The sequence below is a fragment of the Cryptomeria japonica genome, chromosome 9 (assembly GCF_030272615.1).
Source record: "Cryptomeria japonica chromosome 9, Sugi_1.0, whole genome shotgun sequence".
Taxonomy (NCBI): domain Eukaryota; kingdom Viridiplantae; phylum Streptophyta; class Pinopsida; order Cupressales; family Cupressaceae; genus Cryptomeria; species Cryptomeria japonica.
The window spans coordinates 99,609,232-99,681,320 of record NC_081413.1 but is presented as its reverse complement, the minus strand read 5'-3'; the positions used below and the strand labels follow the sequence as shown (position 1 = coordinate 99,681,320).

General features: G+C 35.2%; 1 long non-coding RNA gene and 6 other non-coding genes across 9 annotated transcripts; 1 reads left to right on the top strand and 6 right to left on the bottom strand.

Moving 5' to 3' along the window:
* Positions 1-11,332: 11,332 nt before the first annotated feature.
* On the bottom strand, positions 11,333-11,406 carry TRNAN-GUU (transfer RNA asparagine (anticodon GUU)). The gene has a single exon. It is a non-coding gene; the product is annotated as a tRNA-Asn (tRNA).
* A 220-nt stretch (positions 11,407-11,626) lies between these two features.
* Positions 11,627-11,698, bottom strand: TRNAQ-CUG (transfer RNA glutamine (anticodon CUG)). The gene has a single exon. It is a non-coding gene; the product is annotated as a tRNA-Gln (tRNA).
* Positions 11,699-21,641: 9,943 nt separating this feature from the next.
* TRNAN-GUU (transfer RNA asparagine (anticodon GUU)) lies at positions 21,642-21,715 on the bottom strand. Its single transcript has one exon. It is a non-coding gene; the product is annotated as a tRNA-Asn (tRNA).
* Positions 21,716-53,902: 32,187 nt separating this feature from the next.
* On the bottom strand, positions 53,903-53,976 carry TRNAN-GUU (transfer RNA asparagine (anticodon GUU)). The gene has a single exon. It is a non-coding gene; the product is annotated as a tRNA-Asn (tRNA).
* Positions 53,977-54,210: 234 nt separating this feature from the next.
* TRNAQ-CUG (transfer RNA glutamine (anticodon CUG)) lies at positions 54,211-54,282 on the bottom strand. The gene has a single exon. It is a non-coding gene; the product is annotated as a tRNA-Gln (tRNA).
* Positions 54,283-55,632: 1,350 nt separating this feature from the next.
* On the top strand, positions 55,633-57,696 carry LOC131072974 (uncharacterized). Of its 3 annotated transcripts, none has more exons than XR_009112804.2 (3): positions 55,633-55,877; positions 56,111-56,687; positions 57,074-57,696. It is a non-coding gene; the product is annotated as an uncharacterized LOC131072974 (long non-coding RNA). The 3 variants fall into 3 exon arrangements; XR_009112806.2 differs by having other exon boundaries at positions 55,633-55,881; XR_009358926.1 differs by lacking the exon at positions 55,633-55,877 and having other exon boundaries at positions 56,041-56,687.
* Positions 57,697-63,742: 6,046 nt separating this feature from the next.
* On the bottom strand, positions 63,743-63,814 carry TRNAQ-CUG (transfer RNA glutamine (anticodon CUG)). Its single transcript has one exon. It is a non-coding gene; the product is annotated as a tRNA-Gln (tRNA).
* Between the last annotated feature and the right edge of the window lie 8,275 nt (positions 63,815-72,089).

Below are 72,089 nucleotides of genomic sequence, written 5' to 3'. Positions count from 1 at the left end.
ATGATGCAGATGCATGAAAAAAAGGTTCAAACTTCACAGCTCCAGAAGGTCCAAATTCTTCAAGCTCAAAAGAAGATAATTTCCCAACCAAGGTATCTCTATAGACAAAAGTATTAGCCATTGTTCTCAACTCATTAATTGCAGTAGCCTTCATCTTGTAAGCCGGTGGCAAAGCTCTTAGAACTTTAGAAATAATTTTATCTTCATTCAAAGTTCCTCCACAACATTGAATTCCCATAACAATCTTATTTAATCTTTCCATGAATGCAGTAATCCTTTCATCTTCTTCTATCTTCAAGTTCTCATATCTCACCTAGTAACCATCAAGTTTAACAATCTTAACAGTAGGGTCACCTTCATTTAGAGTCTCCAACTTGTCCCATATAGCCTTTGTGGTTGATTTCTCAGTTAATCCCATTATTTGTTGATCAGAAAGTGCACACAAGAGGGATTCTCTTTCTCTACAATCATTCTCAAGCTCCTTATTCTGGTTTGTCGGAAGAGGATTGCCAGATGTCAGATTATAAGGTGTAACATCATTTTGTGCGATCTCCCAAATTTCCTTCCTGAGACATCTCAGATGAGTCTCCATCCGAATCTTCCATACTCTGTAATTTATTCAATCAAGCCTAGGAATTTCTCTCTGAAAGATAGCAGCAGATGAACTAGATGAACTTGAACTGTTAATCACCGTAGGGTCTTCCTCAAGCGATTAAGCTTCTGTAGAGATGACCAGAGATCTGATACCTATTGTTAGATAGTTCAAATAACTGAAAGACAACTGGGAGGGGGGTGAATCAGTTGTCTCAGATTACCAGAAAATTTAGCAATTAAAACTTTAATACCGGAACCCAAAAGATCAATACTGGAATGCATAAACCAATTACCAAAATAACAGATAAACTAATTAAGCATAAACATGATCTGTAATCATTGGAGATGCATGTACGTGATCTGAGAGAGTATGTATGATTGAGTTATATGTGTGAACAAGTGAATTGATCTTTCAAAAGTCTGAAGGAATGAAGAGAGGTCTTGCAGAGAATATTATGTGATTCATCGGAATTGTAATCAAGCATTAGGAGATGTTATCTTTCACTTCATGTAATCTAGATTGTTGTCTGATCTTTATTAGACATTGAGTCTTCCTTAGGTTTGTAGCCCTTCTTGTTTTGAGCAGTGAGCTCTAGGTAGTGTGTCTGAATGCATGTGCATTCCTTGTAATATTTTCATGTACTTCTAATAGGGTATCATTATATTGTGGGTAGGTTCCCACCATTATTTTTCCCTTAGTCGAGTTTTCCACATAAAAATATGTTTGTTATGTATGTTAAGTCAAGTTTTCCACATCAAAAATATGTGTGTTATGTATGTTATTGATGTGATTTTGATATTTTCTTTTACTGTTCATGAGTTGAAGTTGTGGTTAATTTGTTTAAGTTTGATGAAAATGGAATTACCCCTTCCCTATCAATTTTCCTACATTATTGTCGCCAACAATTGGTATCAAAGCTAGATCCTTTGAAGGAAGCTTGACCGCTTGAGGAGATCCAAGATAGAAACCTTTTCTTACAAGAAGGAGATTCCAAGATTTGATGGAAATAATTAAACCTTATGGAAGAACCAGATGGAGTGTCATTTGAGGCATCTCAAAGAAGACTTTTAGAAGATTACAAAGAAGTACTACACAGTTCCTCAGAATGGAGTCGTTACTCCAGATAAGATCAAAGAAGATGAACATAATATAAGACCTAAAGAAGCATTGTTGAGTGCTCTGATTGATTCACAAATGACTAATGTGATGGGATTGGAGACTACTCATGAGATTTGTGTAAAGCTAGATATTTTTTTATGAAGGAGACAAACATGCGAAAGTTACCAAGTTTTAGAGTTTGAAAGGAAAGTATGAGACACTGAAAAATGGGAGAAGATGAGAACATATCATCCTTTATGGCGAGAGTAAATGACTTTGTGCCAAACATTAGATGTGTTGGTGGAACAATTGAAGATGAGATTGTGGCTAAAATGTTGAGATCTGTGCCTCCTCCTTACAAACACAAAGTTGCTTCTATTGATGAGATCCAGACTGTGAAAACTATGAAAAGAGATATACTGGTAGCTAAGCTTGTTTCTTTTGAGCTGAGTGAATTTGGAAAATCACATGCCAAGACAAAGACTGCATTCAAGGGTACTATATCAAGGAAGAAAAAGTGTGATTCGGGAGAAAGCTCTACTAAGGTTTCCGGATATGAGAGAGATTGAAGAAGAAGAAAGAGCTCTACAACAGTTAGAAGTACTCATTGTCAGAAGATTTCTTAGGGGAACCAGTAAGTATAAAGGAAAGTTACCTTTGAAATGCTTTTCATGTCCTAAGATAGGACATTTTGCATCAAGGTGTCCAAAAAGACTATCTAAGTATAATAAGCCTTACAGATCTAACCCTAAATATTATAAGAAGTGTTATTATGTTGCTGATGAAGGTGTGATAGATGATGAGTCTGAGAAAGGGAACTCCAAAGATGAATAGTTTTTCATTGCTATTAAGGAAGATAATCTAGTACCTACTAATTTTAATAGTTGTATTGTTGAGGAGAAAGCTTTGGATGCTAAGATCGAAGAGAGAGATCAATGGGTGATTGACAGTGGTTTGTCACATCACATTAGAGGTGATAAGAGTAAGTTTGTGAATATGGAGAACTATGATGGTAGAGTAGTGAGATTTGGAGATAACAAATCTTGCATGGTAGAGGTTCTATTTTTTGTGATGGTAAGCATAATACTAATGATGTTTAATGTGTTGAAGGTTGAAGCATAAAATTTTAAGTGTAATATAGATGGTTGATAAGGGATATAACTTACAATTCAATATTGACAAATTTAAGATCTTAATTTGCTATGGTATAGAGATTGCATCATGTACCAAAACTAAAGGTAATATATTTTATTTGAATTTTGGTGAAAGAAGTTGCTTGATTGCTCAGATAGATGAAAGTTGGTTGTGGCATAAGAGGACGTGTCATGTTAATTTTGACTGCATGATAAAGATAAGTTCTAATAAAGTTGTTAGATATTTTCCTAAGATAGTGAAGCCTATTAATCTAGTTGTTAGGCCCAATATGGAAAGCTAATGTACTGAGAGGGGAGGGGTGAATCAGTACTTCAAAACTTTTCTTCAATAATAACTTTTACTGTTATGCATAAACCGAATAGTGCAGTAACATAATATAAAACTAAAAAAAATAGATAACAATCATACATGATTCACTCCATAACACATATATTTTGGTTACGCAGAAACTCTTGGTTAGAGAGAAAAATTGCGGTGGGGATGGCACCCACAACTTCACTACTGCAATAATAAAGAGTGTTCGATTAGAGCTACATGTTTAGCTATTTCTGATAGCTTACCCTATTAGGAGTAACAAGATCTGTTAGATCTACCTTGTTGCACCTGGTTAGAGGCTTTACAATTTATAGACTTGATTAGAGTCTTTTACCCTATTAAAGGTTTCTCTTACAACTTCAAAATATTACAATAAATCATTACAAATATCTTCAACTTTACATCTGGAATGTTATAGCAGATTCTATATGCTCAGAATAAGATTACCTTGATTATAGCATACCTCAGTAACCCATATAGTAACTCGGTAAACCCTTCTGTTTACTCTGTTCTTTGACTGTTCTCTGAAATCCTTCTTGGTGACCTCTGTGTCTCTTTAACAGTCATAACAATTAGTGCTTTCACATGTCTTGCTTCATATATCTCTATATCTTCCTTTTTGTCATGCTACATGTATATTTCTAATCTTAATCCATGTTGTATAAATAGATCTCTTATGACGGTGATCCTTTCATTGCTTCGATCTTACAAACATGTTTTATCGAATGAATAACCATGCAAAATATTTCATTGGTTAGATGACCTCAAAATCATACACAATCTTTAAGTGCAATTTCCAATGTGATAACGGTTAGATGTTCCTCGATCTTGTAACACGTTTTCATATGTATGTCCAGGTTCAATGAATCTAGTAACACGTTTCACTCGGTGTGTCATCTTTGCTGCTCAGTAGACATGGAATGATACTCGGTAGACAGCTCGGTGTATACTACGCTCTGAGACTACTTTCTTCAATAACCGACTGGACTGTTCATACCGACTGAATATCTCAGTAGAGATAACCGACTAGAGTATATAGAATAACTTTGAACATAAAATTAATGGCAACATGATAAGTAGTAACACTAGTGTGCAAAGAATGTCAATTGGAGAAGAAAACAAGAGTCATATTTAAGACCAAATAGTATACATCTAATTGGATATTAGATCTTGTGCATACAGAATTATGTGGACCATGGAGAGTGTGAAGCTTATAGGGTGATAGGTACTTAATGTTACTGATTGATGGCTATTCAAGAATGATGTGGGTCAGTTTTCTAAGGGATAAATCTAAAGCATTGGAGAAGTTCAATATATTCAAAGCTATGGTTGAGACAGAGATAGGACTGAAGCTGAAATGTATGAGATCACGCAGAGGAGTAGAATATAATTCTAGTGAGTTTAATTCCTTTTGTGAAGAGCATGGAGTGAGGAGATAGTTATCTTCTCTGTAGACCCCACAACGGAACAAAGTGAAGAACAAGACTATCCTATATGTTGCCAGGACTATAATGATCAAAGGAAATCTTTCGTATATATATTGGAGAGAATTTGTTAGCACCATTGTTTACACATTCAATCAGGTGCATATACAAGGTAATTCTAGTAAGACCCCTTATGAGTTATGGTTTGGTCATGTTCCTACAGTTAGATATTTAAGGATTTTTGAAGAAAATGTTATATCAAGAGAGATAAGGATATAGGTAAATTTGATGCAAGATGTGATGAAAGAATCTTTTTGGAATATTCTACTAAGAGCAAATCCTATCAGTGTTACAACAAGAGATAGAGAAAGATTATGGAGAGTGCAAATGTGAAGGTTGATGAGTACAATGAGAGACATATCAGTGTGTGTGGATATGATTATGATGATCAAGATGTTAGTTCAAGTAATGAAAAGCGCATACAAACTCAAAGCCTGAATCAAAGTGTTCTAGGAAGGCCAAAGAATCAAGCTACAAATGGTGAAGAGGAAGCACAAGAGCTTGAAAAATCAAAGTAATCAAAAGACCCCTAGGTATGTGAAATTGAATAATTCATAAAATTAGATTATTGGTGATAAGAATAAAGGTGTGATGACTAGGAGAAGAATTGTTGCTGAAGGGATGTGCCTAATTTCAAAGATTGAACTTAAAGATATGATTGAGGCATGAAAAGATGAGAATTGGGTCAAGGCTATGGAAGAAGAGTTGAATCAGATTGAGGAGAACAATACATGGGATCTTGTTCCTAGGTCTAAGGACAAGTATGTGATTCGTACTAAATGAGTATTTAGGAATAAACAAAATGAAGAAGGAGAAGTTGTTAGAAACTGTAGGATTTTGCCAAGATCAAGGGCACAATGAAAAGCATAAAAGAGACAATAGAATGACAAGAAAAAACTGTATTCTCATCAATATGCAAAATGATCAACTGGATTAACCAATACAATGAATAGAGGCCTGCTTATATAGGCAAGTCCATATGGATGTATGAGCACACAAATATGACACGTGGCTCAATGAGAAACAAGGGTAGGTAAGAAATACTAGGGGTAGGTAGGAGAAATAATATAATATTCCACAAGAGGTGGATGACCCACCGAATGTGGAGTGTAACAGCAAAATAAGACCACAAAAGGTGGAATTTCTCCTACAAGCTCTATCCCTATGTGCACACTTCCCTAAGTGTCTCAAATCCAAACTACGAAGAGATGCATTATCCTAAGTTAACTTAAGTAAGTGTAATAATATCCAAAATGAATATTTATTTACACCAACAGAAACAAAGAAAGACTGGTATGCAAAGGGTATTCACAGATGGAAGGTATTGATTTTGAGGAGACTTTTGCTCTGGTAGCTAGAATTGAAGTTGTTAGATTATTTCATGCATATGATGCTTACAAAAATTTCAAGGTATATCAGATGGATGTCAAATCTGTCTTTTTGAATGGTGAGTTGGAAGAGGAATTCTGCATTGATCAACCATATAGATTTCAGTTGACAAATCAAGAAGATATGGTTTGCAGATTAAGGAAATCATTGTATGGACTTAAACAAGCACTTAGAGCTTGGTATGCTAGATTGGATAAGTATTTGATAAAAAATGAATTTTGTAAAGGCATTGCTGACAGTAACTTATAATATAAAATTTACAAGGATAACATCTTAATTGTTGAGGTATTTGTTGATGATATTATTTTTGGTGGAGAAGATGGGTTTTGTAAGAAGTTTGTTGATAATATGCATAAATAGTTTAAGATGTCAATGATAGGTGAGATGAAATCCTTTTTAGGATTGCAAATTAGACAAACTAATAAAGGTATTTTCATATCTCAATCTAATTATGTGAATGAATTATTGAAGAAGTTTGGGTAAGATGATTCCAAACTAGTTGGAACTCCTATGGTGACCAGATGTAAGATGATAAAGGATGATGCATCTCTGAAAGCTAATCAGAATAGGTATAGGTCTATTATTGGAGGATTGCTTTACTTAACTCAGACTAGACCATACATTATGAATTCTATGTGTCTCGTTGCTAGATTTTAGGCCAATCCTACGGAAAGTCATATTACTACTATAAAGAGGAAATCAAATATTTGAAAGGGATAGTTGATTATGGTTTGTGGTATCCAAAGGATGACGATTTTACTTTGAAAGCCTATATTGATATTGATTGGGAAGGTGATGTTGATGAACAAAAGAGTACAAGTGGTGGTGTATTCTTCCTAAGGAAGAAGTTGGTTTCATGGATGAGCAAGAAGTAGAATGATATATCATTATCTACTACTGAAGTTGAGTATATTACTGTTGTTAGAAATACTACCATGGTATTGTGGATGAAGTAGATGTTTAAGGACATTAGAGTTGTTTATAGTGACCCTACTATTATATTTAGTGAAAATTCAAGTGCTATTAATATCTCCAAGAATCTGATACTACATTAGAAGAGAAAGCACATATCTATCAAGTATCATCTCTTAAGAGAAAAGGTGAATGAGAAAGAAGTCAGATTGGAGTTTGTGTCTACAAAGGAACAAATTGTAGATATCTTTACTAAGCCATTTCCTATAGATACCTTTGAGAATCTCATAGAGAAGCTAGGGGTGATTGACCCTCCTAATGAGAGCTAGATGCACTAAGTTGCATCAATTTAAAGGATTTCACGGAGCTATTTTTGTGATCCAGATTGATGAATGGTGGCTACTACTCAGGGGGAGAGAGCTATGTGTTTCAGAGATTTTTCTATGTGCATTGATGTCAAAGGGGGAGAAGATTAATGTGAAAAACCGGCTTGAACTATTGTTAATCTTAAGAGGAGTTTGTTGTAGATTTTTGGTATTGATTTGGTATTGATTATTTTCACGTTCATATGTTGCCATCAATGCAAAAGGTGGAGATTCTTGGATATTGGAGCTGTTGGAATGTGTTATTGTCATTGATGTCAATATATTCCCATGTTTCTATGTTTCAGTATTGCGGTCAGATTAAGTTGAGAGAGTTAGTTTGGATAGTGTGTTGCACTTAAGCTAATGCAAATTAAAAGGTTTATAAATAAGTATCTCTAGTTAATTCAACATAAGTTTTGTAGTGTTGTGAGTTGATTTGATCAAGTTGCAGATTTTGGTATTGCGGTTGGTCTTTCAAGTGTTCACTGGTTGACAAAGTTGTGAGTTCTGATTTGTATTGCTCTGGAATGATTATATTGTGTTTTGTGGATTTGGGAGAGTGTTTGGGATGCTCTTGTGTGTCCTCAATTCAGATGGTTCATGATTTGGTGCTCCACAAGTTATTTTTCTAAGTTTTAGTTATTTTTATTGGGTGTTCTTGAGTATCAGTATGATGAATGATGAAGATTATAGTAAGACGAGTAGACAAAAGTTAAAATAAAATTTAAAAAATCTTTAATTTCTAGATTTTTTTACTTTTTTATATTGATTTTTCAAAAATTTAAAAAAAATTAATAAATTTTTCTATAATTTTTTAAAATGTTATTTTATTTTTTCTGTGTTATTTTGTTTTTCTATTTGTATTAATTTTTTTTTGCTAAAATAAAAGTCTATAGTTTCTATAAATGTTATTTTATTTTTTTCTATTTGTATTGATTTTTCTTTTGTTTAAAAATAAAATTTATAAAAAAATTTATAACTTCTAGAATTGTTATTTTGACTTCTTTTTTTAATTGTATTTATTTTTCTTTTGTTTGAAAATAATAACTTAAAAATGTCAATAGCTTCTACAAATGTTATTTTGTTTTTTCATTTTGTAGGGAATAAAAATTAAAAGAAGTATATAGCTTCTAGAAACATTATTGTGTTTTCTTTAGAAACATTATTGTGTTTTCTTTAATTTTCTTTTGTGAAAATAAAACAGAAAAAAGTATAACTATTAAAACTTAAAGTTGGTAGAAATTTTTTATTTTTCTTTTTTTTATATATTAATTTACCACTTTTGTGATGTTATGAAAAATAAAGGACCATTTAAGGAAGAAAGAAAAGAAAAGAAAAGAAAAGAAAATCGGTATGTGTACAAAGGGTTTAAGAGAAACTAGATTTTTACAATAATATGTATTTTTGAAAGAGTAGAAGTTGGTGAAATGTGTTGAAATATAGACTTAAACTAGTTTTAGGGTTTGTAACTACAAAAAAAATTAAAGTTAGGAAAACTATTTGTTTGGACTTTACAATAGGGTCAAGTATGTTAGGGTTGTTAGGAACTTAGCACTTACTATTAAGGATTGTTTGTGACTTATTAGGATATAGGTTCTAGCTATCAAGGGTGGGGTTCCATGGGGCTTAAGCTTCTACTTTCTAGGAAGAGGAGGTCTCATGAAGAAAAAAATGTTTTACTATGGGATTATTTGGAATCTTTTCTTGGAAAATAGAAGCTTCTATTGTTTACTTGTTTTTGTCACTACACATAGTATAGAAGACCAGGGTATTGTATTCATGAGACCGCCAACTTCTTCTCTACAAAATTCATAGGACCAATAGCTTAACCTCAGCCTAAGAGATGGTTAAGGGTAAATGTTTTAAAGGTTTAGAAACTTGCAATATCAATATGTGATCAAGAAGATAGGCATAAATTAACCTTAAAGTTCATATTAGAAAAATACAAATGTAATGCATATGAAATTTTATATTTGAAACTAACTAGAAGAAGTGTATTAAAGTAAAATTATAAATATATCATTACTTTAAGAATATATTTTCTTGTATATTCTTTCTTCCATATACATGTAACTATTCCTTCAATATAGCACATCAAAGTAATGTAGATATTGTATAGATATAAAAGCAAGGTTATAAAATATATATAGAAAACAAAACAAATATTAAGCATAAATAGCATGGAAACATAAATGTCAACAATAAAGGAAAGCATAAATAACATGGAACTTTTAGGTTACAATGTTATGGAGTGAGCTTATCAATGGGAGTTACTAAGATTTATGATTTTTTATAAGTAGGTGATCCTATAGATTTTGTAGTAATGGGTAAAGTCTAAAAATTTAATCTTCAAAATTTTGAAGCAACTAATAGTTGTCACTTTTTATTAATGAAAAATTACTAAATCTATAGTTGAATCTACAATTACATATAGAGCTTAATCTAAAAGATTATTAGTGAGAATTATTAAAAGTAGAGATAAATGATATTTGGAAGGTGGGTGGAGTAAAGTTTTGACCCTAGGTCAAAGACATATAACACCACTTTGGACTCTTATTTTTTTTATACAAAGTTTAATTTATCTTCTCATAAGACCTTTTCTTCACAAAATTACTACTTGTAAGACTTCATGTGACCTCTTTCTCCAACTATAAGAATAAAAAGACGAGAGGTTCAGTATAAGAAAAAAATAGTAGTGCAATGTGACAAAAATCCTTAACACTCCAAATACACAAGCTCACATCTTCAAATCTATTATTTAAAATAATAAAAATTAATTAATTGTATAGATATTTATTTTTTTCTTTTCTTTTAAGACCCTTCCTCTTTCAAAATAGACCACGAATCTGTCCATGAGACCGCAACCTTAATCTCTTATTGACAACACCTAATCTCCACACAAATCAACACTGCTTGAAAATTTTTAAAATCTATAAAATACAAACTTTTTTTGTAAAATTTTCAAGAGCTAAATCTACATGATCATCCTTATTACTGTTAAACCACAAAAACACAGAGTGTTTTGCACATCTAAAAGATTTTTTAGAGTGTCATTTTCATATCTAAAAGATTTTTTAGAGTGTCATTTTGTATGAAATTTTTTTAAAATGCCATTTTATATGAAGATTAACCTGTTCTCATTTTAGACTTCCAAATAGAGCAAGATCATCGAGGCTTTGCGGCACAAAACTGTCAAGATAGGGCACCTACAATTTGTAGGCCGCACAGATTGTGAGTTTGAAAACAGAGTGTTGCGAGATGGCCTCCAAATCCCTGTCCAAAAGCAGAGAGCACAACAAAAAAATGGCCACTGCAATAGACGTTGGCTTCTTATTTATGTGAGCGCCTCTTAGCCACCACATCACTCAACTTCTCCACAATTCTCTTCTCCCTAAAATTAAACCCAAGCGCCTTGCAAATCTGCTGTACTAGAACCCTAATGTGTTGGTCGAAGTGCTTCGCTCTCAACTCCGATCTGTGAAATTGCGTCTCAGTCTGTATATTGTTGAATCTACGGATATAAATGGCGGTCGCGGCGGGGATATTTTGGTGGAGGAAAATCCAGGTAGAAATAATGGCTGTAGAGCGGAGCCCTGCTACTGCGGAGGCAAATTCTGTGGCAAAGATCATTTTCCTGACCTGTCGAGCGGCAACATAAAGACAGGTGGCGTAAATGGAGCTGATCGCAGATCTGTGGCTGTGAACTGGAATTCATCATTTGGCCGAAAAGGGAAGAGATTTGCTCGATCTGCTACATATGAGAGGTTTTGTGAGACTCGAACCTTGTGCCAACCTGGAGTGTTCTTGTAGGCTGAGGCATTTCAAAGGCGGCGATTTAAGGCAAATTTTCTCGTATAAATTTACAAGCTTATTTGATGTGGTGCTGGATTAGGGTTTTGTTGACCAACTGCAACTCCGCAAGCGTGAGCATGCTGTTGAGCTGGCGGGCCGCAATGGAAATTGGTGCCATGTAGATTGCCAACTGGAGAGTCTCGCAATTACAATTAAAATAATTAACACGCTAGAAGGAGGGTTTGAACATCCGACCTTGCGGTTAACAGCCACAAGCTCTGGCCAACTGAGCTATTCCAGCTTTCACTTTTGCAGTAAAATAGATACGCTATAAAATAACATCAAAACACAGACACATTGTTTTCCTTCTAGAGCTTTGAAATTCGATTTTCAAAGATTGAAAATAATATATAACGAAGAGCCATACATCTCCAAATCTAACTACTGCAAATGCCCTTAAAAATATATATTTGTACTAACAATAAAAAGATGAATTTTTTGGATTCCTTTGTTTTTCCCACAGGTCCCACCGAGATTTGAACTCGGGTTACTGGATTCAGAGTCCAATGTCCTCACCACTAGACCATGGGACCTTAATATTACTAACTTATTTTATTAAAATTATTTTTTCCCCCGCATTTTATGCGTGTCTTATGAAGTAGACCTTAAATTACTTTCCCGTGAAATTCTAAATAAAATTTGTAAATTTTAAAAAAATATTGTCTTAGAAACCATACACTTGCAGTTGCATTAAAGAACAGGAGCAGAATTGTGGGGTACATATTGTGATTAAAGAGTAGGTGTCTTCGGTGTATGTTTAGCCTGCCATTTTCATTTCACTGGTTTATAAAAGTATTAGTAACTATTTTGTGGGAAATTTGTACATTGATAAAATTTATGGCGCTTGTGAGCTTTGTTCCTATTTGTATTCAATATTGTTTTTTAATTTCAACTTCAAATGGCATTCTTTTTTTTATTGTGTATTAACTTTAACGTAGTTGTGCTATTCTTCTTTTATTGTGTGTTAATTTTAATGTAGTTGTGCTATTCTTCTTTACCTGTGATGGAGACTTTTAATTGTATGAGTGATAATAGAAGGTTTATTTATGAAGTTTATAAGATAAAATCTTTGTGTTATTAAAATATCTAGATCTTTATAAAAAGTATTGATCATGATGAGAGTGACAAGGAAGGATGGAAAGGCTCAACAAAGATTTTCGAAAAGTATAGTTCATAGTTCCTTCCTATGAAAGAAATCAATAACGTAAAGTGAAGATTTTAATGTTTTACTGTTTATTAGATTGATAAAATTGTTTATTTTGTCTTTAGCTATATTTTAGATTGATTTTTAGATATTTATAGATGTTTATTTTGTCTTTTGTTTAGTCTTTATCCAATGTTCCTAACAAAAGAAATATGTTTTGTCGTCAATTAATGAAGTGTTAGTTCGAATGTCTTTTTCATGGGATCTAATTTAATTGTTTTGCGACGTATGTAATGCGAGACATTGACTAGGTCAAAGCTCGGTCAATGGCACAACTTACTATCCTTATTGGCGAAAATATTGGAGAAGGAAATTCAAATAAAGAAGCAATGAGAATGTGGTATACAAGTTGGATTCAGTTTCTACTCCTATCAAGAAATGTCTAATAATTCCAAAATAAATCGGATAAGAAAAGGAATTGGGAAATGAACTATGGAGAGTTTTTTAATTTTTTCCATTTCCATGATAAGGAAAACCTAGTTTCTAAGTTTAAAAATGAATGTTAAGTTTATCAAATAATGTAAACAATAAATCAAACTTTTAAGTGATGGATGTGAGAAAAGTGAAAAAGTTAGAACTAATAAAAAAGTTTTAATTTTTTTTCTTTGTATGAAAAGGAAATTTAAAAAAAAGTCTAGTTTATAGAAAAGTTTAAAACTAAATATAAAGTTTAACAAGTAATGTAAACAACAATCTTTAAGTGGTGGATTTGTGAAAATTTTCAAATTAATTTGAAGTTTACCAACTAACATAAATAACAAACCTTTAAGTGATGGATAAGTGACAAAAGTGGAAAAGTCTAGCTTCCAAAAAAGTTTTAAAATGAATATAAAGTTTACTAAGTGATGTAAACAACAAATCAAAACTTCAAGTGATGGATTTGTGACAAAAGTGGAAAAGTTGAAAGTCGTAGCTTCTAGAAAAGGATTTGCGACAAAAGTGGAAAAGTGGAAAGTCATAGTTTCTAGAAAACTTTTTAAATTTTTTTCCTTTGCATGAAAATGAAATTTTAAAAATAAGTAACCTAAGTAAAATTAACAACAAATCTTTAAGTAATGGGTTTGTGACAAAGTTGGAAAAGTCATAGCTTCTAGAAAAGTGTGTGAAAAAGAGTTTTTTTTAAAGTCTAGCTTCTAGAAAAGTTTAAAAATAAATATAAAGTTTACCAAATAATATAAACAACAAACCTTTAAGTGATGGATTTGTGACAAAAGTGGGGTGTGATGATGATGAGATGAAAAGAGTATTGAAAATGGAATTAGAGAAGATATAGAATAATTTTAAAATGAATATAAATTTTATCAAGTAATTAAAACAACAAACCTTTAAGTGATGGATTTGTGACAAAAGAAAGGTGTGATGGTGATGAGATGAAAAGGATATTGAAAATGGAATTAGAGAAGATATAGAAAAGTTTAAAAATGAATATAAAGTTTACCAAGTAACATAAACAACAAACCTTTAAGTGATGGATTTGTGACAAAAGTGGGGAGTGATGATGATGAGATGAAAGGGATATTGAAAATGAAATTAGAGAAGATATAGAAAAACTTTTGAGACTTGTTGTAAATAAATATGATATGTACAAATTAGTGTTAACAACAAATCTTCAACAAAACTTAAGAGATGGATTTATGACCAAAATAGGTGTGATCTTTATGGAAGAATAAAAAGATGAAAATGTATAGTTGCAAAAGATTTGAAGTAAGTGTTTAAGGATTGTCTATCCTGTTTTGAAAGTGAGGAGATGAACTAGGTTTCACAATAACATGTATAGTTTAGAGAGTGAAAGTGGGGGAAATGTGTTCAAATATAAACTCAAACCTCTTTCATCAACCTCTTTTACATGGAGATAATGGTCACTACATAAACAACGAAATAATGACTTTACCTTTCTTTTTTATTTATTTAATCGTTATGAAAAATAAAAATAAATCTTATTAAAAAATGTAGAGTTGAAGTATCAGTAGTTGAACTAAGAAAAAGACAGTTTGTATAGGTTGGTGAAATCAAGAATGATAAATCATAGTGCAGTTGATTGAAGAAGAAATATAGTTTAGTGTGCGAGGGACAATAATAGTGTTTGTTGATAATAACATGAACTTGAGGACAGTATAAAGGGCATGATCTTCTTCTATAGCTGCATGCAGTTATTGATGGCAACAAAACATGATACAACAATTGGTTTACAAATTAGTTTTGCTAACAGTCTTTGGATAGACACGCAGATTGATTATGGATTTTTAGGTTGGCATGATGAAAGACTTTGGGACAACCTTATTGACAAAGAAGTCAGCACCATTGAAGGCTTCCAATTTGCTCCAACCCTCTACCAGTAGTTATCTTCCTACCACAACCTTTGGAGAATTCTATTGTGCTGAAAAACACAGTCCAAATTTTTAATTTTGAGTGTGTGTTGGTAATAATGCCTTGTTCATGAAAATTTTGAGCTTTTTCATCTTTGTTTTGTTTTTGTATTTTTGTTATTATAGTTGCTTTGTTGCAAACGCTCTTGTTTGTTTAGTTGTAATCCCCTTGTTTCGGCTAAAAGGGTTGTTGTTTCCAGCTCCCCTCCTCTTTATTTCTCTATATCTTTCTCTATTATATCACTCCCTCTCTCCCTCTTTATCTCTCTATATTTGTATATCAACATCACTCTATTTCTCCATCTCCATCTATTGATCTATCTCTCCCCCTCCTCTCTCTATCTCTCACTCCATATTTCTCTATATCTCTCTCTTTCCCAATCCCTCTCTATCTCTCTATATAGCCCTCTTTATTTACCTCTCTCTCTACCTCACCTTCTCCCTCTATATAAACTAAGATCTCTCTCTCTCTCTCTCTCTCTCTCTCTCTCTCTCTCTCTCTCTCTCTCTCTCTCTCTCTCTCTCTCTCTCTCTCTCTCTCTCTCTCTCTCTCTCTCTCTCTCTCTCTCTCTCTCTCTCTCTCTCTCTCTCTCTCTCTCTCTCTCTACCCATTCTCTCCCTCTATCTCCCTCCTCTCTATCTCTCCCACCTACCCACCTATTTCCCTCCATCCCTATAACCCCTCTCTCTCATTATTTATCTCTCCCTCTCTCATTCTCTATTCGTCTATCTCTACTTTTGTTTGTTTTTTGTCTCTCTATCTCTCTTCCCCTCTCCTCCTATATGATGTTATATCTTCATCTCTCATATCACACTATCTCAACATCTATACCTCTCTTTCTCCCTAGATCTCTCTCCTTCTTCCTCTATATCTCTCCTTCTCTATCCCCCCTTTCTCTCTTTCTATACATCTTCATCTCTTTATCATCTTTACATTTGTCTTCCTCTCCCCCTCACTATCCATCCATTTCTCTCCATCTCCCTCTTCCCAAACCTCTATATCTCTCCTCGCCTCTCTATCTCTATCTCTCCTATTTCTTCTTCCATCTCTCCATTTATTTCTATCTCACTATCTCTCTACCCCCATATGTCTCCCTATCTCTATCCTTATCCTTCTATTTCTCTCTCTCTCATCCTCTCCCTCTCTCTATATGTGTATTTATTCCATATCTATCTATTAACTTATCTCTACTCTATCTCTTTAATACTTCCTCTCCTTCTTTCCATATCCTTCTCTTTCCCCATCTTCATCTTCATCTCTATCTCTATCTTCCTCTCTATCTCTATCTCCTCACCTCTCTATCTTCCACCCTATATTTCTCCCTTTTTCTATCCCAATATCTCTCCCTCTCTCTCCCTCTCTCCCCATTATAAACATAACATGAGCCTGTTGGTAATGGAAACTTATTATCTTTCTAATTCATATATTTTATTTCAATTGTGTTGGATCCTTATAATTAGAGACATAGTTGATTTGAAGCTATCACTTCTCTATTGAGACCTTTGTTGCACACAAAAAAAAACATTTTCTAAATGTTTTGTCAATTGACATCATGCACTGCACAAATGCATGCAAAAAAATAGACCAAAATATTCCATAATTGACCTTCCATACCTTTTCCGCGTACCCATTGCACACCAAGGTACAATTGGTAGTATGTATTTTTAAAAGAGTGAAAGTTGGGGAAATGTGCTGAAATATAGACTTAAACTAGTTTTAGGGTTTGTGACTACAAAAAAAATTAAAGTTAGGAAAACTATTTGTTTTGACTTTACAATAAGTTCAAGTATACTAGGGTTGTTAGGATTCTAGAACTTACCATTAAGGATAGTATGTGACTTATTAGAATATAGGCTCTAGCTATTAAGGGTGGGGTCCCATGGGGGGCTTAAGCTTCTACTTTCTAGGAAGAGGAGGTCTCATGAAGAAAAAAATATTTTGCTATGGGATTATGTTTTTTGTATTAGAAATTGGAAGTCCAAAAAATGGAGAGTTTATACAAAAAAAGAGGCGGGAGGCAAGGCCTCAACCACCAAACTGTGAAAACACTTAGAGAAACATCATATACAGTTATCCGCTATATAGTTTAAGTAATTCTAATTTTAGCTGAGGGTACTACTGCAGGATCTCGTCCTGATCTTCCAGCCAGATGGTCCAGCCTAGTGGTCCTTCCATCCATGCCACCTTTTTTCCTTCCAGGATCTGGGATCACATTTATACCTTATTGAAGGGTGGGGGCTTGTTGTCCTGTAGCTCTTTAATGAGTTTCTTCATAGGCTTATCAAAGGAGACTTGGTTCTCAACGAGTCTGGCCCATTCATAGCCGTCTTGCATCTTGTAGACAAACATAGTTGCTTTGTCATCTTTGAGGAATCGCAACAGCTTGTTCCTCTCTAAGTTCTTCAGAAAGCAAACCTGCACAACAATTTTGTAATGTGTGAGATTTTTAGAAAAACCAGTAAGTACCCTTTCATTGCCTTGAAACTTCTCATTCCTTAGTTTCCAAATAAACCAAAGTATGAAGGTAGATAAAATTTGCCAGACTAGGTTGGCATCCTTCTTGAGCCCATGAATAAAACCAGTGATTATATCAAGAGTAAAGACATGTCCTGTGATAGAGATTCCAAACAACAACCATATTTCTCTAGCAAAAGAGCAGTCAAGGAAAAGTGGCGCGTAGTCTCAAGCTTTTTGCAAACAGAGCACAGGTTGTATGCAGCAGTTTTATTCCTAATAGGTAATCTGTTTAATATAAGTTGTCATCTAAAGCATTTGATTTTAGGGGGGATGGGGGATCTCCATAATTTCTCAAAGGTTTTTTCCCATGCATGGAGATTATGATCAACATACCACAGAGCGTTAATATGATCGATCACCGAGGTGTCATTGTTAAGCAGGGTATAAATAGACTTGGCCTTGATCTTGGGGAGTTTGGAGCCATCTTTCCAAAGGAAGGTAAGGTACCTGTGAGCATTTACATGTGTGTTTCTAGGAAGATGAAGAGGGGTACATGCCTACCTAATCATGTTGTAGGTCCTCTTATGCAAGGTAGGGAGATCATATTTATTGCTAAGAGTTTCCCAGCTGATAAGATTGTCATGTTCTAATATGTCCATAAGGTATTTGACACCTTTATTATGCCAGTACTTAGCAGAGCATCCTTGGGTTAAGGCAAGGGGTTTCGAGTTGTGATAAAGGTTCCACCATATTGACCTTTCACCGTGGAGGGTAGCATCACAGTCAATGTTAGAGTTGACAATAAGCCTACACACATGCTCCCAGGCTTTCCAGATAGATTTAAACACCCAGGTACCTTGGACAGACATAGAGAAATTGCCTGCAATCAGATCATTGAGCGGGAGGGTTTTCCAGGTTTTGGCAGTCTTGGGGACACCATTTTGTATATTGTTCCTGATGAGAATCTTCCAAGGTTCATGACCTTCGAGTGAGTGGAATATCCATTTGGCCGCAAGGGCTATTCCCTGCAATCTAAGATCCTTAAGGCCCAACCCACCAAGTTTTTTGTCTAGGTGGCACCAAGCCCATTTGACTGCGTGAGCTTTCCTCTTGCCCTTGCCATTCGACCAAAGGAAACGTTTGATAGCCTTTTGGATTTCAAAAACATGATAATTGCTGAACATCCAGACAGAGGAATAGTAAATACTATAGGAGGAGAGGATTTTCTGGCAAACTTGAATCCTGTCGGCTAAGGATAGGACCCTATTGTCCCATTTATTTAGCTTCTTATCTATTTCCCCTTTGACCCAGCTCCACATGTCTCTCAGAGATGGGGAAACAGAGAATGGGATACCTAAGTACTTAACTATTTTGTTAGGTCCTCCCCGGGCATAACCAAACTCTTGAAGCCAGTCTAGAGGCTCATCTTTCCATCCAAGTAGGATGGATTTGGAGCTGGAAATCCGGGCACCTGACGCTCTACTAAAGGTGTCAAGTTTTTGATTGAGGGAAACAATATTATGCCTAGAGAGCTCCAGGAATAACGAGGTGTCATTAGCAAACTAAATGTTGATTAACTCATAGTTGTCTGACATCTTGATGCCATTCACCTTGGGGGATAGGGTGTCGTCTCTTAGGAGATAGTACAGGGCATCTGATGCTATGACAAACAGAGCAGGGGCAAGGGGGCAACCCTGCCTGACTGATCGGGAGAGGGGAATAGGTTGGGAGAGAGATCCATTAACTTCGATCAGGGCAGATGCATCCTTGAGGAGGATCTGAACATAATCACATAATTCACTAGGGAAGCCAAAGGCTTGGAGCATCATGAGGATGAATCCCCATTCCACCCGGTCATAGGCTTTTTCAAAGTCGACAAGGAACATGGTTGAGTCCCGGTTCAAGGTTTTGGCCCATTCCATGGATTCCCAGCTGGTCACAAGGTTCTCCAATATGTACCTGCCTTTAATGAACCCCGTCTGGGTAGAGCAAATGAATTTTGGGATGATCTTCTCAAGGCGGGAGGCTAAGGCTTTGGCTAAGATTTTGTAGGAGATGTTGAGGAGGGTAATTGGCCTCCAGTTTTTTATGAGGGCTCTGGCTAAGATTATTTGGAATCTTTTCTTGGAAAATAGAAGCTCATGTTTTTTAGGCTTGCATGTTTAAGTGGAGGATTGTATGTGACTTATTAGAATATAGGCTCTAGCTATTAAGGGTGGGGTCCCATGGGGGGCTTAAGCTTCTACTTTCTAGGAAGAGGAGGTCCCATAAAAAAAAATGTTTTGCTATGGGATTATTTGGATTTTTTTATAGGAAAATAGAAGCTCCTATTTTTTAGGCTTGCATATTTAAGTGGGTAAAATTGGGTTGGGCCTACAAACTGCACCCCGAACTTAGGCATGTTATTTGCCATTTTTCAAATATTTAAGTTTAGATTTTCATTAAAAAATAGTTTTGGAAGGACAATAAAACTAACATGAAGACACAAATGTAATGCAAATAAAATTCTATTATTATATTTGAGACTAAATGAAAGAAGTATACTAAAGTAAAATTATGAATATATCATTACATTAAGAATATATTTTCTTGTATATTCTTTCTTCCATATACATGTAACTATTCCTTCAATATAGCACAAAAAAGCAATGCAGACATTGTATAAAATATATAGAAAACAAAACAAATATTAAGCATAAATAATATGGAAACATAAATGTGAAAAAAAAATGGAAACCATAAATAACATGGAACTTTTAAGTTACAATATTATGGAGTGAGCTTATCAATGGGAGTTAGATTTTGTAGTAATGGGTAAAGTTTACAAATTTAAGCTTCAAAATTTTGAAGCAATTAATGGTTATTATTTTTTATCAATGGAGAATATTAAATCTATAGGAATCTACAATTACATAGAGCTTAATCTAAAAATTTATTAGTGAGAATTATTAAAAGTATAGATAACAAATATTTTGAAGGTGGGTGGACTAAAGTTTTGATCCTAAGTGAAAGACATATAACACCACTTTGGACTCCTATTTTTTTATACAAAATTTACTTTATCTTCTAAAATATGTTTAATCTTCTCATAAGACCTCTTCTCCACAAAATTATTTCTTGTAAGATTTCATGTGGCCTCTTCCTCCAACGATAAGAATAAAAAGAAGAGGCTTATAAGGGAAAACAATAAGAAGTGCGATTATTTGAGATTGGGAGGGAGCAAAGTATTAGGGTTGAAATTTAATTGATGCAGATTAAAAACTCTAAGATGATTGACAAGTGACAAGAAATCTTAAACTAGCAGAATATCTAATGGTCTCACTCCAAATACACAAGCTCACATCTTCAAATCTATTATTTAAAAAAATAAAAAATTAATTAATTATATATATATTTATTTTTTCTTTTCTTTTAAGAAATCTTTCCTCTTTCAAAATAGACCATGAATCTGTTCATATGGAACCACAATCTTAATCTCTTATTGGAGGCAATCTCAATCGAAAGCAGCTAATCTCCTCACAAATTAACACTCCTTAAAAAATTTAAAAATCTGTAGAACACAACTGTTCTTTGCAAAATTTTGAGCAATGAAATCTTTATGTTCATCCCATTACTTTTAAAACACACAATAAAAACTGTGTTTTGAACATATGAAAGATTTTTTCGAATGCCATTTTGTGTAAAAAATTTGAAATGTCATTTTATATGAAGATTAGCCTGTACCATCTCAACTTAGACTTCCAAATAAAGCAAGATCATCGAAGCTTTGCGGCACAAAACTGTCAAGATAGGGCACCGACAAGATTGTGAGTTTGGAAACAGTGTTGCGAGATGGCCTCCAAATCAGCTCCTCTTATTTATATGAGCGCCTCTTAGCCACCACATCACTCAACTCCTCCACAATTATTCTCTTCTCCCTAAAATTAAACCCTAGCGCCTTGCAAATCTGCTGTACTAGAACCCTAATGTGTTGGTCGAAGTGCTTCGCTCTCAACTCCGATCTGTGAAATTGCGTCTCAGTCTGTATATTGTTGAATCTACGGATATAAATGGCGGTCGCGGCGGGGATATTTTGGTGGAGGAAAATGCAGGTAGAGATAATGGCTGTAGAGCGAAGCCCTGCTACTGCGGAGGCAAATTCTGTGGTAAAGATCATTTTCCTGACCTGACGAGCGGCAACATAAAGACAGGTGGCCTAAATGGAGGTGATCGTAGATCTGTGGCTGTGAACTGGAATTCATCATTTGGCCGAAAAGGGAAGAGATTTGCTCGATCTGCTACATATGAGAGGTTTTGTGAGACTCGAACCTTGTACCAACCTGGAGTGGTCTCGTAGGCTGAGGCATTTCAAAGGCGGCGATTTGAGGCAAATTTTCTCAGATAAATTTACAAGCTTTGTTGATGAGGGGTTTAGCCGCGGCCCACAATTACGAAGAAAATAAATAACACGCTAGAAGGAGGGCTTGAACCTCCGACCTTGTGGTTAACAGCCACACGCTCTGGCCAACTGAGCTATTCCAGCTTACGCTTTTTAAAGTAGAATAGATATCCATCAACAAACATAAAAACACGAAGACATCGTTTTCCTTCAAAACTTGGAAATTCGATTTTCGAGGATTGAAAATAATATATACAGAAGAGCCATCTATGTAATCATTTATCTCGAAAAGCTAACTACAACAAAATGTATATTTGTACTAAAAATAAAAAATAAATTTCATAATTTTCCTCCCTTCTACCACAGGTTCCACCAAGATTTGACCTCGGGTTACTGGATTCAGAGTCCAATGTCCTCACCACTAGACCATGAGACCAAGCGATTGCTAATCTTTTTTATCAAAATTTATTTTCTTCTTACTGGATTAAAGAGCAGGTGTCTTCGGTATATGTTTACATTAGAATGTTTATTTATGAAGTTTATTAGATAAATCTTTGTGTTATTAAAATATCTGTATCTTTACAAAAAGTATTGATCAAAATGAGTGTGACAAGGAAGGATGGAAAGGCACGGCAAATTTTTTCGAAAGTATAGTTCATAGTTCTTTCATGTGAAAGAAATCAATAACGTAAAGTGAAGATTTTAATGTTTCACTATTTATTAGATTGATAAAATTGTTTATTTTGACTTTAGCTATATTTTAGATTGTTTTTAGATATTTATAGATGTTTATTTTGTCTTTTGTTTAGTCTTTATCCAATGTTCCTAATAAAAGAAGTATGTTTTGTCGTCAATTAATGAAGTGTTAGTTCAAATGTCTTTTTCATGGGATTTGATTTAATTGTTTTGCGACGTATGTAGTGGGAGACATTGACTTGGTCAAAGCTCAGTTGTCGGCGCAACTTACTATCCTTATCGGCGAAAATATCGGATAAGGAAATTCAAATAAAGAAGTAATGAGAATGTGGTATACAAGTTGGATTCTGTTTCTACTTCTATCAAGAAACATCTAATAAGTCCAAAATAAATGGAATAAGAAAAGGAATTGGAAAAATGAACTATGGAGAGTTTTTAAATTTTTTTCTTTGCATGATAAGGAAAATCTAGTCTCTAAGTTAAAAAATGAACATAAAATTTATAAAACATAGTTTCTAAAGTCTTGTTTCTAGAAAAGTTTTAAAATGAATGTTAAGTAAACAATAAATAAAACTTTTAAGTGATGGATGTGAGAAAAGTGGAGCTTATAAAAAAGTTTTTAATTTAAAAAAAAAAAAATTTTGTGTCAAAAGGAAATTTTAAAAGAAGTCTAGTTTATAGAAAAGTTTTTAAAATGAATATAAAGTTTAACAAGTAATGTAAACAACAAACTTTAAATGATGGATTTGTGAAAATTTTAAAATTAATTTGAAGTTTACCAACTAACATAAATAGCAAATATTTAAGTGATGGATTTGTGACAAAAGTGGAAAAGTCTAGCTTCTAAAAAAGTTTTAAAATGAATATAAAGTTTACCAAGTGATGTAAACAACAAATCAAACCTTCAAGGGATGGATTTGTGACAAAAGTGGAAAAGTGGAAAGTCATAGCTTCTAGAAAAGGATTTGGGACAAAAGTGGAAAGTCATAGCTTCTAGAAAAGGATTTGGGACAAAAGTGGAAAGTCATAGCTTCTAGAAAAGTTTTTAAATTTTTTTCCTTTGCATGAAAATGAAATTTTAAAACTATCCTATATATATTACTATTATATATAAAATACGCTGAGAGATATCCTTCTCGAGGTGCCTATCTGTCTTTAGGATATAAAATTGACAAAAAATAATAGAGGCCTTGAGAAGGAAATCTCTCAGTGTATTTTATATATAATAGTAATATATATAGGCTAGTAGTAGTCATCACGCAACATCGAAGACATTAAATTAGTTAATATATAAATAAACTATTGTATTGTTAGGCTTAGGATTAGGCTTAATGTTTAGGGTTAGGGTTTACATTTTGGGTTATACTTAATTAGAATTACGCTTAGGGTTTAGATTTATGGCTGCAATTATGGGTAGGGTTAGGGTTGATATCATGGTTAGATTATGGTAAGGGTCAGGCTATGGTTTAGCATTATGCTTGGGATTATTAATAAGGTTAGGATCTATAACGTGGTTTGTTATTTTGTAGGGGTTTCGACCAGATTCATCGTCTTCACATGTCAGTCATGTCGATAATAGTCACCGAGTCATGTGTTGTGGTTGGTATGTCGTGATTTCCATGTGGCAATAGTTATTTGGCTCACGTGTATCTGTGGTTCCATGTTTTGTTCATGAGCAAGGAAGAGACCATGTGGGATAACTCTGATGAAAAGAAAATAGTGTTCCCCTTATCCCGCAACATGTTAGTTGAGCTTTGATTGCCTCGTAGGATAACACAAAAGTGGCACTACTCGCTATCACGTGTTGTGGAAAAGGTCATGTGCTTGTCGCACAGGATAACTTATGTTCGATGAACAAGGCAACTCCTCTTATCACGTGGTATCAAAAGTGACCAACAATGTCATACGGGATAAATTAAGTTTGTTGAACAAAGTGGTCCCTCTTATCCTGCGTTGTCAAAACTGATCAACAATGGTTGTCCAGGATAATATAGTCAAAAGAGGTCAAAGCAGAGAGATGTTCCTTCTTATCCCGCGGTATCAAAAGTGACCAACAAAAGTCACGCGGGATAAGAAACTAAAGGGAAGATTGCAAATTCCCTTATCCTGCATAGGCTAAGATGCACACAAAATGTTGCACGGGCTAACAAGTGAAAGCATGCCATGAAGAAAACCTTATCCTGCACGAGACAGATGGTTTGCGATGGTCCCACGGGACAAGGAAAAATGAAGACAAAAGAGAAAAACCTTATTCCGCACGAAGTAAGAGGCTACACAAGGTTCATGCAGGATAAAAAAAGTAAAGGCGCCTCCTTATCCCACGTGGTGAAACTTGGAGAGAAATGATCTTGTGGGATAAGATATCAAAGGATGATTACTTGAAGGCACTTATCCCGCGCGAGATGAGGATGATGTCAGTGGGCTCACGGCATAAGAAAATAAATGGAAGTGAAGAGCCTATTTATCCCGTGTGACCAAGATGGGATGTGAAGAAGCCCGCAGGATAAGGGAAACCAAATTAAGCATTTAAGGGTCTACTTATCTCGCGTGACTAAGTAGGGATGAGAAGAAACTCGTGGGATAAGGAAAAGAAAAGACAAAAGAGGAAAACCTTATCCCGTGTAGGTTAAAAGACTATGCTAATGTTGTGCGGGCTAACAAAGAAATAGGAAGGCTTATTGAGAATGACATAATCTTATCCCGCATGAGTAGAACATGCATGTGAGGTGTATAACACAGAGGTTAGCCATAGTATGAATTTTAATGGATCTGAGCAACCCGATAGTCCACATGGGCATTGATCAAGTTTGACCTGACAATGTGGCATGTACAGAGAAAATCGAAAGGACACTTGTCGGAAAGATGAAAGGGTGTTGTACCGACAAAATTGAAGATTGTGACCGAATTTATGGCCATGTCTGCAAGCTGATAGACTTAGAGGTCCATGTGGATGATTGACTAGGATTTACCAAGTGACTTGGACATTGAATAAGAAGATGTTTGAATGGCGATAGGAAAAATCATCTACATGGTGGTTAATCGACCTTGACTGAATCATCTAGACAAAAGAAATGGAGACATATGGTTGCTCAACTAGTCGAAGAAGATATCTGATACGCTGAAGTTGGTGACGACGGATTTCAGTATGGTAGTTGTCGATCTTTTGAGAATATGTCAACCGAGGATGGAAAATGGGTTAATGGTGACCGAGTTGCACGCAGACTATGTGGCTTGAGGAAGGATTGCAGATCATTTTGGGCAGAGGAAGATTACTAAACTTAATAATCCAAGTATAGAGAAAGATATGAAGACAAACATGATGCATTTAATTCAGGCAGTTGATCTGAGATCTTATTTGGGATAGAGAATAAAATCTCTTGAGTCGTAGACCTCCAAGACAACTAACTTGAATAAAATATTCAAGTTTGTAGTAGAAGAAAAATCTGAAGAAAAATCTGATGTGTACAGAGTCGATCTAAACTAGCAATAGCTATAAATATGATTCGACATTGGTTGGTGGAAAATAATGATATCTCAATAAGTTGATTGATGGTGTGTGTAGAGAGAAAATACAGTGTGCTGAAGAGATGTGTGTTGCGGCGGTGAAGTATAGAGAGTGTTGTTGCAGAGAGAAGACATAGATATCCATCAAAATAGGGAAAGTAAGCAAAGTGAAACGAGAAGAAGAAATCCAGACAGAGGAAGAAAAAGAGACAGAGGAAGAAAAAGAGATTGAGGAAGAAGAAGAAATAGAGAAGGAACTTCAGCGGGCAGGGTAATTCATTCTCATGACATGGGAAATTTGTAAGTGTTACAAAACTCATTTGTAACAAGGCTTTATCATTTCAATTGTAAACTTGAACAATCACTATAAATCTCTGAGTGGGTGCTCAAAGTAGCGGTAGGTGCTCCTTTGTGTAGGTTCTCATAAAATCAGGGGTTGGTACTCCTTGGGTTGGTGCCCTAAACATTGTAATTAGTTTTACTTGTGAGGTTGGATCGGAGCAATAGACTCTAGCAGCTATTCTCATTGAGGTTTTTCCCACATTGGGTTTTCCTTGTACATCTGATGTTATGTGATGTGCTCTTGTGTGTGTATGTTTGTGTTTGCATTATGTTCTTAAAATCTGCACACTGAACTTAAAGTTTTGAAATACACCGATTCAACCCCCCTCTCAATATCTATTTGTGTTCTTGGTTCAACCACTGGTTAGGAGGGACCTCAACGAGATCAATGTGGATTGGTTAGAAAGAGTAAACATAATTGAAACACAAGGATATGATGGAGGCAATGCAAAACTGACTGGATGAACTACTTTGGTGCTCTTGCATCAGACTCTCGGGGTTAATTGAAAAGTGAGTCCCATCACTTGATCTGGTTTGGCGATCTGTCAGTAGGTACTTCCAATTGCCTCAGGGGTTTGAAGGTATGACTATAGGTTTTGGTTGCCTCTCATCGGTGATCTACCGGGCCACCCTATAGCCTGCCTCAGTTCGGTGATCTATTCAAGTCTCCACCCACTAACTACCTCAAGCTCAAGATTCTAGGTTCGACAGTCTGCTTGCAAGCCTTGCATTGTCTCATGTTTGGTGATCTGAACAAGTCTACAAGCTGCCTCAACTTCCTTTCAGCCAATCAATTCACAACCAGCACTTCTTCCAACCGATACATAACCAGGTCTTCCTCCATCAACAGGTTCATAAACCAACTCTGATACCACTTGGTGTAGTCACCGATTATGAGGGACCTCAAAGAGATCAATCCAGACTGGTCAAAAAGAGTAAACACAATATAAACACAAGGATACGATGGAGACAATGCAGAGCTGAATGAATTATATCATGGAAACTTATTACAATCAACCGGTAACAACCGGGTTACAAAAACTAGTTCACTGGCCTACTAAAACATGCTCCAACCGGTTTGAACTACTTTGGTGCTCCTTCTCCAACTGGATGAACTAATCCAATGCTCCTGCATCAGTTCTTCAGTTCCATCCCCTATCAGGTGTCCATTTTCTACTGCAAGTCAAAAAGTTAAAAAATCAAACAAAAATTAAAATAAAAAAAATTGAAAAGAAGAAAGAAGAAAAAAGAGCAAAATTGTGTAAAAAGGAAAAAAAGAGAAGAAAAATAATTCGTCCATTGGTGAAAACCTGGCAAACAGGCACCTTGGGCAAGTACCATGATGAAAACCTAAAAAACAGACGTCATGTGTAATCTATGGATTTCTTGCATAACACACTTGGGGCAGGTTTCATTTATCCTATCATGACATATTATCCTTCATTATCCTATTGTCCTTCCATTATACTATCATCCTTCATGTCCATATCCCCTTTTCCACCTTCGATCTTGACAAGGCAAAGGATCTTCATGAATGTCATACATCTTGTTCATATCTTTTATTCTATCATAATTTTTGGTCTTTATCCATTGGCTTCTTACAACCTTTCCTTCATATTCCTTGCCTTATTGCAATATTTTAGCACTGACCCTTCGCCTATCGCAATGTTTAGTCCATATCCCTTATCCATTTTGATCATGCTTATCCTATGCATATCCTATCAATGTCCATACACTCTTTTTTGTACCTTGATCTTGATCCGACATAAGGACGAAAAATATAAACATGGTTTCAAAAACCTTTTGACATGTCCCTCATGCCATGACACTGCTTAACTGTGTCATATCTAGTGCCTTAGCCCATTACGCAATAACCCTTGGACATTGCATCTTCTCTGTCTCCATCATAAATGGCCTTTGTCTTCCCCCTATCCACCAACATTCAAGCAAGCTTTATTTATCTATTCATCATATTCCTTGCCTTGCTAGACACTAGGGGCATAATCCATAAAAATCAAATAAAGTACTGAAAAATCACAAAAAAAATTGAAAAATATCCTGAAATAATCCAAAAATATTTTTAAAATGTCTTGAAATAAAACAAAACATCAAAAAATGTCGTCAAATAATTCTAAAAACATTGTAAAATGTACTGAAAAAAGTACAAAAAGTTTAAAAAGCTTAAGCAACCCTAAAAACTGGAAAACATCAAAATCCAAAAACAATATTTTCATTTCATCAATAAATTGTCTCTTTTGTACATAGGCAGACATTTGAGTGAACGTCAAACAGAAACATGTTACAACATCACGCTTAACAAATCACACATTATTAGATGAATTTTTCAATCAACCAAGCATTCAAACTGGTCAACTTGTCTTATCAATCAATCAACATCAATATCATCGGTCCTTTGTCAACATTATCATGGGTCTTATACAGGGTGTAGTATACTCGAAACCAGATTGTGTCCTATCTTAGACGATGTATTGCATTTCCTAAAACCAGACAACATGATCATCCTGTATATGGTGAAAGTGGATAACAATAATAACGATATTGAAAGGCTAAATGAATTCAACCACAAAACCCTAGCCTAACAACAACAAAGATCCACTATAACATATGAAGATTACCTAAGACAATGCAAATCAAATGAAATCACAAAGATTATACCATCACATGTCCAATAGGGTTTGGATCTCCATTCTTCCTATCTCCATTGATCTTGTTTGATGTATTTGCTCTCAGATTTTATGTGCACAAGAGCTCAACAAAGAACGGAATGTGGTTGCAAGTAGGATCGCATATGCCAAGTAGTCAATTGATCAAGTAGTTAGGGTTTGATAATGAAGGAAGCATCTCCTTATATAGAAGACACTATATGAAATGGAGGGATAAGATTGAGAGGTGTAAAAGGAGGTCGGCTATGATTAGAGGGTAGGTAAAAGAAATAATAAAATAATGAAAGGGGTAGGTAGTGTATGAATTAAGAGATGAATGACATGTGTCATGGGTAGAAAAGGTTAATGAATTAATTAAATAAATAAAGATTTATATAATTAATAAAAGAAGTGGGATCAATTAAATAAATAAAAGTATTTATTTAATTTAGGAAAAGGATAATTTAAATAAATAAATGAATTTATTTAAATGAGAAATAAGGCTAGAAGAGGATAAATGAATTAATTAAATAAATAAAGATTTATTTAATTAATAGAAGAATTAGGCTAAAATAATTAAATAAATAAAATATTTATTTAATTAGACTGGACAATTTTGGGTGTCTACATTTTGCCCCTCTTTGAGACAATGCGGCTTGTCGCATTGTTTCAAAGAAGATAAGATGAACTGATACAGAGTTGCCCCAAGATGGGAATGATATGCCCCCTCGAGAGATTGGATGAAAATGTCTAAAAAGATTGCAGACAATCTCTCGATAAGAAAGACGTGATAGAATGGACTGACCGGATAAAGTGGCAGAGTCACGGGATAATGAAGACTGACTCGGGAAACGAGGGCTAGGGCAGTCTATAAGATAGACCACGAGGGAAATACATCCTCATTGTCATCTACACATCCAAGAGATCAGAGTGCAGACTGAGATAGAGCAACAACAGTTAGCAGCAATGGCAATGGATCACAGATTCAATCGCGTTCGTCGATTTCAGAGGCTAGCAGAGGTAGGAGAGCCAGTAAGTACCACAAAACCTCCTTGTACTTTGATGCATTTATTGTTGTCATTAATGCATGTTAGGTAGTGCAATAAATGCGCTTAGAATAGGGTCCAAAAAATGTCAAAAATGTGTAGGCGCGTCTGCATTGGTGCTAGGCGCATTTATGCGGTCTAAAAGAGCGTTTATGTCATGAAAGCACGTTTGTGTCCAAAAATGTGAATTTGTGTCTTCTAGGTCAAATCGGCAGTTCTGTGATGAACATACGCTGTCGATTGGATAAGCTGCTGAGAGGATACACTCAAGCAAGTCCTCTAGGGAAGACTAGGATAACAAATAGGGCTAGGATTGACAATTCTCTGATAGAACATAAGTTGCCAATTAGGAAACTTCTCAAGAGGATTCACTCAAGCAGAGGCCCTAGGATAGGATAGATCAAGACACTTTGTGATGAACAGTGAGTGCAAATGTGAGCAGCACTTTGTGATGAATAGGGAGTGACAAACACGTAGTACTTTGTGATGAATAGGGAGTACCACTAGGATAGAAGCAACACTTTGTGATGAACAGTGAGTGTCACTAGGACTGAGATGATTGATTTGTGTGACCATAGGAGTATTTGCCTATGTTGGAGTCACAGGAGAGATTCCCATCGACTCAGAGGTTGCGACCTGAGTTAACAGCCGAGGACCGAGCTATGATTGAGGCTATGGGATTAAGACATATTATGTATGTGCCTGAGTTTCAGGCGAACATGGGATTGCTGACTGCATTGGCGCAGAGGTGGCACTCTGAGACTTGCACTTTTCATTTGCCGATGGGGGAGATGACAGTCACCCTGGAGGATGTATACAGGATTCTACGGATACCGATCGATGGGGAGCTGATTCCATACGATCGAGACGGAGACAAGGATGCCCTTAGGTGAGTGTTCTAGGATCTAGGACTGGAGATGAGGGCTGGACATGTTGCTTGGGATACCATGACATGGACAGGATTAGAACTACCAACAATGTTAGCAAGAGTTATCAGTGGGTTCCTCTGTTCGGATAGGGTGACACAAGGGGTGGCTGTAGAGGACACAGGGGCCAAGAGAGATGATCTTGGGGCGGGTCCTTCTAGGGCTCAGACTCCGTCGAGGCTAGCCGGCCCTGAGGGAGGGAATTCATCATAGCCGTAGAGGGCTCCCTATGTATCAGTATTGTACCATTTTTGTATGATGATGTAGACACCTGGAGGTGATTGTAGCCATATGATTTTGACATCATTGTATCATGACACTTTATATATATATATGAGATGATTCATCTTTGTGGTAGCTATATGCATGTGTACCTATGTGATGAGATGTTCCTATGTGATGCTTATGATATGGATGCAAATATGTACATGATGAAATGCAATATTTTTGTTCTTTTATGTTTTTAATATGTTATGTATGATGCAAATGCGAATGTATGAAATGCAAATTATGAGAATGTAAAATGTGCTAACAAGTGTTGTGTGCAGGATGTAATGCAATTTTTGATATCTATATGTATGTATGAAATGCTAATATGTGGTAATGCAGGTGCAACTACATGAAATGCAAATGTTTTTGGTATGTCATTATACTCAGTCATGTGATAGCAAGCTACACGGACTTAGGAAGAACGGTGGAAGTCAATCAAGAAAGGGGGATGGAAGATAGAAGATATGAAAGTGAAAGAGCTTCTTGTGCGTTATCATCATTGAGCTTTATTATGGCAAGTAGGTTATGACAATCGAGGCATATGTTCGACCCAGAAAGTCAGTGTACCTATTTGCATGGAGATAAGACAGTCACAAACAAGGAATGCCCCAGTTCATACTAGACTCACAGTGTCCTCATATCCTTGGACAAGTCATAGCATTACTAAGAGACAATCCACAGACAACAAATACAAATAGGTGACGATACCCCATCCTTGCCTTTCTAGTCAAAGACATCCTGGAGATAGAATCTCTAGTCAGAGACATCCTGAAAAAGCTAAAAGACATGTCACCAAAAGATAAAATCAAAAAATAAAACCAAGACTCGACACCAACATCCACTACAGTCCTCAAGTTTAGTGTCTCTTGTCACTTGTATAAGTCTATTTGATTGGGGTCACAATGTTTACTTTCACAAAAGGATAGATAGCATTGAACCATAATGTTGTCTGAGACTATTGAAATATTTGATTTGTTGAAGCCCATTGTTGCTGCTGTCTCATCTGAAATTGACTGAATCCATGAAACTGATACTTTATTGCGGAGAAGATGAAACTTTATTGCGGATCTATGATGCAAAAGTTACTTTATTGCGGATTGTGCGCGGATAGACTGAAGGAAGCTGGAAGAAACTGTACTCCTCGAAACATGTGATGTTCTAGGTTCCACACCCATCGCTAGACGTAGGATTTGCCTTAGCCACAGATAGGAGCTGATTTATTATGGATGGAAAGGGAGGTGAAAAGGGAGGTTTATTATGAATGGCTAACCAATCTTGGGTAGATCAATAACAAGCCATGATGGGAATGGGTAAGTTTATTATGAACGAATAGGTTGTGAGTGTGTGCAAAGTGAAAGGATGAAAGTGAATCCTGAAGGAGGGAGGAGCAATGTCTCTACACATGGCGCTGGTGACCCAGTTTTCACCATGGTACTTGCCCAGGGCGCCACCGAAGTGGTTTTCACCGTTGGACGAAATTATTTCTCTTTACTTTTTTTGATTTTTCAATGTTTTTTGTGTCACAAGGCGCCTGTTTGCCAGGTTTTCACCAAGTAACGATTTTCTTTGTTTTATAACTTTTTTTGTATTTTTGAAATTTTTGATTTTTTTTTTTCGCATTTTTTGCATTTTTGATTTTTTTGTATTTTTTGAATTAGGATACTCTGAAGAGCTATGTGTAAAACTTGTGAAGGTGCATGCTATTGATAGGATCCTCCAAAGGTTCACCTTCTGTAGTTGAGAGCTGATATGCCCCAGATCCATATGCTGCTGTAATGATGTAAGGACCAAGCCAATTTGGTTCGAACTTGCCCTTCTTCTCTTGGTCTTGTTGATTTTTAGGATTTTCTTTGAGAACCAAGTCACCTACCTCAAATGTGTGAGGCTTGACTTTATGATTGTAACTGCAACGTTCCTTGACTTAATGTGTATCTCAAGTGACTATCTTCCTTGATGAAGAAACTGAGATAGAATTACTAGTGTGTGGACTATGTAGGCCCATATGCGTGTCATCTAAATAAGTTTGGGCATCCCTGATAACAAAGTCCCTCGAGGAAGTTCCATTAAAGGTCCATGATGTATCACCAAAAGGGGAAGGATGTGCAGAACAAGTGGCTGAGTGATGAAGGCTTATGATTGTGAAAAGAAGTGAAAGTAGGATAGCATGATGGAGACGTAGGATCAACAAGTATTCTTTTTGACTTCCAATTGTAGAAATTTTTGAATTTTCGCCCCTAATTATTTTGATATTAGGGGAGATAAACTCTTGTTCCTTTTCTTTCATAGGATTTTTATCCTTAACTTTGATTTTTGCAGAGTCCAATAGCTTTTGATTTTGATTTGGATTAAAGGACTTCTCTTTATTTTTGACTTTTAGATTTTTCTTTTCAAAGTTTGATTTTTGATCCCCAATGAGTAAGGGCTTTTGTAATTCTTGTTGATCCAAGTCTGGGAGAGAAGTGGAAATGGAATGAGTGGATGAAATGGTAAAGCTATATGAGTTATCAAGAGGTTTGGTGATACACTCAATAGATTCTTTGCTAGAACCACTCTTGGACTATTGATATCAAGAGTTGCTTGCACCACTAGAGGAGATTTACATTCAGACTTAGTAGCCACAACACTAGGTGGTTCACACCCAATTCCTTTCAAATTGTTTATAGATTGTTCATGTCGATTGAATACGTTAGGAGATAGTGGGAGTTGATCAACATGAAAGATATACTCACCACATCCCATGTCTTTAAACTTGAACTTTTCTTTGATCTCTGCCTGTTTTTATGTAGAAGCTTTCAACGATTCTGGATCCACATATGCCGATGAAGGAATAGCCTCTCGATTGGATGGAATTGTTATTTCTGATCTAGGTTGTAGATTATTGCAATATATGAATGGATTTGGGTCAGCTTTGACGGTCACTTCAACTCCATTGTGTGGAAACTTGATACATTGATGATATGTAGATGGTACTGTGCTCATCTCATGAATCCAACGACGTCCCAAAAGTATGTTGTATGTGAGATCTAGATCAAGGACTTGAAAAACCACATCCTTTGTAACTGGCCCAACTCTGAGAGGTAAAATGACTGTACCCTTGAATGAACGCTCTTCATCATCATATGCTTTGATAGTAATTTTGTTTGTAAAATTCACAGCTTTGTCAGAATATCCCAATTGTTTAATAGTGCTCAATGTACAAATGTTTAGACCTGCTCCTCCATCTATCAGGACTCGTTTGATTCTATGTTTGTGTATGAAGGCTTCAATGTGTAGTGGTGCATTATGTGGTTGGCTCACGGAGGCGTCGTCGGCTTCTGTGAATGTAAGCGAGCATGGAACGGAAAGGTATCCCACCATGGCTTGAAACTGGTCCACATTTAGATCAGTAGGAACGACAATGTCTCTCAAGATTTTGTCAAGAATAGGTTTATGTGTGGGGGATATGCGTAAGAGCTCAAGGATGGAGATGAGCGCGGCTGTCTTCCCTAACTGTTCTACAAGGTCATACTCAGGTTTGGTTGATGAAGAAGCGATGTTTTTAGTTGGAGCACCTTGGAAAGTGATTTTACCTCGATGAGTTGTGACATGACATTTAGAGGTAGGTTCGGAAGAAGATCCAACACCTTTTAGGACAATGTTGGGTCTCTGGGTAGAATTCTCAGGGTTTTTGTCCTTGATGATAATGGTAGAGACGTAATTGTCCATCAAAATGTGATTGATAGTTGAATCATAGTTATAGGTTGCTCTGGTATAGTTGGTTTGGTCATCTGTGGCTTTAGCTTTTCCCTTGTCATGCTTTGGGAATGGTTCCTTAAACATCTCATGTTCTTGATTGGATGAGTGCCCTTCAATCTCAATGTCACCCCTATCAATGAGATCTTGTATGATGTTCTTCAGTCGATGACAATTTCCTATTTTATGACCCTTGCTCTTATGAAATTCACAATACTCATCATCATTCCACCAATTTGGTTTAACTTTTGGTTCATATGGAGGAAAATCTGGAACTGTGATTACTTTGTTTGCCACTAGCTTCTTGAAAATTGACTCAAGTGGTTCTCCCAATGGGGTGTACTTCCTTCGTGATCTAGAAGATGTTTGAGTATTCAATTGGTTGTTTGTAGAGCTTGATCCCAAAAAAATGAATTTGGGTCGCATTGTGTTGGCATCAACAACACCATCATTGACGATGTTCTTGTTTTTATTCCAAAATCTTAGCTTGTCTTTTCCTTTAAAGTCATCTTTGTTTTCCTTGAATATCTTAATGACTCCTTGTTCAATTAGGACCATCTCTATTGCTAAGCCATTTTCAATGATGTCCTTGAAGGTGGACAAACAAGCTTTCCTTAAGTCATAACCAATCTCTTTGTTAACATTTTGGGTGAACATTTCTACCATTTGTTTTTTGTGGAATTTCTCAAGAGCATTTGCTAGCTAGATTCCTCCATCTTTGTAAAAATGATGCAAAAGACTCTCCGTCTTTTTGCTTGGTGTTGCACAAAGTAGTGACTGATATGTCTATCTCTATGTTGTAGGAAAAATGTCGAATAAATGCCTCTGCTAAGTCACCCCATGACTTAATACTAGGTGGGAGTTGGGAGAACCATTCCATAGCTTGATCACCTAGGCTTTGTGGGAATAATCTCATCAAATATGTCTCTTCTGTTGCTACCTCAATGCAAGCTGTGAAAAACTGTCTTATGTGTGCCTTAGGATCCCCTTTTCCTCTATACTTATCAAATTTAGGCATCACAAAGTGTGTAGGAAAAGGAGGCATTGGAATGCTCTTGTCAAATGGATAAGGACATATGTTTCTCATTGTGTATGTTGGCTTTGGTGTATTTATGTCCTCCATTTTCTTTTGTAAGTCCCTGATTTGTTGCTCCAAATTGCTCTTAGGTGGAGATTGACTTCTTGGACCATACCCTATGCTTGAGGCACCAATTGGAGGGGGAGCATGCTGCATATATGGATGATATTGATCATACACATGTTCATATGGAGGAGGTCTATAGTGATGCTGCATATATGGACCACTTGGTATAGATTCATGTTGAGGAAAAAAATATCTATTTTGTCCATGTATACCATACTCTACAGGCATGTCATGTTCTAATGTGTTGCCCCCAAATTTGACACGGAGTTTCCTTGTGTCCAAATTTTGAGCATGCCTTAGAATATCCAATTGCTTTGGTGGTTGATCCTTAGCATTGATATATGATTGAGCATATTTCTCTGCATAAGACTTTCATAATGGTCTACGAAGGTGAGTATCATATGCTTGACCATGTGTATGTGAGACCTCTGGTTTTTGAAACAAAGATGATGGTGATTCAAGCACAAGATGTGGTCTTCTATTGCCTCCACTATTAGGCCTCCTTTGATCCATGTTGGAGTGAGGTTGTTGCAAAGGTCGATCTTCCATTATTTGAGACATGTCAAAATCATGAGATATCTTGGCTCCACTTTGTGCCATCATTTGTAAGAAGTATTGTCTATCCCTCCTCATTATTTCCTCAACCAATCGATTGAAACGAGGATCCATAATGGATTCTTCCACATCTGCTGAATGTACTGAAAAGTTGTTCATATCATCATTGTGCATATCATTGTTGTTTGTAGTGTCCATGTTCTCAACATTTGGAATGTTTCTATAGGCATCCATGTCAGGTAATGTAGTATGATCAAAACTGAAAAAGATATCATTGTCATACTCATAAGAACTCATGTTTGCAGACTCTTGAGCCTCTTTAGTTTCTCTCCTAGATTTTTGAAGACGGGTTTCAACCATGAATTAGGTATTGACCGAGATGTGTGAGACTAGATGAAAATGGAAAAAGTATGGAAGACCAAGGGTTGGATGGAATGTAAATGAATCTGAAGTGTACTTGCAATGTCCAAAGTGTAAGACCAAGTATGTATGTAGTAGAGTAGGTATGACTTCCAAAGAGAGGATAGTTTCTCTTGATGAGGTAAGTTGATCTTGACTCTAAGTAAGACCAAATGAGACCCAAAGGTGATAGACCTTGATGAGGGACCACTTAGCAAAATGTTGTTGTATGTAGTGTGTTGACAAAGTATGATGGGGACAAGCAAGTGACCTTTTGACTCAAGTTTAGACAAATGTAAATTTAATGCAAGATGTAAAACAATGATGGACTTTGTGAGACCCAAAGACAAGTTGAATGCTAGATGAAAACTTGGAGAAACAACCTAGGAAGCTCAAGAATTCCAAAACTGATTGCTCTTGTTTGTTGGACTGTAAAATTTTTCCAATTTGTGAAGTTGTTGGTTGTGACCAAATCTGAATGTTTGACTATTTTTTGTGACAAGAGGACACAATGTTGATGATGACTCAATGTTTGCAAGTGTTTAGACTCGAAATGACTCCAAGAAAAATGTGTTGTTTGATGTAAAAATGTTTTGCATACACTTGAAGACACAAAAGACACAATGTTTTGTTATTTGGTCTTGAATGTTTTGCTGTTTGATCTTGAATGTTTTGAATGTTTAAAATAAGTCAAGCACAATTCTTATGGCTGGCCAAGACAATAGTTGTTGTTCCCACATGAGGTTTTACCCCCGAGGCTACGCTATTCAGAGCGGATACTTAGATGCTTGACCTCACTAGCTCCACCCTCGGCACTCACTTCTCGAGTCAACCAAGCATCAGTCCCCATGAAAACTCCCCGTGGTGAACTTTGTATCTCTACTAAGAACCGTATGTGTGTGGGCCTCTACCAGAGGTCCGACCTCCTGCCTCAACAACTAGAAGGATTTTGGCTTCTAAAACAAAAAGGTGCTAGTAAGGGCATCCGCTCGTGTGGCCATACATGCGGCACTTTCAGCTCTGTAAATACAGAAGGCTCCCAGCCGGTAGGGGTTACGCCCTACAATTGATAAAATAAATTTGATCAAACAGGTTTATGGGGAGACATAGTGTCGGTATGAACTAATCAGCACACATTATCCATAGTTTTCACCATGAATACAGTTGTTTATAGTGGTTCGGAAGAGGTGGGTTTTCCTTGCTACCACTTGGGTCATTCTCTTCTCACTAGTAGTCCTAATGACCACACGGGAAGACAGACCCTCTAAAGATTAAACAAAAAGAGCCTATTGCTCAAGACACAAAAGACAATGATTCAATTTTAGTGCACCAATTGAAGTGTTTGCTAGTCTATGAAAACAAGGCACACAATAAAAATCCAAAAACCCTTGCCAAGGACCTGCAACAAAGATTTATTAGTAGTTTGGATTGTTTGAAATAATCACCCCTTCCTGCAAGCACACAAGTTAGGTAAATTTTAGATTCAAAAGACTTTGTGAAATATGGGCCTTCAACAATGCATTTTGTTGACCAATTCAAAGATCTGATTCATCATAAAAAAAGACCACCTGTAAAATTTCAAGAGATTTTCAGAAATGTAAGAAAATCCAAAAAATTTGCTAATTTACTCCAAAAATTAATTTTTTATGACAAATCATAAAAAAATCATATAAAATGCAAAATCGATCCAAAAAATCTGAAATTTTTACTAGAGAGTCCTGATGGTCTTCCAAACCTGCATAAAAAAATTTCTGCAACAAATCCAAGTAGTTTGTGAGATATGAGTAAAATAATGCAAAACCCTAATTTTCAAAGATCTGATTTTTGAGGAATTATTTTGCATCAAATTTGAAATCACAAAGAATATATCCTATGTATAATTCTGAGATATTCCAAAAATGTAAGAAAATCTAAAAAAATCGCTAATTTGCTCTCAAAATTAATTTTTTATGAAAACTCATAAAAAATTCATATAAATTGACAAAATAATCCACAAAATCTGAAATTTTTACTAAATCCTTCTAATACTTTTCTTGACCTGCACAAGAAATTTGATGCCAAAATTCGAAGCTGTTTGTGAGATCTGATCAAAATAAGGAAAAACCCTAATTTTTAAAGATCCGATTTTTAGGGAAATATTTTGCATCAAAATTAAAATCACAAAGAACAGATCCTATGTATAATTATGAGAGATTTCAAAAAATGTAAGAAAATCCAAAAAATTCGCTAATTTGCTCTCAAAATTAATTTTTTATGAAAAATCATAAAAAATTCATAGAAAATGAAAATGTGCTCCAAAAATTCTGAATTTTGGATTGAGAGCTCCTGATACTTTCTTCAACCTGCAAAAAAAATTTGGTGCAAAATTTCTAATCCGTTTGTGAGATATGATTGAATCTCTCCAAGATCTTGATTTTGTGTCCAAAACCCTAGTTGCACAAGATTATTCTCCAAATTGTTTTACAAAACAACAATATAGGGTTAGAAAAATCTGCAAAAAAAAAACACAGATCTAACAAAAATCCATGTCCCACTGGGCATGCCAAAATGTATATGGTGAAAATGGATAACAATAATAACGATATTGAAAGGCTAAATGAATTCAACCACAAAACCCTAGCCTAACAACAACAAAGATCCACTATAACATATGAAGATTACCTAAGACAATGCAAATCAAATGAAATCACAAAGATTATACCATCACATGTCCAATAAGGTTTGGATCTCCATTCTTCCTATCTCCATTGATCTTGTTTGATGTATTTGCTCTCAGATTTTATGTGCACAAGAGCTCAACAAAGAACGAAATGTGGTTGCAAGTAGGATCACATATGCCAAGTAGTCAATTGATCAAGGAGTTAGGGTTTGATAATGAAGGAAGCATCTCCTTATATAGAAGACACTATATGAAATGGAGGGATAAGATTGAGAGGTGTAAAAGGAGGTCGGCTATGATTAGAGGGTAGGTAAAAGAAATAATAAAATAATGAAAGGGGTAGGTAGTGTATGAATTAAGAGATGAATGACATGTGTCATGGGTAGAAAAGGTTAATGAATTAATTAAATAAATAAAAATTTATATAATTAATAGAAGAAGTGGGATCAATTAAATAAATAAAAGTATTTATTTAATTTAGGAAAAGGATAATTTAAATAAATAAATGAATAAATTTAAATGAGAAATAAGGCTAGAAGAGGATAAATGAATTAATTAAATAAATAAAGATTTATTTAATTAATAGAAGAATTAGGCTAAAATAATTAAATAAATAAAATATTTATTTAATTAGACTGGACAATTTTGGGTGTCTACACATCCTATCATCAAATAAATATTATCACTTTTGACAACAAGATCATAATGGTGCTTGACTTGTTTGGATTTGTGAATCTTTTTTTTTATTGATTTATCTTCGATCATGTTCCTATGTTACTCGATGATGTCATTGAGTGGATGGCTCATGGTCTTTTGCTTTTGTCTTCTATTTGTGGGGTGTTTCATAACATTCTGGGGCAAGTATGTCTTATGATTTTTGAACCATTCCTTGTTTGCAATGTGTCTGTTTTACGCAAAGGGATTGCATTATCGCCCTGGCCTTCATTAGCATCGTGCACTACATCCGTTTTGCGATATCAAATAAAGGTTCTCACCTACTATTTGCATTTGTGAAAGCAAGATTTCATCACACTAATCATTCTTTGTCTCTTACTTGCATTTCTTTTGTCTAACATTTCTTCTATCCCATTAATCCTTCTATGATCAATCGAGAGTTTCTTTATCATGCTATTTATTTGATTTGATCAATCGAGAGTTTCTTCATTTGGTATTGATCAACCCTTTTTCTACAATCCATTAACATTCTTCACTTCTTACTAACAATTTTCTCTTTCATCATATTTTATCTTTCATCTAACATTTCGTCTCTTCTTTTCGAGAGATCATTCATTTCTTTCATACATAAACAATCTTTCAAGGGGGCATCCCACCTCCATCCCTTGGTTTGCTGGGGCATGATTCTTTTTCAAATTTCTTTGAAACAACGCTCAAAATCGCATTGTCTCAAAGAGGGGCAAAATGTAGACACTAAAAAATGGTCAACACACGTGTCTCCTATTTTTAACATATCATGTGCATAGTCTTTAATTAAACCCCCTTTTACTAACAGTTCTTCTAAGTCCTAAACAAATAAATTAAATAATTTATTTATTTGTCCCCTTTGTCTATTAATTAATTAAATTCATTTTATTTAATTAACTAATTCATAAATATGAGCAATAAATTAATAAATCATTTTTATTAATTTATCATATTTATCTTCCTCCAAAATAAAGATAATTATTAAATTTTATTTACTAATTCATCTTTATCTGCTTTTTGTGAGGAGATAATTAATAAATCTTGTTTATTAATTATCTCTATTTATCTTCTCGTGTGAGGATATTTCCTGCTTTTCTTAATTTTTAATTATTGAATCTTTTCATGAAATCCTCATAATTTTCGAATTTGGAAACTAATATCTTTCCTTATTTTCAAAAATCAATTTTTTTGGCAATATCTCTTTAATTCTAATTTTTAAATTAAAAAATGAGGTATGCATCTTAAAAAATCTGCTTTTTGTGAGAGGATATTTTATTTTATTTTTAATTCTTCTATTTATCTTTTCGAATGAAGATATTTAATAATTTTTAATTATTAAAATCTTCCTATATTTTTAACTTGCTAACTTGGTATTTATGAGAAGATAATTAAAAAATTTATTATTTATTCTCATAATATCTTCCCATTTACTTTCTTCTATCTTCATTCTTCCCCGAATGACAGCTCTGCCATGCACTCAATCAAGTTTGTCTATCTAACAAAAAATCTTTTCAATCTTAGCCATCTAGTCAATCTCAATTTTTCTATAAATTGAGTCATTTTCTCATTAATTTTCAACCACACTTCGAGTATCCTCATGCTTCCTAAATCATTTTTCTATCATCTCATCATCTTGCTTTCAAATACACTTGCTTTTGTAGGTGAGAGCCACATCTATTTGAAGGAGAAAGAATAACAATGGAATAAAATGGAAGGAGCATTTGTTTGGTTTGCATTTCCTTTTAATGCTTTGTTTCTATGCTTTCATTGATTGTATTAGAAGTTATTTCATTGCATCTTAGTCTTCGTGGTTGGATAATTTATTGCTTTGATGCTTGTGCTCAAATTCCTACTCACAGTTTCATTCCTTCGCCTCTTTTGCTCTTCCTTTTTTGTGTTTATCATCTGTTCATTTCTTTGTTTCCTATATTGTCTCTGGTATTGTCTTTGATATTCTTTCCTCTGTTCATCAGAATCAAAAAATTCCTTCAGTCAACCCATTTCTAAAAAAATGAAAAAAGATAACAAATAAATTAGTTCTATACATTGATATAATTAAAATAATAAAATTTAATAAAGTTATCTAATTATTAATAATATTGTTTACCATTTTAAAGTTATTAATTTATTAATCTAATAAATATTTACTTAATTGTAATTTTTAAGGTATTAAATGAAATATTATAGTTCATTGATTTCTTAATCAATTAGTTATTTAAATATTAATTGCTTATGAAATTTAGTTTAATTTATTAAATTTTTAGCACTCAAAAAAGTATATTATATTTTATAATTATATAATATATTATGTTATCTAAGGGTTATATATTATGCGCACACACACACGCACACACACACACACATGTGTGTGTGTGTGTGTGTAGATATATGTATATGTATATGTACGTATGTGTGTGTGTGTGTGGGGGGGGGGAAGGAGGGGCGGGTGTTGTAGACACCTAAAAATGTCTCATTGATCATGTACTAATTATTTATCTAAATTAGTTAAATAATTATTTAATTATTTAATTAAGTTAATTTATCTTATTCTTCTAATTTCATATTTCTTCATCATCTTACTAATTATTCCAATTTCAATTCTATCATCGTTTAATCATTAACCATTTTATAATGTGTTAGTCCCCCCTGCAATTTTCTCTTTTGAGTGTTCATACTCGCGGGTTGCCTTTTTGTGCCTTTTCTTCCGTCGGGTCGTTTGTTTTCCTTCGTACTTGAACCGTTGAACTCTTTCTAAAAGTTTCAATAGGTTCAAGGTTCAAAGTGCGTTTATGAAGAAAGTCATTCATGGTCTTTGTCGTCGTGTGAGCAAGTGTGGTTTGTTTTACGTCTTGAAGTTTTGAACCCGTGAACTTTTTGTCAAATGGTTCAAAGTTCAAAATGTCTTTTGTGAGTCGCGGTAATGTATCGTTGTATAAAGAGCGTGGGTCCATATGTTTTAAGTTGGTTTATGGTCTTGAACCTTGAACCAAATCTCAAGCAATTCAAATGGTTCAAGGTTTTTGTTTAATAGTCATTGTTGTCGCTCGTTCTCGGTATTGTTGTGTGTCGCCCACCCACTGTTGTATTTTTTAAATGAACTTGAACCGATGAACTTTTTGTCAAATGGTTCAAAGGTCATGAGTTCACTTCAAAACTAACTCTAAGGCTTTTTCATGAAAGTGAAAGCGGTGCGGTAAGAAGGAATATTCCCTTTTCAGTAGTTTAAAATTCTAAATATGAAAAGTAATCACGAGTGCATCAAACTACTTGTGCGGAAGTGATGGATAATTAAGAAGGTGTCATATTTTAGTCATTTCACCGTTACTTCACACGCTTGGGTAAATCATGATGAAGTGTGTGTGGCTTTATAGATATTTTCTCGTCTGATTGAAGGAAATGTATGAATTGATTTCCATAGTTGAGAGGGTTGCCGCTGCTATACTTGAGCAAATTGGAGGCGCTGAAGGTAAAACCAGCTTTGATTTCCTGAGGAATTTCCAGTTTTCATGGTGGTAACGGGTAAGTTCAGATGATTCCTCCTAAGCTGTGTTTCTTTAAGTTTTGAAGATTTATCAATATAGAAAGAAAAACTCTGAATTGTTGGAGTAGAATTCTGCCTTGTTTTAGAATTTCTTGGTTAGAAGTATACATAAGCAGTATGAGGCCAATATTGTCGAAGCTTGGTCGGACCTCATGTCTAGTGAGTATATTACCAGAACTAGAAGACACCTCCTTGGTTCATGTATATTTAGGGGATTTCTTAGAAAGAGTCAAGAACCCTCAAACCAGTTCATTGATGGAGAAAATAGTGAAAAGTGGTCTTGTGGAAGTTGTTGCGTTCCCGCTTGTCGCACCGTATCCGGATTTGGCGATGGCTTGCATGAATAGATATGATACAGAGAACAGGTGCATCAGAACTAGTAGTGGTGAGTTGCTAGTTAGTATCAATAGAGAAACAGTAATGGTGACAATTGGAATTCCGCACAAGGACGAATATGAGGACTGGACCATTGGGAATTCATATGCCCATTTCTCGGAAAAGAAGAGTAAGTACATGAGCGTAATTTCCAGGAATTGGCTCCTAAAAATTCAGAAAGGAGGGTCACGACTACCAAAGCCCCTGACTAGAGAGCATTTCATCACAGAAGTATGGGATATTGTGATACTTTTGAACAAAGTGAAGGGAAACTCACACTCCTTCTACTGGGAGGATTGGACGTACTTTTTCGTCTAGGTGGTTTTATCCAGTAACAAGTATCTTGATTGGTCTCAGGTAATTGCAGAGAGACTTCATGAAGGATTAAGCAATTTTGTGGGAATGTCGGGTTTTTATATGTCTTCTTATCTTTTCTACATACTAGCTTGTACAAGGGATTGGCCTGGTTTGCCTAATGAAACTTGGATAGATGGGATGAGGGTGTATAATTATTACCCCCTATTGCACCAGTAGAGACATGTTGAGAAAATTGATAGGTGGAATGGAGTCTTCGCGGGAAAACTTGCTTTTGAGCTTCAGGAGGATGCGAATAGGAGAATGTTTGTTGAAGAAATAGAATTCGTGAGCATATATGGTAGCTTCTTTATTCAATTTCCCAGGTTTACTTATCTACAAGTAGGTGGTTTTGAGGGCCAACCATTCAAGCTGCCTAGGTGTGCTTTTGACAGCTATGTACTTATAGAGGTAAGCATGCATCTAGCTTACATTGATAAAACATTGGGAACAAAGGGCGAGTCTGGAGTTGTATTCCTTGTTGAACTCGGATACTATAGCTGCAAATCTGTATCAGACGCCCTAAACTTGGAATTAGAATTCAAAAGGATGAACCTGCAGCCATATGTGGCAAGGCGAAAGTTTGAGAGTAGAGGTTATACCATTGAAAACCTAAATGTAGACAGTCATTTTTGTCATGAGCCTCAGTTGGAGGATTACTGGGAGAATTGCAGTTATGAATATGAGGTAAGAAAAAACTGTGGTCAAGGCTCACTTTGCAACAAATAATTACCATGAAGCTTCCAATTAATATATCTGGAGTATCATAAGATACAAGGGAAGATGTCCTAGATCCTGGGTTCGACACAAAGGTTCAAGGAAAACCAATTCCAGAAATTGATTGGAATAAAAAGGAGGATGACAGTATTCAAGCTAGAACCTTCAATGTTGTGAGAAGAACAGAAAGATGGTTGAGAAACCAAAAGTTTAAGGAGGGAACCCACATTTCCTCGCATGAACTAAGAATTGATTCGCACATTGTGACTCAATCTCCCATTTCTTCCACTAATGAAATTGTTAATGTTGCAGGTTTTTCAAGACCTATTGTTGAGAAAATTCAACCTAAGAGATCAAAGAGGTCACCACCGGGTCTCACAGTTGCTTGAGTAACTCGGTCCAGGAGTAAAAAGAAGAGTAGGGAGCCCATTCTAAAATAGGTCATTGTAGACCTAGGCCCTAGTGAAGAGATTGAGGAAATAATGGATCCACGAGATCTGGATGAACCTGAGATGCAAGAAATGGACATGAGCAAGGAAGAGGAAGTCTGACAAGATCCCACGAATACCTTGGTCATTGTCACTTCACCAGATGTACAGACAACTCCTCCACCTAAAGAGCCTGCAAACGCACCATGATGGTTGGAAGCTGTTGTTGGAAAGAAACAGAGTGTGGTACCAGTTACAATCCCAATGGAGGACATGGTCAGCAGGTATTTGGGAAAGGCATCAAAGCTAAAAAAACTTAAAACGCGGGCAATGCTTGAAGTAGATGAAGCAATAGGTCACTGGATGGCCAAAATAGCCAAACCAATTCCAAGAAAGGATGCAGACAAAGCTACTGAGGAAGATTTTACAGTTGAGAAGATAGATTTGGGAGTTGCTTCGTGTGCTGTGGATGTTAGGCATTTGGAATCATCCACGAAAAGGATAATTTCAAGAACATGGAAGGATGAAAAAGACAAAAGAGAACTGAAGCAAGTTGTTACTCAGATGGCTACGTATATCAATGCCATCCATAATCCAAACCCCCAACCATTGTCACAGATACCGGTATCATTAGACCCTAAATCTCCGGCCACCAGGTTCAAAGGAACAGAGTGGTTACATAAATGTTTAATAAATGGTTGGACCTTATAATGCAACAGGGATCAGATTATATCGTTAATCTGGTTAAAGTTTATAAAGATGTTGAAACTGTGAGTAAGGAACTAGAACTGGAAACAATGGCTTGGGAGAAAGAAAATATCAAATGGGTAGCAGTCCTTGCACAAATGAATGATATACAGAAATATGGGGTGATGAAGTTCTTGGCTAAAAAACTGGTAGAGAATCTGGATGACAATGTATTGTATGTGTCAAGGAAGAATGTGGAGTGGCGCAACTCGATCATCAAGCAAGGCCACGAAGAATCCACCAAATTTCTCAGAGGATTGATAGACTTGATCAATACGATGTAGAAGGATCTCAAGTGCATTGACATCCAAATCATGAAGGATGGTGCCAAGACAATTAAGGAAGCCATGGACATGACCAAGATCTTTCAGGAGAGGATTCAATTCATTCAGATGACCAAATCTTTGACCACATACAATTTCTCAAAGGTGGCAAGGATCGAATCAATGCTCATGTTTGTTCTGACCATTTGGAGGTACACAAGGCAAAAGTAACATAGGTAAACATGGACAAAGAGGTGTGGAAGAAGAGAATCCAACACATTGGTCTTCCTTATTTTTAGGTCATCCTGAACTTCTCGGCGGCGCACCTGGAATGGCGTGGTTCTGCGACAAAGCAGGACAAATCCGTAGTCTCTTCTGCCACAGTGGAAGCATAGTTAGTCCAAAGATGAGGTGTCAGCCTTACAGTGGCTATTGATTTAGTTTTCTTTCATGTTTTTATAAACGGTTTCTTTAAGTTTGATCAAAAGTAAAATGTAATTTGATTGTGTAAAAACTATGAGCCTGGAGGCTACTTAAGCTGAAAAGCTTGTCTTTGTAAGGGCTCTGAAAAACTGTGATTTTGAGGAGCAATAGATAATATTTTGGTTTTCATATGAATTGTTTGGAAATACATTGGCTGATTATCAATGAAATATTATGTTATGCAATCCTTAAATCTGTGTGTTTGAAGATTAATAATCTTTCTTGAGAAGTTGTTATGGGCATGATATAATTTTATGATCAGTCATCTCTGTATTTTCCTTAATTCATGGTTATCATTAGTTGTTAGAAGACTCGCACGTATTGGTTTGTCTGGTTCCCCTTTCCCTGTGAGGCATGAGAGAGTATCAATCACCCTTCAGTATTGTTGAGCCTCTACTATGCTTTGAATTAATATCGTGAACATGTTTGTAAATCAGAGTCTATGACCTCTCATTAAAAGTTCTTTCAGAAAATTTTCTATGTTCTCAGTTTTGAAGGCATTTATTTTGTGTTGACAGATGAATGCTAAAGCCTTTCAATGCTTTCTGGTAAAAAGTATTAGCATTTCATTTGTACAGTAAATTCATTGCAAATCATACGAGGAGCTGCCCTCTAATGCAGAGGTTGAATTTTTATTAATTCATCCAACTGTTGGTAGTTTGTTTCCTTTATAAAGGGCGAAATAGAGTTATATTTTTGCTTAAGGAAGATAACTGTTAAGATCTCAAGAAAGGGACAAATCTATTTACCAACATAATGCTAATTAAATATTTAATTAAAAAGAAACAGAGCAAAAAGAAGCAGTGCATCCAAAAGAAAAATCTCTAATGGCATCCAAAGTTGCTAGCCCACAAGATAAAAATGCTTCCCCTCCATCTCCTAAATCTATTTTGGGTCCCTATGTCCCAAATCTACCTATCATAATCCCTCCATCATATCCACATGCTACATCCATCTCCCCTCCACTTATCTCACATCCTCTGCAACATGTGCCAATGTTGGTCCTGACAACATCCCCCCATCACACTCACTTTCCCTCCTTCCATCCAAACACTTGCCACTACCATATCCCTTGCATTCCCTATCAAAACCATCTAATCCAAGCCTTTGCATAATCCACTCATTCTTAATAAAGTTGTACCAACATCCAACGATCACTCCAAATGGGCTCCTAATACCTTGATATGAAACTTGATGCTTGAGTCATCCATCCATCCATCCTCCAAATCCACTTATCCTCATCTAGCTCCATCCATATATTTCCTCCCAAAAAACCCAAAAAATAAAAAATATCATCCAATGGTGAAAACTTGGCAAATAGGTGCCTTGGACAGGTACCCTGATGAAAACTTGGGAAATAGGCGTCGTGCGCAATTCTCCTCATCCTTTTTCTCTCCACACTTGGGGGCAAAGCTCTTTTGCCCATCTAGCCCTTTCCTCCTCCATTTCATCTACTTATCATACCCAACATATTGTATCCTATCCAATTCATTTCCTCCACCCCCCTTCGAATATTGATAAAAGAAAGAGGAAAAGCCACAATGTATACATGCTTTGGACACCTCTTGGCTTATGTTTCTCTATCACACTTTTCCTTCATAGTCCATGTCTACCCATCACCCTATCTTCCATCTACTTCCCTCAGCTTCCTATCCTCCAGCCAGTCATCTTATCATATCCTTTCATCCACCTATCCTTATCTCCTCGTTCCTCCATCTCTTCATCCATCACTTGATCCTCCACCAATCGTTATCCCTCAGTTCCTCCATTGCTTTGTCCATCATCCATAGTGCTTCCATCTCCAAATCCTTTTCATCCTATCCTCCATCCTTTCATCCCTCCCATCACATCATTCCATTGCCTCTTGTATCCCTTGTCATTGGTATCTAGCTCTAGGCTATCCCCATGTAATCCAATGCCATCCATTCAATCAACCCATCTACATTTCCATTGCATATGCATCTTTCAATGCGGTATCCCATGGTACCCGCATTCTAATCAATTCGTCTGCTCCTCACAATCCACCATCTCATGCAATTCATATCCATCTTCCTCACTTATCTGACACCATCCATCAGATCATCCAATCACATCCTTGGTCTTGCTCTCAAGCCTTGATCATAATATTCTCATCGTCATCGGGATGTATCTTTCCCAATCATCACCATCAATCTCTCATCGCTTTTCCTCTTGAATGGGGAAAAATCATGCCTATCCTGGCGTCTTCTTCCATCATCCATATTTCTTGTACATCTTGTATTTAGGTGCCACTGTACATAGTCGTGCATTGGCCTAGTTCTTCGATATCATATCCTATCGGCTCGTTCTTCAACAATCATCCTTGAGCATCTTGGTCATCATGATCCTATCAGATCCCTTTTGTCGATCATCATCAAATATTTTTATCTTGGTGTTGTTTCAAGATGTATCCTTCTCACCAACACCCATCATCAGTCTGCATAGGATGTATCCTTCCTCAAGTCAGACATCATCCAATCCTAATCCAATCAATCATCTGTTTGGAAAAATATATCTGAGACACTTGTGTTGGCTTTGATTCTTTATGGTCTTTGATTATCTTTTTAAGCTCCTAAGGGCTCTGTGTCTTCTTGGTCGCCACGATCTTTTATATCATGGTGCGCTAGGAATAACAAGGCTCGGGATGTGATCTTGTTGCTTTTGGTTTTTTCCTTGAGTGTCTTTTTGGTGTATCCCTTTGTTGTTCCCTTGTGAGGTCTTTGTCATCTCATGTTACATTGGGGCATATCTTATGCTTGGGGTTTCTTCTAGCACCATTGCCTATAGGGTCTTTGTAACTCTGTGTGGTGCTAGATTAACCTGTGTATGCTTATACGTGTTAGTCCATGCATTGGTTGTGAAATTCTGTCTTGGTTCTCTATACCTTGGTTGACTCACAGACAATGCTAAATGAAAATAAGTGCTCAATACGTGATGTCCTTTTTATGCGGATGTTTGCGCTCCATGATCTTCCTCATCTTCATTGCATCTCCATTTGCATTCGCTCCCTCCTTTCCTCCTTGGAATGTGTGCGTGTTCCCTTGTCTGTTTCATCCCTCGCCTTGTCCTCTTTTTTTTTCTCTTTTTTTTTTCTTTCTTTTGCGTTCTAGCGGGTTCACATTCCCACACTTTCACGTTCCAGTGGGTTTGGCATTCTTTCATTTTTGCATTCCAATGGGTTCGCATTCCCACGCTTTCACGTTCCAACGGGTTTGTCATTCCTACACTTTCACGTTCCAACAGGTTCGCATTCTCGTACTTTCACGTCCCAATGGGTTTGCTTTCCCACACTTTCGCGTTCCAACGGGTTTGTCATTCCCGCACTTTCACATTCCAGCGGGTTCACATTCCCACACTTTCATGTTCCAGTAGGTTCGCTTTCCCGCACTTTCATGTTTCAGCGGGTTTTTTATTCCTGCACTTTCACATTACAACAAGTTCACTTTATCGTGTTCTAGTGGGTTCGCTTTCTCATACTTTCGCATTCCAGCGGGTTTGTCATTCTCGCACTTTCACGTTCTAGCGGGTTCTCTTTCTCGCACTTTCGCATTCCAACGGGTTTGTCATTCTTGCATTTTCCCCTTCCAGCAGGTTCGCATTCTCGCGCTTTCACATTCCAGCAGGTTCGCATTCCCGCACTTTCGCATTCCAGCGGGTTTGTCATTCCTGCATTTTCGCGTTCTAGCGGGTTTGTCATTCCCGCCTTTTCCCTTTTAGCATATCTCACTCCCTAGGTATCTTTTTGGATGTCGTTTTCGCCTCCTGCTTCCGTTTCTCATCCCCTTTCTCTATGTCTATTGGGACATTGTTTCTTTCAAGATGTCACCCGATCTCCTGTCTTCCCATGCACCCTCTAGAGGGGGCACCCCTTCCCTCATCCTCTGTTCTTAGTTGGGCCCCTGGAACATTTCCGCTTCCTCACTCTTGGGTGTTTTATTTTTCTTCGCATCGACACTATTTTAAGCATCACCACGAAGAGGGGCAAAATGTAGACAACTAAATTTGACTAATTAATTTAATCAAATTTAATAAAAGATAGATTAAAGTATAATTAATGTCATGTACAATTGACAAATGGACTAATTTGTATCTATAAGAGTATTAGATTATATTTCTTATAACAATGACAATTATAAGTGTGATATTAATTTTTTTAGGATTATAAGTGTAGTATGACCTACTTTTCTCATTTTAAAATTACTGGTCTTAAGTTGACATTGTTTGAAAGAGTCGTTACTTGTGAAATCTTTCATCAAAAAGTTTCAATTGTGGCCATGTGAGATGTTTAAAAGTATATCACCCTAACTCATTTAAATTGTACGCCTAATGATCATTATTCATCACTGCCCTTTTCTCATACTTAAGAGTCGCATCGCTCTTAGGTGATAAGCTTGTATTTGAATTTATTTTATTATTTAATATAATATTGTATATTTCATATTATATTTATTCAAAGTTTTCTAATTGAACTTATTTAATATAATATTGTATATTGTATATTATTTTTTAAAATTATATTATACTATTATATTATTATGTTATTTCATATTTAAAATTTAATAATTTACTAATTACTTGGATATAGTAGTTTACTAATTTTTTCATTGAGAATACCATGAACATGATGTTCGATGGACTAATTTTTTCATTGAGAATACCATGAACCTAAAACGGTATCGGGAAGCTTAATATTGCGCAGAGTAGTAGATACGATGGTTTCAAATGTAAAGTGTAGAAAGGTTTGAAAACAATATCATGTCCATGCAGATTTGAAACTTCTACAGTTATGATAACCATCTACCATAATAATCTTTTTCCGTTTCAAAGGGGGCACGTGTACAGTCAAATACAGATTACATTGTTGTTGGCAGGATCACAAGGTAATATTCCCGTGCAACGGTGCCGATTTAAATCTTTGCCTAGATTTAAGGTGATTTAAGGTGAGGATGAATAAAACTTTATGACAGATGACGCATAAATAAGTAACCTAAGTATCGTAAACAACAAATCTTTAAGTGATGGGTTTGTGACAAAAGTCGTAGCTTCTAAAAAAGTGTGAAAAAAGTTTTCTTTTTTCAAGTCTAGCTTCTAGAAAAGTTGAAAAATGAATATAAAGTTTACCAAGTAACATAAACAACAAACCTTTAAGTGATGGATTTGTGACAAAAGTGGGGAGTGATGATGATGAGATGAAAGGGATATTTTTTCTATTAAGATAGTTCAAAAAGATTGGTACATATAAAATCGGATCCTCTTAGAGGATATATCTCAGTCTGAAGTCCTACATTGGTATCTTATAACATCTTACACATATTAACTTTAATTACATTTATAAGATTAGGCTTGCCCATAGTCAGATTTTACAATTATACCCCATATACAGTTTGAAACATATACAAAAATGGTTATAAACATCATATAATTGTCCATAGTATTAACAGCCCCAAGAATATCCGGTATCATAACTGAACTCAGTCCGATCACGTGAGATGAAAGGGATATTGAAAATGGAATTAGAGAAGATATAGAAAAACTTTTGAGACCTGTTGTAAATAAATATGATATGTACAAATTAGTGTTAACAACAAATCTTCAACAAAGCCTAAGAGATGGATTTATGACCAAAAGAGGTGTGATCTTTATGGGAGAATAAAAAGATGAAAATGTATAGTTGCAAAAGATTTGAAGTAAGTGTTTAAGGATTGTCTATCCTATTTTGAAAGTGAGGAGATGAACTAGGTTTCACAATAACATGTATAGTTTAGAGAGTGAAAGTGGGGGAAATGTGTTCAGATAAAAATTCAAACCTCTTTCATCAACCTCTTTTACATGGAGATAATGGTCACTACATAAACAACCAAATAATGACTTTACCTTTCTTTTTATTTAATCGTTATAAAAATAAAAATAAATCTTATTAAAAAATGTAGAGTTGAAGTATCAGTAGTTGAACTAAGAAAAAGACAGTTTGTTGATACCAATTGTTGTGAGGGTTGTTGATACCTTTTGTTCCAAAAATTGAACAAATAAAACCTATTGTTTGAAACAAAAAATATCGATTTTTGTTAGGAAATGTACCAACAGTTGTTAGGAAATGTACCAATAGTTGTTAAGAAATGTACTAATATTGTAAAAAGTAACCAATCAGGTGATGCCATATCAGCTGCACAACTATTGGGGTCTCTTTTGCACGCCTATTGGTCTCACTTTTTTTTGGGGCTGTTTTGGACACCTTGGCAAAAAGCATGCTGATGTGGCATCATATTTGATGATGTGGCCCTGAAACCTTAGTTATAAGTAGGGGACTTGCCAAGTAAGTTGCTGTAAAAAAATCGGAGTGATTTGAAATTTCCAAGTAGGATTTTGAGAAGCGCGAAGTTAGGGTGCACAACTACTGGATCCTTTCCCCTATAATTTAGAGAGTGAAAACAAAGAAAATGTGTTCAAATATAAACTCAAACCTCTTTCATCAACCTCTTTTACGTTGAGATAATGATCACTACATAAACAACCAAATAATGACTATCTTTCTTTTTATTTGTTTAATCGTTATGAATTTTTTTTTTTTCTTATTCTGTATAAGGCCAAACTAAATAGCTCTAGTTTAGAAAAACTCAGTACGCAAAGTAACTGAGTAACTGAGGTTAATCGCAGAAAAAATACAGTATTATAAGAGGTTTTTTTTGGATTATTTTGGTACAGATTAAGAATTTTTTAATCTGCTTTAGTAAAGTTTTAATAGCATAAAAGAGAGAAATACAACCAGACGCTAGAAGGAGGGCTTGAACCTCCGACCTTGTGGTTAACAGCCACACGCTCTGGCCAACTGAGCTATTCCAGCTTACCGTTTCATTCAGAAAATAAATATTTAATCAACCTTTTTACAAACGCAAAGACATTATTTCCCCCCAAAAAATTTGAAATTCGTTTTTCAAGGATTGAAAATAATAATACTAAATCTATCTCAAAAATCTAACTACACTAAATGCCCTTGAAATATACCTTTGTTCTAAGAAAAAAGGGAGAATTATATTTGTCAGTAGGCTGCAAAGATGAAACCTAATTTCCCTCCTACAGGTCCCACCGAGATTTGAACTCGGGTTACTGGATTCAGAGTCCAATGTCCTCACCACTAGACCATGGGACCGTACACATACTAACCTATTTTATCAAAATATTTTTTTGTCATGCATATTTTTTCTGATTGAAACTCAAAAACATGATATTCTTGGAATCAACTAGTACTAAAGATTGCAATAATTTAATAGTTCTTGCCTGCATAAAATTATAGCAGAGGCATAGCTTTTTAAGCAGTGATTAATTTTTTTTTCATAGCGCGTGAAATTTATGCATAGATTTATTTTCTGTTATATGATATAAGAAGTTGCATTTTTTTAAGCTAAATTTTTATTGAAGGTATTTTGGTCGCCTCTGATTCGCAATGCAGATGGTTGGTAGTTGCTTTCTCGTTTATCAAGAAGAGAGAACGCACTCCTTCCTAGGACAGGGCCTGCAAAATAGATCTTGGGATGCTCAGGCCTGCAAATCTTTTAAATCTCCAAAACTTCTAGAGATCACCGTAGGTGCAGTGACAAATAATAATTAGGACAAACACTTGGCGATTGGGGCTTAATTTCTTTTGCATGCTTTACCAGAGAGCACGTATTTTCCGAAAGTGAGTTGCTAGTTTGTTAGGGTATATTTGGCACAACTTTTTAAAGTGCAAATACAGAGAATTTTCATGGTTGGTTTGTCTAGAGGTTTTAGACAGGCTTTGCGAAGTAGAGCATCGATTCTTCATTGTGGTGATTTTGCTATGGGTGTTCCGAGCCTTGCTCATATATGCACTATACATTTGGAATTAGCTGTTCTGAAACCAAGATTTGAATCCCCATCGATCTTGGAGAGCTATCTTTTGTAGAAGAACCTATGTTACCAGAAACGAGAAACGAGAAACGTAACCGCAACCGCAACGTGATGAGAAACGAAATTTTAAAAGGTTGCGTATAAGAAACCGATTGTATAGATGTGTATATATATATATATATATATATATTTGTAAAATAAAACAAAATTAATTTTAAAAATAAAAACTATAATACACATATCTCTAATTAAAAATTTAAACATTGTTAAAAAAAAATTTAATTTCATTCTTTCATTTTAAAATAATTTATATAAAACACTTTTCACAATGAATATAATAAAACCAAACCACCAGGACAAAAATAAATGTGGCATAGTTAACTGGCCGTACAAAAATTATAAATTAATGTAAACTCCAGTATTGGTAGTTATAAACTCTAGCTTGCATTTATAACTTAATGTTAACTCCACCTCCAAGTTGCCTAAACTTTTGTTTAAATTTTAATGGCAATCTGGAAAAACGAAAATCACCAAATCACCGCCGAAAATCACCAAATCACCGCTTGGAAACGGCCGTCGAAACGCGAAACGGATGTCTCCCGTCGCGTTTCTGGTAACTAGGAGAAGAACAATAACGATCAAATTCGCTTAGCGAATGCCCATCCTTCTCTTCCAAAGGAAATTTTTTCCACCCCAGACATGGCTCCAGTATCGAGATTTGTAAATTTTAATGTTATGAAAAGAAAGTTGTCCAACATTTCATACCAGCAATTAGTCAAGTTGTGCTTGAATTGTATAAAGAGCTAGCCTGAAGATGGGGCAAGAGCAATCGAAAAAATTCCTCAAGATTGGCTAGAATGTGTATCCTCATTCTCAGTAGGTACCCATTTCAATTCGTTTCAATTTACTGTTATAGTGTTGCAAATAGGTTGGAATGATGCTATACTCTAAAAAAATAATATTTGGAGTTGTTAAATTTGAGCTTCATTCATATTGTTTTTCTTCAAATATTTTTCCATTTTCTTATGTTCACCTTTTTCAAGTTGCATATTTTTTACCGTAAATATTTATGACAATTTTTTTTGGCATGTTCATATTGGAGTTTCTAGCGGCTTGCAGAGGGTCGCTCCATTTTCAACGGTTGTCAGGGCTTGATCTCTTATTTCAATAAGAGAGAACTCACAATTCCTGAGGCGTGGCAGAAATCAGAAAACTAATGTGGTAGTTATGAATCGGGCAGAAAGCTTTTGGAAAGGCATGCAACGTGGTGTCATGCATGTAAACCTTTTTGAAAGCAAATAATGTAAACAAGTTTTATGATCCAGATTTGTAAGGAGGAAAAATATAGGTATTCAAAACTCCTAAATGATGAATCCTCCTGCCTGAATATTCATATCTCTTGAACATATTTGCTCCAAGGTCTATTTTAGCTGATGTTCGGATCATCCGGCTTCAGGAAATTCCAATTCCTTCAGCCAACCGGGATAAGTGTGGAGTCTTTGCATGAACATCCTATGGTGCTTGCATTTCCATTTCCTTTTATAAATTCTTCCCATGCTGGAGTACTCTTGTGAGCTGTAGAAGAATCCCCTTCTAAGCCGGAAGTCAAAAAGTTGCCTTTCTGTTTCAAATCCCACAGTTGAATTCACCACTTCCGACAAAGAGGTGATTGTGCATTTGCTAGTGGTAAGGCTTTCGTTAGACTGATATCATTTCCTTTTGGGCAAATTAATATCCGTTGCCTATGGAAACCAGCGATTTGATCATAAGGGGGAAACCGCTCGTATCTTTTTCGAATTAGATTTTCTGATCATTTATAAGTAATTTCTATATTAATGACTATTTTATGTTCCATTTTGAATCAGTCTTCAATGGAAGATACACTGCCTCTGTTTAAAAAAAAATTCATTCCAAGTCTTGAATTGTTTGAGAGTTAAAAGTTGCCTATTTACAACACTATTTTAACATATTGTTGTTGACAATCTCTGGCGGTTCTCTACTTTTTTTTATGTTGGTGAAAATGAAAGAGTTAATTCAAAATTTTAATTTTGGGGCTTTGAACACATTTCCAGGTTCAAGAGCTGGAGCAATTCAAGCAATTCCAAGAAAAATTAGTTGAAGCTATTGTGCACCAAATGTGAATGGAGAACTACCCAACAAAATTAAAGAGGCAAATCTTTTGTGTTTTCGAAGATGTTTCATAAAAAGACTTGCACTTTGAAAATATTTCATAAATATTTGGTCCTCCACTAAAGATTCCATCTTTATCAGATTCCTTGGTAAAAATGACTATAATATATTGCTTGGCATAGGAACAGAGCTCGTTTTCTCCTTTTGTGTTTTATTTCTTTTCTTTCTTAGGAAAATATGCTTCCAAAGAGAGTTGGGTACCCAAGTATTTGTAAATCAGGCTTCCACCTTGAAGAGTAGAGACATTTTTCTGGAATTCTAGTGCATCCACCCTTGTATACTTCTGTGAGGTGATTTTATTTGCTGCAAAATTGTTTTGAGAGGATTAGTTTTTAGTCTTGTTCAGAAACAACCAGTCAAGGTGTTTCACACCGTGGTCGGTAATTAGAAGCTAATATTTTCTTGAGGCAAGATTTTATGGTTTCTCTGTAGAGTTTTTCACGTAGATTAGGATTCAGCCACTGTTCAGCGAACATACTGGTCTTCTTTAAATAATTTTATTCTATATGTTGGAATGTTGACTTTCATGTAAAGGCCCATTTGTTCAACTTATTGGTTCTGCGAGTTTGCTTAGGCTTGTTATTATAAATTACTAGAATTTATAAATTGTCAATGGAAAATTTCTCATTATTATTTTTTGAGTTGAAAGTGGGCTAAACTGTGCATTGAATACTGGATTGCCAGAGACAATGACGGCACTGCGGTTTTAACATTACTTAAAAAAATTATTTGAAAACAAAGACTCGCATCTATTTTGAAATTTAGATTTTGTAATGTCAGTTATTAGTTTTATGATTTTATTTTAACGGACTACTGGGAAGCTCACTTTCACAACATACATTTGTTTGCTCACTCAAGTTATTTTGTTGTTGGTCTCTACAGGAATAGTACTTTAGTTCTTGTCTCTGGGTGATGGTAGTTCATACAGTGATTTTGATTCTGTTGTAAGTCTATATTTTAACTGACTTGACGTGAAAGTTGTTAGAATAATAATAGTAGATTTTTTTATGCAAACACCTTTGTTCCTGCTAGTATCGAGAAAACACTAACTTCAACAAAAGGACTTGAAATTTATACATAGGAATAGAATAATAACAAGTCAAAATGTAGATTTTAAAGGTAAAAAGAGGCACGTTCAGATCGTACCAATAAAAATACACCAATGACTTTTTTATTCAAGATTTAAAAATACAGAAACGATACCCAGAATAGTCCAAGGAAAACAACACTGCCACTAATATTACCAGATTACTTGAAAAATAAACTCAGCACCTTGTTACCCAGGTTCACTATACTTTTTAATCACATTATATTGTAGATCCTTTTTAAAGAGGAATTGTATTGTAAAACCATGAACATGTTATAGACTAATCTATTCAATTATTTAGATTAAAATGAACATTATTATGCCATCTTGGAAGTCATATCTAGAGAACCAGCCTCTGGCCTCCGCCTTGTCCTATTATCATAGCTTCTAACCTAGCCTAAGGAGCCTCGTTTGGCTTTCAACCTTCAACCCAAGCATCTTAGAAAGCATCCTAGAAAGCATCCTAGATGTTAGGACTTCAGATTGTGGGTCTTTCTACATGTTTCCAGAAACATATCAGACAAAAGCAAAATTGTTCTTGCAGTCTCTGGCAGGAACTTTGCTGCCTCGCAACCCTTCTTACTCTAGACAAGAAGGTGGTTCAAATAAACAAAAGAATGGCTAATCTTTCCATTTTGAAAGGTATTCAATGTGATGAATATATCTTTTATAAATTTTAATGTTTAATAATCTATAAATCTTGTCATTTTTGTTAAATCATTTATTTTTTTGGTATTCATCACATTGTTTAAGAACAAGTTCAAGTAGATAGGGTAGTAGACCATGCTCACTACAATGATTTAGTATTCCCCGTTTTCAGGATAAATAGTTCTCTAAATTAATCCTAACAGTGAAAATATGATCAATTGCGATTTTGACATGATGTAGCCCCCAAAAGTGAAAATTTATCTCATTTCATGATTACATGTGTAATCCCCATATTATCTTAATTTTTGTCTCAAAAAGAAGAACACTTGATTCAATGATAAGACTCACCTTACAATAGGCACTTTACAATTGTAGTGCATAAGCATGGCCAATTTGAACAAAAAAGGGCACTCTATAACGATAGTGTGGTATCAACTCCAATCAATCAAACATGAAAAATGACCATTTTAATAAAAGATGGTTTTTAATATTCCAATGTCTATTAGATAAATTTATTTATTTCGTCTTTACTTATTTAAATTACTTGTAAGATATTTATAGACATTTGTTTTGTCTTTATTTTTCGTCATGTAGAATGCTTAATTTAAAAAAGAATGTTATCAAATCTTCCCAACTAAAGAAGTATTTTTTCTTCGTGTAATTTTGTCGTTAATTAATAACTATTCGTTGGAATGTCTTTTTCATAGGATGGATGGATAGGTAGGTGGGAAATCCTCATTTATCCTCTAAATATAAGGTGGGCATTTCAACCTTGATTTGGGAAATTGTTTTGTGCCGTATGTAGTGTAAGGCATTAACATGGTCTAAGCCTGATCATCAGCAAAAATATCAAAGTAAGGAAATTGAAATGAAAAAGCATGTTATGTACAAAATGTGGCATAAAATTTGGTTTTAGTTTCTACTTCTATCAAGAAACATATAGGGGAAGAACACCAGTTACTGCCCATGTTCCCATAACCGTTCACTCCTTGTGCACCCAATTCCCCAATTACTAACTTTAAAGAGAAAAAAAAAAACATAATTAACTAATGTTGCTTTGCTATTAGTTGCCTACAATAAGTTCTAATTTATCATTGACCTTCAAATTAAAGGAAAAATTCTAATAACATAGACTATTTGAGAAAATTCTAATTACATAGACTATTTGAATTATAGTTTCTAGGAGACTTGTATCTTAATTCTTAATACTTGTTTGTTTTGTTGGAAATGTGTTTGTCTCAAAATGCATTTCTATTTTGGATATTTACATGTTGACATATTTGGACATTAAGACATCTCAGATGAAGTTTCTTTGGTTTTTTATATATCTCTTAAAATTGTTAGTTGAAAATTAAAAATAGTCATAGAAGTTTTTTTTAATATAACATATAAATTATGTTGGTTTTTTTCTGAAGTGTTGATATGTGATTGATAAAAGCTAAAAGAAATATACTAATAGTCTAATTTTATTTTTTTCTTTTGTTGATATCTATTTGAATGCTCTTAATGTTAATATTTTTAGTTTCAAGCATTTTAGTGTTTTACATTCTTTAAAATTGCATTCCTTGGTCTAATTCGTAGGTAAAGTCATCTTCGACTATGCTTTGAACAATTTCATTTTATTGTGTTTTAAAATTAACTATAGAAATACATTAAATGTAGGTTGACAATTGAACAACTAAAAAGATTGGGAAAAAATAAAATTAGGTAGTTGACTAGATACATAAAATGTCATTGTAAGATTTTTAGCTTATATATAAAAGTTTCTCTTATGTAATTAAACATTCAAGAAGTGAATTGTATCGGGGGTGGTTTTTAAACTTGTTTTGACCATTTTTTAATCCACTTGTTCACAACAAAAAATAGTTATATCGTTCTAATTGAAATCTCTTTAGTTTGTCTCATGCAATTAAAATTCTTAAATTTGTTTCATAAGTATTGCATTGTGGAAGAAATATTGGTTTTTATATTTGCAAAAAGTCATATTTGCATTACTCAAAACAACAAGTTACAATATAGTCTACACACAGGAAAATTTAATTTCATATAAAATGACTCCAATATGGAAATTGTAATAAGCACATGTTCCTTCATATTGAATGGTTTCACACTCAACGAGAACCCCCAATTGCTTCCTACCAAAACCTTACCTTTAAACCAATAGGGAGAGCAATCCAATTCAATTAAATAAAGCAAATTGGCAAAAAGAGGAGAGCAATCCAATTCAGTTTATACCTCTTCTAATTGAAACTCTCAAACAAGATATTCTAGAATCAATTAGTATTGAAGATTGCATTAGTTTATTACTCTACACAAGAAGGTGGTCCGAATGAACAAAAGAATGGCTAATCCTTCCATTTTTTTTTTTTGCATGTGGCTCAAAGTCATTCAATTCTAGATCTTTAAACTTAATGCTATATTGTGTTTGCTTCTGCAACAAAACTATGATTGAGAACTATAGGACTAATAAATAATTGTGACTCGTGCATCTTGAAATGTGGATAGTTTAAAATCAACATGTCTTAACAAATTATAGCTTGAGAACTAAAGGATCAATAATTATCTCTGAAATATTTATCTTCAAAAGTATATAGTTTAAATTTGGGATGTTTTACGATCTTAGATCTGTAGGATTGAATAATCTGCAAACTTTTAATTTTGTATGTTTGAAGTTGAAGTTTTTGTTTTGCGTTTCAATTTTATAAATTATTTTCTTACAAGATTTTACCTCTTTCAAAATGTTATTTTTATTACTTATAGCAAATAATTAATTATAAGAAAAGAGATAGGAAAATTAATTAATTAGATTAATTAATTAGATGAATAGGATTTAAATTGATTAGCCAAATTTAGGTGTCTACACTATCATTATCTTTTCATCTCTTCCTATTTCTCCCTCTTTCTATATCTCTCTATTTCTCTCTCCGTCTCTTTATCGCTCTCTCACACACACTCCCTATCTTTATCTCTATATCTATCTCACTCGCTCGCACACACTTCCTATTTATCCCTCAATATAACTATTAAAAGTATAGATAACTGATATTTTGAAGGTGGGTGTGTGGACTAAAATTTTGATCCTAAGTGAAAGACATATAACACCACTTTGGACTCCTATTTTTTTATACAAAAATTAATTTATCTTCTAAAATAGGTTTAATCTTCTCACAAGACCTCTTCTCCACAAAATTAGTACTTGTAAGACTTCATGTGGCCTCTTCCTCCAAGGATAAGAAGAAAAAGAAGAGGCTCACTATAAGGAAAAAAAAGAAGAAGTGCGATTATTTGAGATTGGGAAGGAGCAAAGTATTAATGTTGAAATTTGATTGATGCAGATTAAAAACTCTGAGATAATTGACAATTGACAAGAAATCTTAAACTAGCAGAATATTTAATGGCCTCATTCCAAATACACAAGATCACATCTTCAAATCTATTGTTTTAAAAAAATAAAAATTAATTAATAGTATATATATTTATTTTTTTCTTTTCTTTTCAGAGACCCTTCCTCTTTCAAAATAGACCACTAATCTGTTCACGGGACCACAACCTTAATCTCTTATTCCAGGCAATCTCAATCAAAGCAGCTAATCTCCACACAAATTAACACTCTATGAAAAAATTAAAAATCTGCAGAACACAACTGTTCTTTGCAAAATTTTCAGCACTGAAATCTTTATGTTCATCCCATTACTTTTAAACCACACACATAAAAAACTGTGTTTTACACATGAAAGATTTTTTAGAATGCCGTTTTGTGTAATCAATTTAGACTTCCAAAGATTTTTTAGAATGCCGTTTTGTGTAATCAATTTAGACTTCCAAATAAAGCAAGATCATCGAAGCTTTGCGGCACAATTTGTAGGCCGCACAGATTGTGAGTCTGAAAACAGAGTGTCGTGAGATGACCTCCAAATCAGCTCTGGAATCCCTGTAAAAAAGCAGAGAGCACAACAAAAAAATGGCCGCTGAAATAGCCGTTGGCTTCTTATAGCCACCACATCACTCAACTCCTCCACAATTATTCTCTTCTCCCTAAAATTAAACCCTAGCGCCTTGCAAATCCGCTGTACTAGAACCCTAATGTGTTGGTCGAAGTGCTTCGCTCTCAACTCCGATCTGTGAAATTGCGTCTCAGTCTGTATATTGTTGAATCTACGGATATAAATGGCGGTCGCGGCGGGGATATTTTGGTGGAGGAAAATCCAGGTAGAAATAATGGCTGTAGAGCGGAGCCCTGCTACTGCGGAAGCAAATTCTGTGGCAAAGATCATTTTCCTGACCTGTCGAGCGGCAACATAAAGACAGGTGGCGTAAATGGAGCTGATCGCAGATCTGTGGCTGTGAACTGGAATTCATCATTTGGCCGAAAAGGGAAGAGATTTGCTCGATCTGCTACATATGAGAGGTTTTGTGAGACTCGAACCTTGTGCCAACCTGGAGTGGTCTCGTAGGCTGAGGCATTTCAAAGGCGGCGATTCAAGGCAAATTTTCTCGTATAAATTTACAAACCTTTGTTGATGAGGGGTTTAGCCGCGGCCCACAATTACGAAGAAAATAAATAACACGCTAGAAGGAGGGCTTGAACCTCCGACCTTACATTTTTTAAACTAAAATAGATATCCATGAAGAAACATAAAAAAACAGAGACATTGTTTTCCTTTCAGAACTTGGAAATTCGATTTTCGAGGATCGAAAATAATATATATAGAAGAGCCATCTATGTAATCATTTATCTCCAAAATCTAACCACACAAAATGTATATTTGAACAGAAAAGAAAATATAAATTTTATAGTTTCCTTCCCTTATACCACAGGTCCCACCGAAATTTGAACTCGGGTTACTGGATTCAGAGTCCAATGTCCTCACCACTAGACCATGGGACCTAGCGCTTGTTGATTTTTTTTATCAAAACTATCTATCTCGATATGTTTTTAAATATTACTTTATACAGTTAGCAGTTATTATTAATTGAAATTGATGTAATATGTATGCCTGTCTTATGAAGCAGACCTTAAATTAATTTCCAATGAAATTCTAAATAATATTTGTAGTTTTTCTAAAAATATTATGTTCGAAACAATACACTTGCAGATGCATTAAAGAACAGGGGTAGAATTGTGTGGTACATAATGTGATTAAAGAGTAGGTGTCTTTGGTGTATGTTTAGCCTGCCATTTTCATTTTACTGGTTTATAAAAGTATTAGTAACTATTTTGTGGGAAATTTGCACACTAATCAAATTTATGGTGTTTGTGAGCTTTGTTTCTATTTGTATTCAATATTGTTTTCTAATTTCAATTTCAAATGGCAGTCTTTTTTTATTGTTTGTTAATTTTAATGTAATTGTGCTACTCTTCTTTATCTGTGAAGGGGACTTTTAATTGTATGGGCGACATTAGAAGGTTTATTTATGAAGTTTATTTGATAAACCTTTATGTTATTAAAATATCTAGATCTTTATAAAAAGTATTGATCACGATGAGAGTGACGAGGAAGGATGGAAAGGCACGACAAAGATTTTGGAAAAGTATAGTTCAGAGTTCCTTCCTATGAAAGAAATCAATAAAGTAAAGTGAAGATTTTAATGTTTCACTGTTTATTAGATTGATAAATTTGTTTATTTTGTCTTTAGCTATATTTTAGATTGCTTTTTAGATATTTATTGATGTTTATTTTGTCTTTTGTTTAGTCTTTATCCAATGTTCCTAACAAAAGAAATACGTTTTGTCCTTAATTAATGAAGTGTTTGTTTGAATGTCTTTTTCATGGGATCCGATTTAACTATTTTGCGACGTATGTAGTGGGAGACATTGACTTGGTCAAAGCTCGGTTGTCGACGCAACTTACTATCCTTATCGACGAAAATATCAGAAAAGGAAATTCAAATAAAGAAGCAATGAGAATGTGGTATACAAGTTGGATTCAATTTCTACTTCTATCAAGAAATATCTAATAAGTCCAAAATAAATCAGATAAGAAAAGGAATTGGGAAAATGAAATATGGAGAGTTTTTTAATTTTTTCCATTTTCATGATAAGGAAAACCTAGTTTCTAAGTTTAAAAATGAAAAAATTTCAAGCATTGTTTTTACAGTCTAGTTTTTAGAAAAGTTTAAAAATGAATGTTAAGTTTATCAAATAATGTAAACAATAAATCAAACTTTTAAGTGATGGATGTGAGAAAAGTGAAAAAATTAGAACTAATAAAAAAGTTTTTATTTATTTATTTTGTATGAAAAGGAAATTTAAAAAATAGTCTAGTTTCTAGAAAAGTTTAATAATGAATATAAAGTTTAACATGTAAACAACAAACTTTAAGTGATGGATTTATGAAAATTTTAAAATTAATTTGAAGTTTACCAACTAACATAAATAACAAACTTTTAAGTGATGGATTTGTGACAATAGTGGAAAAGTTTAGCTAACAAAACAAAATTAAAATGAATATAAAGTTTACTAAGTGATGTAGACAACAAATCAAACCTTGCGACAAAAGTGGAAAAGTTGAAAGTCATAGCTTCTAGAAAAGGATTTGCGACAAAAGTGGAAAAGTGGAAAGTCATAGCTTCTAGAAAAGTTTTTTAATTTTTTTCCTTTGCATGAAAATTAAATTTTAAAAATAAGTAACCTAAGTAACATTAACAACAAATCTTTAAGTGATGGGTTTGTGACAAAGTTGGAAAAGTCGTAGCTTCTAGAAAAGTGTGTGAAAAAGATTTTTTTTTAAGTCTAGCTTCTAGAAAAGTTTAAAAGTAAATATAAAGTTTACCAAATAACATAAACAACAAACCTTTAAGTGGTGGATTTGTGACAAAAGTGGGGTGTGATGATGATGAGATGAAAAGAGTATTGAAAATGGAATTAGAGAAGATATAGAATAATTTAAAAATGAATATAAATTTTATAACAACAAACCTTTAAGTGATGGATTTGTGACAAAAGCAAGGTGTGATGATGATGAGATGAAAAGGATATTGAAAATGGAATTAGAGAAGATATAGAAAAGTTTTAAAATGAATATAAAGTTTACCGAGTAACATAAACAACAAACCTTTAAGTGATGGATTTGTGACAAAAGTGGGGAGTGATGATGATGAGATGAAAGGGATATTGAAAATGAAATTAGAGAAGATATAGAAAAACTTTTGAGACCTGTTGTAAATAAATATGATATGTACAAATTAGTGTAAACAACAAATCTTCAACAAAGCTTAAGAGATGGATTTATGACCAAAATAGGTGTGATCTTTATGGAAGAATAAAAATATGAAAATGGATAGTTGCAAAAGATTTGAAGTAAGTGTTTAAGGATTGTCTATCCTGTTTTGAAAGTGAGGAGATGAACTAGGTTTCACAATAACATGTATAATTTAGAGAGTGAAAGTGGGGGAAATGTGTTCACGTGGAGATAATGGTCACTACATAAACAACCAAATAATGACTTTATCTTTCTTTTTTGTTTATTTAATCGTTATAAAAAGAAATGAAAAATCTTATTAAAAAATGTAGAGTTTGCATAGGTTGGTGAAATCAAGAATATGGGATAAATCATAGTGCAATTGATTGAACAAGAAATACAATTTAGTGTGTGAGGGACAGTAATAGTGTTTGTTGATAATAAAATGAACTTGAGGACAGTATAAAGGACACGATCTTCTTCTACAGCTGCAGGCAGTTATTGATGGCAACAAAACATGATACAACAATTAGTTTGCAAATTAGTTTTGCTAACAGTCTTTGGACAGGCATGCAGATTGATTATGGATTTTCAGGTTGGCATGAGGAAAGACTTTGGGACAACCTTATTAACAAGGAAGTCAACATAATTTATTTGCTCCAACTGTCTATCAGTAGTTATCTTCCTACCACAACCTTTGGAGAGTTCTATTGGATTATGTTTCTCTATCACACTTTTCCTTCATAGTCCATGTCTACCCATCACCCTATCTTCCATCTACTTCCCTCAGCTTCCTATCCTCCGGCCAATCATCTTATCATATCCTTTTATCCACCTATCCTTATCTCCTCATTCCTCCATATCTTCGTCCATCACTTAATCCTCCACCAATCCTTATCCCTCAGTTCCTCCATCCCTTTATCCATAACTTGGTTCCTTCTCCAAATCCTTTTTATCTTATCCTCCATCCCTTCGTCCATCATCCATAGTGCTTCCACCTCCAAATACTTTTCATCCTATCCTCCATCCTTTCATCCCTCCCATCACATCATTCCATTGCCTCTTGCATCCCTTGTCATTGGTATCTAGCGTTAGGCTATCCCCATGTAATCCAATGCCATCCATTCAATCAACCCGTCTACATTTCCATTGCATCCGCACCTTTTTAGCGCGGTATCCCTTGGTACCTGCATTCCAATAAATTTGTTTGCTCCTTGAAATCCACCATCTCATGCAAATCATATCCATCTTCCTCAGTTATCTGATACCATCCATCAGATCATCCAATTGCATCTTGGTCTTGCTCTCAAGCCTTGATCGCGGTCTTCTCATCATCATCGGGATGTATCTTTCCCAATCATCATCATCAATCTCTCATCGCTTTTCCTATTGATTGGGGCTAAATCATGCCTATCCTGGCGTCTTCTTCCATCATCCATATTTCTTGTATATAGGTGTCATTGTACATAGTTGTGCATCAGTCTAGTCCCTCAATATCATATCCTATCGACTCGTTCTTCAACAATCATCCTTGAGCATCTTGGTCATCATGATCCTATCAGATCCCTTTTGTCGATCATCATCAAATCTTTATAATTGGGTGTTGTTTTGAGATGTATCCTTCTCACCAACTCCCATCATCAGTCTGCACAGGATGTATCGTTCCTCAAGTCAAACATCATCTAATCCTAATCCAATCAATCATCCTTTTGGCAAAAGATATCTGAGACACTTGTGTTAGCTTTGATTCTTTATGGTCTTTGATTATCTTTTTAAGCTCTTGAGGTCTTTGTTTCTTCTTGGTTGCCACGATCCTTTATATCATGGTGCACTAGGAATAACAAGGCTCATGATGTGATCTTGTTGCTTTTGGTTTTTGCCTGGCGTGTCTTTTTGGTGTCTCCCTTTGTTGTTCCCTTGTGAGGTCTTTGTCAGCTCATGTTACATTGGGGCATATCTTATGCTTGGGGTTTCTTCTAGCACCATTTCCTGCAAGGTCTTTGTAACTCTGTGTGGTGCTAGATTAACCTATGTGTATGTTTATACGTGTCAGTCCATGCATTGGCTATGAAATTTTGTCTTGGTTCTCTATACCTTGGTCGACTCATAGACAATGCTAAATGAAAATAAGTGCTCACTACATGGCATCCTTTTTACGCAGATGTTCGCGCTCCATGATCTTCCTCATCTTCATTGCATCTCCATTTGCATTCACTCCCTCCCTTCCTCCTTGGAATGTGTGCATGTTCCCTTGTCCGTTTCATCCTTCACCTTATCCTCTTTGTTTTTCTCTTTTTCTTTCTTTCTTTTGGGTTTCAGCGGGTTCACATTCCCGCACTTCTGCGTTCTAGCGGGTTTGGCATTCCTGCACTTTCGCATTCCAACGAGTTCGCATTCTCGCGCTTTTGCGTTCCAACGAGTTTGTCATTCCTACACTTTAGCATTCCAATGGGTTCACATTCTCGCACTTTTACATTCCAGCAGGTTCACTTTCCTGCACTTTCGCGTTCCAGTGGGTTTGTCATTCCCATATTTTCACATTCCAACGGGTTCGCATCCCACGCTTTCATGTTCCAGCAAGTTCACTTTCCCGCACTTTCGTGTTCCAGCAGGTGTGTCATTCCCGCACTTTCGCATTCCAGCAGGTTCACTTTCCCACGCTTTCGCATTTTAGTGGGATCGCTTTCTCGCACTTTCGCATTCCAAGGGGTTTGTCATTCCCGCACTTTCACATTTTAGCGAGTTTGTCATTCTCTTATTTTTGCATTCCAGCAGGTTCGCATTCTCGCGCTTTCAGGTTTCAGCAGGTTCGCATTCTGGCACTTTCTCGTTCCAATGGGTTTGTCATTCCCGCATTTTCGTGTTCTAGCGGGTTTGTCATTCCTGCATTTTCCCTTTTAGCATATCTCACTCCTCGGGTATCCTTTTAGGATGTTGTTTTCGCCTTCCACTTTTGTTTCTCGTCCCCTTTCTCTCTATCTATTGGGGCATTGTTTCTTTCGAGATGTCGCCCGGTTTCCCGTCTTCCCATGCACCCTCTAGAGGGGACACCCCTCCCCTCATCATTCGTTCTTAGTCGGGCCTGGAGCATTTATGCTTCCTCACTCTTGGGTGTTTTATTTTTCTTCGCACCAATGCTATTTTAAGTGTCACCACGAAGAGGGGTAAAATGTAGACACTTAAATTTGACTAATTAATTTAATGAAATTTAAACCCCTTTCTCCCAGTTAATTAATCCCCTTTCCTTCTAATTAATTAATTAACCCCCAACCCATTTCCTCCTAATTAATTAACCTAGTTAATTAATCCCCTTTTTGCCATCCCATTTGATTAATTACCTTTAATTTATTAAATATCCCCTTTTAAAACCCCCATGGATTAATTAATTTAGATCAAATCCCATTTGAGCACATGGCTCCTAACCTTAACCAACCCTATCTATCCTAACCTCCCCCAGCTTAGTCATCCTCCAAACCTCCCAACCAACCCTATCATATCCCTCCTAACCTCCATGTGTGCACATCCTAACCTCTTTTCCCCCTTTTTGGGGAAAATATCCTATTTTGGGTGGCTTTGCCCAAAATAGTTGGACACATGTCATTCCTCTTCCCTCTTGTTGAGCCTTTTTTGGAGGACAAGTGTCTCCTCTTCACACCCTCTCTCCTTCCTCTCATCTTCTATATAAACCCTTCATTTCCTTTGCAAAACCTCTATGATCCACTTTTTCAATCAATGCATCGTTACTCTGTCAAAATCACTACTCACACCCACACATCCATTATTATTTGCATTATCATCTTCATCAAATCATGGAGAAATATTGAGCATCCGAATCAACATCATGAGCATACATCCAATCGCGAAATAATCAAATCGAAGCAAGAATTCGGGGTTTTTCATAGCTTTCCTTTGTGTTTTTGCTCTGATTTTACCATTTCGATCTTGAAGTGTTGAGTTTAATGGCTTGTTTTGGTTAATTAGTTTATCTTTTTAGCCCTTAGTTTAGCATGCACATTTCCCCTCATATATGTGTGTGTGTAGGGTCAAATTTACATTGCAAAATGGGTTATGTAAAAAAAGGTGAAACAGTAGATAGCCCGTAAGGTTGAGATTGGCTTAATTTGGGTGGATTCATTTGAGAGAAACTGACACGTGGGTGTTGGATTTGGAACGACTCAATCTTCATGCGAAAGAAACAAAATAAAAAGATAACATACGATCTAATCATGTTTTGCTTAATTTTATCTTGAAAAAGATGCATAATAGGCAATTAAAAATAGAAAATAAGATGGGCTATCAACTACAACCTGTATATGGTGAAAATGGATACAATAATAACAATATTGAAAGGCTAAATGAATTCAACCACAAAACCCTAGCCTAACAACAACAAAGATCCACCATAACATATGAAGATTACCTAAGACAATGCAAATCAAACGAAATCACAAAGATTATACCATCACATGTCCAATAGGGTTTGAATCTCCATTCTTCCTATCTCCATTGATCTTGCTTGATATATTTGCTCTCAGATTTTATGTGCACAAGAGCTCAACAAAGAACGGAATGTGGTTGCAAGTAGGATCGTATATGTCAAAAGCGTAGTGTAGTCAAGTGCATAAATTAATTAGCCAGGGTTGATAATGAAGGAAGTATCCTCTTATATAGAAGACACTATATGAAATGGAGGGATAAGATTGAGAGGTGTAAAAGGAGGACGGCTATGATTAGAGGGTAGGTAAAAGAAATAATAAAATAATGAAAGGGGTAGGTAGTGTAGGAATTAAGAGATGAATGACATGTGTCATGGGTAGAAAAGGTTAATGAATTAATTAAATAATTAAAGATTTATTTAATTAATAGATGAAGTGGGATCAATTAAATAAATAAGATATTTATTTAATTTAGGAAAAGGATAATTTAAATAAATAAATGTATTTATTTAAATGAGAAATAAGGCTAGAAGAGGATAAATGAATTAATTAAATAAATAAAGATTTATTTAATTAATAGAAGAATTAAGCTTAGATAATTAAATAAATAAAATATTTATTTAATTAGACTAGACAATTTTGGGTGTCTACATTTTGCCCCTCTTTGAGACAATGCGGTTTGTCGCGTTGTTTCAAAGAAGATAAGATGAACTGATACAGAGTTGCCCCAAGATGGGAATGATATGCCCCTTCGAGAGATTAGATGAAAATGTCTGAAAATATCGTAGACAATCTCTCGATAAGAAAGAAAGGCTAGAATGGACTGACCGGATAAAGTGACAGAGTCACGGGATAATGAAGACTGACTCGGGAAACGAGGGCTAGGACTAGGGCTAGGGTAGTCTATAAGATAGACCACGAGGGAAATACATCCTCATTGTCATCTACACATCCACGAGAGCAGAGTGCAGAGTGAAATAGAGCAGCGACAGTTAGTAGCGATGGCCTTTGTTCACAGATTCGACCGCTTTCGCTGATTCCAGAGGCCAGCAGAGGCAGGAGAGCCGGTAAGTACCACAAAACCTCCTTGTACTTTGATGCATTTATTGTTGTCATTAATGCATGCTAGATAGGGTAATAAATGCGCTTAGAATAGGGTCCAAAAAAATGTCAAAAATGCCCAGGCGCGTCTGCGTTGGTGCTAGGCGTGTCTATGCTCGCGAGGCGCGTCTATGTTTGTGCCAGGCGCGTCTGTGCAGAGCATAGGCACGTCTGTGTCTTTCAGGCGCGTCTGTGTAAAACATGCACGTTTATGCAGTCTTCAAGCGCGTTTATGTCAGGAAAGCGCGTTTATGTCCAAAAATGTGAATTTGTCTTCTAGGTCAAATCGACAGTTCTGTGATGAACATACGCTATCAATTGGATAAGCTATTGAGAGGATACACTCAAGCAGGTTCTCTAGGGAAGACTAGGATAACAAATAGGGCTAGGATTGACAATTCTATGATAGAACATATGTTGCCAATTAGAAAACTACTCAAGAGGA